The 60,948-nt window shown below is 60.2% G+C and overlaps 3 protein-coding genes across 5 annotated transcripts in view; 1 reads left to right on the top strand and 2 right to left on the bottom strand.

The window, feature by feature from the left end:
- Positions 1-909: 909 nt before the first annotated feature.
- Positions 910-12,631, top strand: CFAP410 (cilia and flagella associated protein 410). Of its 2 annotated transcripts, none has more exons than XM_070366814.1 (7): positions 910-1,188; positions 2,982-3,000; positions 4,367-4,413; positions 6,920-7,149; positions 7,320-7,491; positions 9,251-9,341; positions 11,420-12,631. In XM_070366814.1, the coding sequence occupies exons 1-7, from the start codon at positions 1,112-1,114 to the stop codon at positions 11,549-11,551; spliced, it is 768 nt and encodes a 255-aa protein (XP_070222915.1). In that variant the 5' UTR covers positions 910-1,111; the 3' UTR covers positions 11,552-12,631. The 2 variants fall into 2 exon arrangements, with proteins under 2 accessions (XP_070222915.1, XP_005907647.1); XM_005907585.3 differs by having other exon boundaries at positions 913-1,188; positions 9,248-9,341.
- Positions 12,632-17,320: 4,689 nt separating this feature from the next.
- On the bottom strand, positions 17,321-45,724 carry PFKL (phosphofructokinase, liver type). The gene is made up of 22 exons (XM_070366809.1): positions 45,562-45,724; positions 40,207-40,280; positions 38,111-38,188; positions 33,606-33,795; positions 32,787-32,952; positions 32,148-32,192; positions 31,782-31,890; positions 30,011-30,106; positions 28,337-28,429; positions 27,004-27,129; positions 25,953-26,017; positions 25,268-25,331; positions 23,304-23,450; positions 22,875-22,945; positions 22,345-22,432; positions 21,725-21,877; positions 20,063-20,227; positions 19,506-19,567; positions 19,185-19,296; positions 18,467-18,566; positions 18,275-18,380; positions 17,321-17,899 (listed from the first exon to the last, which is right to left on the bottom strand). The coding sequence occupies exons 1-22, from the start codon at positions 45,644-45,646 to the stop codon at positions 17,752-17,754; spliced, it is 2,343 nt and encodes a 780-aa protein (XP_070222910.1). The 5' UTR covers positions 45,647-45,724; the 3' UTR covers positions 17,321-17,751.
- Positions 45,725-56,272: 10,548 nt separating this feature from the next.
- Positions 56,273-60,948, bottom strand: part of AIRE (autoimmune regulator) — a 10,457-nt gene continuing 5,781 nt past the window's right edge. For both annotated transcript variants that reach the window (XM_070366810.1, XM_070366811.1), the window contains exons 10-14: positions 60,277-60,456; positions 59,418-59,539; positions 59,148-59,283; positions 57,509-57,577; positions 56,273-56,531 (exon numbers count right to left, since the gene is read on the bottom strand). In XM_070366810.1, the coding sequence (XP_070222911.1) occupies positions 56,451-56,531; positions 57,509-57,577; positions 59,148-59,283; positions 59,418-59,539; positions 60,277-60,456 (588 nt within the window). In that variant the 3' untranslated portion in view covers positions 56,273-56,450. The remainder of the gene's footprint in view (positions 56,532-57,508; positions 57,578-59,147; positions 59,284-59,417; positions 59,540-60,276; positions 60,457-60,948) is intronic.

Below are 60,948 nucleotides of genomic sequence, written 5' to 3'. Positions count from 1 at the left end.
ACCGACTCGATGGACATGAGTTTGAGTGAACTCCGGTAGTTGGTGACAGACAGGGAGGCCTGGTGTGGGGCATTTCATAGGGTCACAAAGAGTCTGACACGACTAAGCGACTGAACTGAACTGAACTGAACTGAGAAGACCTCAAGGGCGGAGGATCTTACAAACGACAGGCCAAGAATATTACATACCACTTGCGAGGGAGGGAAGAGCAACAAAATCACACAATGAGGGTTCGCAGAGATCAGGGTGGGGATAACAACAGGATCTTTGCTGAGACTGTGCTGGTCAGGCCAAACACAGGACCAGGGTCCAGTGGGAAAGGCGTCAGAGCAGAGGCTGAGTTTGGTCTTGTCACCTCTGAGGTCTGAGATCTCGGACACACGTCTTAATGTACTTTGCAGCCCAAGCAACCCTTTGATTTCTAAAATGTCTGACTACTTGTGAGGTCTCTGTTACCTTTGGTTCCTGCCTTCTTTCCTTAAACGCTGAGAGGGAAAGGAATCAGCGCAGCCCTAGAACTCTTCTAGATTTCTCGTTTCAAAGCTTAAAATCTTCCTAATTCAAGGCAGTTTAGAGAGTTGGTGATGGACAGGGAGGCCTGGAGTGATGCTGTTCATGGGGTCGCAAAGAGTCGGACACGACTTAGCGACTGAACTGAACTGAAAGAGACCATCACTTCTAACTCACCAGCCTCGGGGCCAGGACTGAGGTCCGGGGTTGGAATTCGGGGTTCTGGGTGGGGACGGGGACCTGGCTTAGGATCTGGGACTCGGGTGAGGTCTCTCGTAGCCGACTGGCGCCTCCAATCCAGTCTGACGTATGTCAGAGCCCTGCGTCACCACCACTGCGCACGCGCAGGACGAGGCAAGCGGCTCCAGGGGCTGGTCGGAGCAGGTGGGGGAGGAGCCAAGACGCGAGGCGGAAGCCCAAGCGGCCCCACTGCACTCGCGCCGGCCCGTCCCCTCAGAGGGGGCCAATGGGCTCTCAGGACGCGCTCCTAATGATACGGGCCCCGCCCCTTGGAGACCGGCGCCGGCGTGGCCAACATCCGCCGAGGTAGCGAGAGATTTGAGAGTTCTGCCGGGGTCTGGGGTCCTGGGGGCCCGCCGCCATGAAGCTGACGCGGAAGATGGTCCTGTCCCGGGCCAAGGCCTCGGAGCTTCACAGCGTGAGGAAGCTCAACTGCTGGTGAGGACCAGAGGCCAGAGCCCGTCCCCGCGCGTCCTCCCCGCTGCCCGACAACCCTTCCCCGGACCCCTGCCCTGGGTCATGGCTGGGAAGAGCTTTCTAGAAGTGGAGACCCCTGTCCAGAACCCCCTCCAGGGGTCCCTGGAGCGGGGACCCCTGCCCGCCTCCTCTTCTCTGGAGCGGGGACTGCAAGGGCCTGCGGAGGATGCAGAGGGGTTCGGAATCTAGGAGGGGCACCTGGGCCTCACCTTCTTGGCCCATGTCTGGTCCGCCCAGCCTCTGGGAGGTGTTGCATAAGCTCAGGGGGCCTTTGGCAAAACCATTCCAGAATTTTCATCTCTCCTGACCGGGTGGTGTTTCACACACAACTCCAAACCTGCCCTCCTTGCACAGGACAATTGGAATTCCCTTGAAGACTGGCTCTTGGGCTTCTAGATGGCTATAGTGGGGCAGACAGTTCTCTGTAGAGAGGTGTCTTTTCTGAAATTGCCAGCAGCCCTGGGAGCCAAGCCTGCTGATGAGATGGGAGATCAAGGTGGCTAACACCCTTTTTAGGGCAAAGAAAGGAAACTGAGGCTCCATCAAAGTGATCTTTCAGTAAACACTGTTGTAATTGAGCCCTGGGTAGGGATGCGTTGTCCCCAGGGGACTCACTGTCTAGGAGGTAATGGTTAGAGATACAGGTGCTGTGGGGTCAGTGCAGCCTCAAAGACAGGGTGGCCAGGGCTAGCTGCACCAAGGAAGGACCAGGAGTGCTCCTGGAACTCCTGAAAGGTCTGCCCGTGTTCAGTGGGGACTCCAGGCAGGGCTCCGAGTGCCTCCGTGCTCTGGACAGCTCAGGTGGCTCTCAGCCAGAAGCGGACGATCCTCCTGCTGGTGGCAGGCAGATTGACTGCAGTGAGATCTGCCTGCTCATTAGAAGCCTTTCTCTCTGCCCCACACATCTGGTATTTTGGCCACGGCATTCGTGTCATTTGTTTTCAACAATGCATGCCCTTGTTCTGCGTGAGCAGTCAGCCTTCCCCTCAGGAGGGAGGCACAACGACCGCATTTCAGGCTTTCTGAAGTGTGTTTCATAAGTCGTAAGTTCAGCCTTTGAACTTGTCCTGTTGCAAAGACTCCCTTGTTTATGTGTGTTAGGGAATTATCCCTGGGCACAGCAGCCTTGAGCATGAGTGAGTCTTTGTGTCCTTCAGACGGGGCAGCCTCTGCCACTGCTTAGTCTGAAGAGCAGCCACCAGCATCAAATGGTTTTGTCCAAAATCAACCTGGAAATGATTTTGGGCACCTTTGTCAGTCGTCTGAGAAAGTTTTCTTTTACTTGGTCGTTGAAATCATATACTTTTTTTTTTTTCTCACTTACAGATTCTTTTTTAAAAACTCGGGTGTTTAATTTTTGGCTGCGCTGGGCCTTTGTTGCTACCTGCAGGTTTTTTCTCTAGTTGTGGCAGGTGGGGGCCACACGCTGGTTGCAGTACACGGGCTTTTCTCATCGCAGTGGCTTCACTTGTTGCGGAGCACGGGCTGCAGGCGCGTGGGCTGCAGCTCACGGGCTCTAGAGCACAGGCTCTGTAGTTGCGGTGCACAAGCTCAGTTACACGTGCAGTCTTCCCAGACCAGGGATGGAACCCATGTCACCGGCACTGGCAGGCCGATTCTTATCCACTGTACCACCAGGGGAGTCCAAAGTTGTAGACTCTTAAAGTTTGTAGACGTTTGTCATTAATTTTTGTTTTTAGTTTTTTTATTCAACTTTGACAAACTAAAAGTGCATATGTCTTTTCTCTCCCCAGGGGCAGCCGTCTCACTGATGTAAGTACCATGCTGGTCATCTCCAAATGGTCCCTGATCCCTGGGAGGAAGGTTAAGTGGACAGACCCACACCCATCCCATCCAGGTCCCCGTCCATTTGTTACCTTAGCAGCTTTAGTAAGGAAGAGCCACTTGTGAAAAGAAGTTCTGTAGCCCCAAGTTAATTCCAAAGTCCCTTCACACATCTTCCTGCAGATGAGAAGCGGGCCTCACAGAAGAGGGGGCTGATCCAGGATGCAGACCTCTCCCACCTGAGGAAGGGCCCCACGTGCTTGGTTGACTTTAGGAACAGTGCACTTGGCTTGGGGGAGGGGGGTCTTTTTAAACTTTTTTTAATAGATTCTTGGACTTCATGTCCCTAAGGAGTTTCCTCTCTTCAGCCCCTTCCCTGGTCAGATCCATCTTCACCCGCTATTCCCGTGGCAGGAAGAGATGAGGGCTGGGCAGGGGCAGAGAGAGGAGCTGAGCGGAGCTGAGTGTCTGTGACTCGGTTTCTTCCCAACTCCACTTCCGACCCCAGCCCCCAGTCCTGGGATGAATGTCTCCAGCTCACACAGAGTGGGGTGCCCAGCAGTTGGTTCTTATCAACTTCTGTTTTGGAACTTGAACTGTACCTATCCTGAAAAGCAAAGTTGGACATGCTGAGAGTCGGAGCCCTCCAGAAAAGCCTGTTGCGCCTGATTCTGTAGCAGCAAAGACAAGGCAAAACACTGCTGTAACAGAAAACAGATTCAGTGCACGTGTGAAGCATCCTGACCAGACAGCTTGTTGATGTCAGGAGCCCCCTCTGGCCCCATGCCCACTGTCTGGCAGACAGACACACACATATTCGGGGCTCCACTGCTCATCAGTCTTGCAGGTTATGGGTCTTCATGGACCAGCTTGTGCCCCACTGGCCCTTTCCCCTGAGTCAGTGTTAACATGTTCTCAGGTCTAGTTTTGAGCCTGTCTCCATATCACAACAGCTCTGTTGGCAAGAAGGGGCTTCTCTCCTTTCCTTGGATGTCAGGGACAGTAGGGAGAAAGGCTGGCTGTCCATTGAGTCTCCTCACTGAGGTCCTTTGAGGATATCTACAATTAGAAATGCCCCATCTCGATGGCTGGCAGCGTTTAGTGGTAATGATGCTGGTTCGAGTTGTGGAGAGGGTGCCATCTCTCCATCAGGCAGAGGGGACGTCTGGGCTGCAGAGGGGAACGGGCTGCAAAGCCCTGCGTGTTCCTAGTCGGGAAGGGGGAGGCTCCTCCGCTTGGGCCCTTGTCAGGGGGTGGGCAGAAGCTCCCCCTGGGTTCTTTTGGCTGCTGGAGAGATGTGATGTCACATGCCAGCATCCTGTGATGATTGCAGTCACGTTCTTTTCCTTCATAGATCTCCATATGCCGGGAAATGCCCAGCCTGGAAGTGATCACCCTCAGGTACCGAACCCTTGCTGGCCACCCCTCCTAAGTCACCAGGGCTGGAAGATGAGGAGAGTGTCCAGATCCCTCCCGTGGGCTGGTTAATAACCTGAATAACTAATTATCCTTTGATAACTCCCATCCTTGGTCTGGGAGGCCTGCTTTTGCAGGCTACACCAAGGTAGCACCAGGGCTTGGTTACTCCTTAACTCTGCCCTTCTTCCAGGAGGGCACCCAGGCCTCCCCCCGAGCTTCCCCCCCCACCCCCGTCCCTGGGTCATGGGGTGCCACCCTAGGGTGGCTGTGTCTGTCCCAGCGCCCCCAGTGCCAGCCTTGTCTCCGTCCTGGTTCCATCAGTGCCCGGAGCTCTGCCAACTTCCCTGCACTGCATGGTCTGTCCTTGATAATAGTCACTCTTCCAGGGTCATACACCTTTTAACAGACTAAAGAAAGCTTGAATGAGCCAAATGCTGCCTTTGGGGCTCCAGGCTCCAGGTGGGGTGGGGCATTTGGAAGGTGAGGGAAGGAGGAAGTCTCTCCCTACCTGAACTTTGACCCACCCACTCTGGGTCTGGGGAGGAGGCTGCCCCTGCAGATGTTGGAGTGCTTTCTGCAGGTCCCCATGTGTAAACCTTGTGGAGATTGAAGCGCTGCAATGAAGGCTAACTCCTTGGCAGCTCAGAAGGTCTCAGGACTCGCCCTGTGTGTGGCGTTGCAGGCCCTGGGTCCCATGCAGGTCCTGAGACTTACCTTCCTCGTCACACTGGCCACCCTGTCCTTCCTGACCCCGCTTGTTCTTGTGCTTTCGGCGGTCACCCTGGGTGCCTTCTGCCACCCACCTTGTGCTCACCCACCTCCGGCCCTGGCCCGACAGGCTGGGGCTGGCACCTGCTTGCGGAATGAAAGAATGAATGAAGGAGTGGGCCCGGAGCCCCTCTCCCAGCCTGGGCCCAGCTCGGCCCTTGTGCCTCGGCTCCCCCAGCTGTAAGACAATGACTGTGAGCAGGGGGCGAGGAGGAGTGGATGCAGTGGGGAAGACGGAGCAGCCAGTGTGTGCAAGCGCCTGGCGTCTGCCATCACTTACCTGTGATGATTGTCAGTGAAGCTGTCAGGGGGATGTGCACCTAGAAGGCCTTACCTGACAAAAAAGGCCTTATCTTTCATTCCCCAAATAGTAGGAAACTTGGATCAGGTGTGGACTTAACCCCGTCTCTACCGAGCGCCATCAGGGCTCTGGGTCAAGTCCCCAGCCTCTGAGCCAAGGCCCCTTGTACCGCAGTGGTTCTCATCACTGCGGCCCGAAGAGGGACAGTGCCCAGGGCTGTGGCCTGGACTCCTAGCCTTTCTGGAACTGGGGGCCCCACGGCTAAGCCACTGACCCCAGGCCGCTGGGCGGCAGTCCTGTGCAATTACATCGTTTTGGTTTGCTCTCAGTGCCCATGGGTGGCAAGGCTTAGTCCGGTCTGGCTGCTCTAATGGGATTTCACAGGCATTTGTTCCTCATAGTTCAGAGGCCATAAGTCCAAGACCAGTATCTGGTGAGGGCGCCCTGTGTCCTCACCTGGCAGAAGGTTCGGACAGCTCTGGGGGTCCATTTCATAATGGCGCTGGCCCCACTCATGGGGGCCCCACATCCTCACACCACTGCACTGGGGGTCAGGATCTCAATGTGTGGATCTGGGGACACAGTCAGTCTGTAGCAAGAGCTATGGGAGGCCATAGCCCAGTGGTCAAGGAGGGGTCTCTCGACCCCTGCCGGCTCAAGCCCTCGACCTCAAGCCTCCACCCCGACGGCCTGTGTGGCTCCCCCATCGCGAGGATCCCAGAGCCTGGGTTCACTTGTGCTGAGACGGTGGCACCCTTGTCCCGCTGCTTCAGTGACAGTGTCGGGTGTGGTGGGAGTGACCCTAGGGGTGAGTGAGGGCATCCCTGCCCAGCATCCAGCGGAGAGTGGTCCAGACAGTCTGGCAGGACGGGCAGATCCCCCACGGCCTAAGGCTTATGGTCAGCCACCCTCCTCACACTGAGCCTGCATTCATGGCTCGTCCATCTGGGTGTGCGGGAGGTGACCCTGCTCTGTCAGCTCAAACCTGCAGGTCTCTGCCTGGTGTCTGGATGATTTCCTCTTTCCCGTTCACTCAGTTTAATTCTGTAGTTAATTATTTTGTGAACATGGGGTTTGGAAGTTCAGTGTTCAGGTCTTGGTCGTGTGGGGCTTGAGTGGGCTTGCTTAGGTTCGTCGTGGGTTTTCCTGGCTACTGCCCATTTTGGGCTCACTGGTGTGTCCCATGGAGTCCTCAGTCCCCTGTCCTGTCGGGACTTCCACCCCGACATGGACTCCTCAGCAGAGTAGGGGCTGCCGCTCCCACTGCAGGGTAAAGCTGGAGCGTAAAGCTTTCTCTTGGGCCTGGGGGCTCCCTTGCCCTCCACCCTAAGGTGAGGGCAGGTGGGCACCAGCAGGCAGTGCTCGTCTGCGTGGTGGGGTGGGGGCCCTGGACCGGCGCTGACGGCCGCGTCCACGCAGTGTCAACAGCATCTCCAGCCTGGAGCCTGTGAGCCGCTGCCGGCAGCTGAGTGAGCTGTACCTGCGCAAGAACCGCATTCCCAGCCTCGCAGAGCTCATCCACCTGAAGGGCCTCCCGCGCCTGCGGGTGCTCTGGCTGGCCGAGAACCCCTGCTGTGGCACCTGCCCCCACCTCTACCGCATGACCGTCCTGCGCACTCTGCCGCAGCTGCAGAAGCTGGACAACCAGGGTGGGTGTCCTTATATCCCCCTGCCCCCATCACAGGTGCAAGAGAGGCCGGCCTCCTGAGGGCTGAGCCACCTCTCCAAAGGGGACCGCACTGAGCCGAGGGGACAGCCAGGCTGGGCCGGGTGGGCTCATGTGCAGTGAGGCCACTGATGCTTCTGCACCACCCCCCAGCTGTGACGGAGGAAGAGGTGTCCCGGGCGCTGATGGAGGGAGAGGAGGTCACGGCCCCCAGCAGAGAGGACTTGGGGAGCGGCCCACCCGAGCTGTCCTACACCCTGAGTGCTGTGGACGCCGCCACTGAGACAACACAGGATCCTCTGAACCTCGGCAAGGGGGAGGCCAGGTGTGGCCCGTGGGCCTCCCCAGCCCTCCCGCAGCTGCACTTCTGGGACTGGGGGTGGGGGTGTGTGTGCTTGTTTCTGGTCTGGCTCTGGGCCCCAGCCTGGTGTCAGCTGCATGGCTGAGAGAAGACCCAGGGCAGGGAGCTCTGCCAAGTGCAAGACCAGCCCTCCTGGGGAGCAGTGGACTCGGGCGGTGAGCTGGTGGAGGTATGGGGCCGGCTGCGCTGAACGGAAACCCTGTGACCCTGGCCACCCGAGCCACTGGTCAGGAGTCCTGAGGATGACAGGGTGTGCGGGCCGAGGAAGGGCCCTTTCTGACCCACAGGGTACCTCAGCTGATGGCTGTTTATGGGCAGAAACTGGACGTGGGGAACATGGTGAAGACCACTGTTCTCAGTGGGGCACAGGCCAGGCATCCACTCGCAAATGAGGGCCACCTGCTGGCTCTCCTACAGCATGGCAGGAGGGCGCGTGGCTGTCCCTCAGCATTGGAGGAGGGCGTGTGCCTCTCCCACGTGGCAGGAGGGGATGTGGCTCTCCCGTGGTGTGGCAGGAGGGCACATGGCTCTCCCGTGGCCTGGCATGAGGGCATGTGGCTGCCCCACAGCGTGGCAGGAGGGGGCGTGGCTCACCTGCAGTGTGGGAGGAGGGTGCATGGCTGCCCCGTGGCGTGGCGGGAGGGCGTGTGGCTCTCCCGCGGCATGGCGGGAGGGTGCATGGCTGTCCCTCAGCGTGGGAGGAGGGTGTGTGCCTCTCCCACGTGGCAGGAGGGCGTGTGGTTGTCCCGCGCCATGGCAGGAGGGCACGTGGCTGCTCCATGGTGTGGCAGGAGGGGACATGGCTCTCCTGCGGCGTGGGAGGAGGGCGCGTGGTTGTCCAGTGGCTAGCGGGGGGGCGTGGCTGTCCCGTGGCATGGCAGGAGGGGACGTGGCTCTCCTGCGGCATGGGAGGAGGACGTGTGCCTCTCCCATGTGGCAGGGGGGGGTGGCTCTCCCGCGGCATGGGAGGAGGGCGCGTGGCTGCCCCACAGCGTGGGAGGATGGCACGTGGCTCTCCCGTGGCGTGGCGGGAGGGGGCATGGCTCTCCTTCAGCATGGTAGGAGGGCACGTGGCTGCCCCATGGTGTGGCGGGAGGGCACGTGGCTGCCCCACGGCGTGGTGGGAGGGGAGCGTGGCTCTCCCGCGGCATGGGAAGAGGGCGCGTGGCTGCCCCACAGCGTGGGAGGATGGCACGTGGCTCTCCCGTGGCGTGGCGGGAGGGGCGTGGCTCTCCCGTGGCGTGGGAGGGTGGCACGTGGCTGCCCCACGGCTGGCAGGAAGGTGCGTGGCTCTCCTTCGGCGTGGTGGGGAGGGGGCGTGGCTCTCCTGCGGCTTGGCGGGAGGGCACATGGCTGCTCCGGCAGCGTGGCGGGAGGGCGCATGGCTGTCACCTGGCAGGGGTTAGCTGCAGGCCCCCCTCCATGTCCGGGGCTCATATGTCGTGTGTGTTAATGCCCCATCCTGTGTGAGCTCCAGGGGGAGGGAGGTGACCCCAGGGCTGAGAAAAGTTGTGCTGCCACACCCCTCTGTCCACTGCTCCCAACCCCCAGAAACAGAGTCTGGAGTGGCGGTTTCCCTGCAGATGGGTAGGGTCTACTTTTAGGAGTCTTTTCCTCCCTGTGCCCTGGGGTGCCGGGCCCGGACCCACAGATGTGTGGACAGCGAGGGCTGGGCTCCAGTTGCCTCAGGCCTCACACCCCACTGTCCTCCTCCTGCCAGCAGAGACCAGGGGCAGCTTGGCCTGAAGCCCACCTCCCAGGACCAGTTTCCTCTGTTCTCACAGCAGGAGGCCGCAAGCAGTCGCACGAGCAGGGTGAGTGTGATGAGGCCACCTGGTGGGAGATGGCCCTGGTTCCCCCTCCACAGAGTGTGGACACTGGGGGCTGAGAGCTGAGGGACGGGGCTGGAGACACTGCAGTGACGCGCAAAGCCAGGCCCCAGCGGGTGGGAAGCCAGCCATCTGGATCCAGTGTCTGTGTCCAGATGTAAGCTGGTCGGACATGGCAAGCAGAGAGGGGGTGCCTTTGTGGGCAGTGGGGTCCCCAGCGCAGGGGGCTGTGCTGAGGGCGGTCCTGGGGGGTGGGAAGGTCACTGTGGCAGTGCTCAACCCAGAGAGATTGCTGCTTGGGAAGAGCCCTCCGCCTGCTGTCGGAAGTGGGGATGCTCCAGTAGGGGGCAGGGGCAGGGTGGTATCCCTATGCGGGGACCATGCAGCGGCCCCTGGGCTCCACAGGCTTCCTTGTGAGGATCACGGGTGTTGGCTGAACGTAGGGGGCAGCCGGGGTACATCAGTGAAGACCAGCTCCCTCCAGGGTCTCCTCCATCTGCTGCTCGAGTCACTGTGTCTTGTGTCTGGGCTTGTCCCTGCTCACAGGCCACCCTACCCCTGAAGGGCGGAGCCATTTCTCCCTCTGTGTCCTCTGGCCGGCACAGCAGCTTCCCTGTGTGCCCCCTCCTGCCAGCAGGTTCAGAGTCATCCCCTGACCAGTCTTTGGCAGGGAGAACTTGGAGAGGATCTTGCCACCCGGGCACGGGGGGGCAGGGGCTGTCAGGACTGGGGTCTGTGGGGGCGGACGGGACCCCTGGCACCTGCTCCAGCCCCTGCTCGGCCTGACCCATGCCATAGGGTGCTGTGACCTCCTTGTGGGCTCACAAAGGCTGGCGCTACGTCCAGGCAGGGCTGCCCGAAGCCACAGCAGGGCCTCCCCGACTCATTTGTGCAGCAATGGCTTGAAATGGGCACAGAGTTCACTAGAGGTGCAGAGTCGGACACACTGAGGCCCATCCCCACCAGAAGGCGTCCCCCCAGGGCTGTGGTGGGTGTGACCGTGGGCCGAAGGCCGGTCCAGAGAGCAGTCAGTGGGCCTGTGGCCAGTCTCCCTCCCCTGGCCCCGCCCCAGTGGGCCACTGCCCCTGGGACCACAGCCTGCTCTTGTGCGAGCTGGCTGTGTGGGACAGCTCCAGGTCCCTGCACACACCTTCCACACGTTTCAGGAGGAGCCCGAGGTGTGTACTGTCGCGGGTGGCAGGTCTGCCCAGCGGCTGGGCTGAGGCCAGGAGCTCCCACCCCACCCCCATGGCAGGGCCTCTGCCAGGAGAGTGGACCAGGGACTGAAGGTTCTGGTTCAACTCCGTGCCTGCCTTAGATACATACAGAAGACTATCACACCTGCTCAAGCAAGATGCTTGCTCTGAAAGCAGAGGACAGAAGGGTCTGGCCCTGCTTGCAGGGGTCCCTGTGGTCACCCAGGCTGGGTGACTCCTGAGGCATCCAGCCCCCAACAAGCTTCTGAGTGCGGGTGCTGGTGGCCAGGAAGACCTGGGGACATGGGGAGCTAGTGAGATTTGAGGGAGCAGGAGCCTTAGGGCATTGCAGAGGCCAGGGGCCAGCATCCCAAGCGTGTCCACATAGGCCACGTGCTCTGGCTTGTGGCCATCCCTCCAGTCATCCCACAAGGAGGATCAGCTCAAATAGCCTTTTTGTGTAAAATCCTTCCCGGATTTTCCCAGTAGAAGTGGCATTTCTCTGCTCAAATGCAGATGGGACCCGGGTGTGGTTGTGTGGACACGTGTGCATGTCACACACTAAGCCCATGTGCATTTGAGCACATGTTACTGAGCACCTGCTTCTGGTCTCCGCTCCATCGCTGACCAGCTGTGTGATGAAGGCCCGTTACTCAGCCTCTCTGGGCCTCGGGGCTGTGAGCAGGAGGTGACCTAGGAAGTCCCTGCAGGTGGCGAGTGCTGTACCCCAGCCACGGCCACGGCTTCCATCCGCCTGGGTCTGTCTGGAAGGCTGCCCCCTGAAGGCTGTGCTCTGGTGATGTGTGTGGTGTGGGTGGCCCAGCGTCACAGGCGTGGCACTCAGGCAGTGACTGTCTGTGTCCCCAGAACAATATCCTGATGGCCATCCTGATGCTGCTGCGAGAGCTGGACATCGAGGGACTGGAGGCCGTCCACCAGACCGTGGTCAGCCGGCTCCAGGCCCTGCACAAGCGGGAGTTGCAGGAGGACATGGAGTGACCCCAAGTCAGCGGGACCCTGCACTGAAGCCCAGTGTCTTCCCGAACCTGGGAAGGGGGCTCCCAGCCGCAGCCTCTGCTGGCCAACCCCAGGCTGAGCCCAGGCACAGGGCTGCATCCCTGGGAAGCCGGGCTCTTGTTGCAGATGGCACCCGGCAGGGGCAGGAGAGGCTGCTGGGCAGACCGCCCTGCGCCCTCTGCTGGGAGGGTCGTGGCTGGTGCCTCCTGTCTCCTAGGACCACCTTCGTGTGGCTCCTCCTCAGGGTGGGCTTTGCGGCCGTCCTCCTAATAAATGCTTTCCCGAAGTCTGGTGTGGGAGCAGGCGTGTGCTCCATGACAGGTTCACTCTTGTTAAGGTGACGGCATTACTCACGTGTTTTCTCCATGCCAGTTGTGACTTGGTCACAGGATGGATTTCTGTCAACCGCAGGGAACTTCCGGAATGAAGGCAGCGTAGGGACAGGCCGCCTGCCGCCTCCAGGACGTCTTGTCTGTGGGGCACTTTGTGTCCCTTGTCGAGAGCCCCACACGACGCAGGAGCCTATGCTGCCCCTGCGTGAGGGGCTGGATGACAGGGAGCCGGTCAGAAGCAGCAGCTGCATGGGAAGGGACAGCTTCTAGAAACCATGCCTTAGGTTTTCTTCCATTGGGAAGCGTCGCTGGCAGGGAAGCTGCAGTCCCAGGGGCTGTCCTGGGGCCACAGTGGGAGGAGGGGCCATCTGAGCCTTTAGGGAGTGCCTGCCTGTTCTTGCTGGGGTGGAAGTGGCAGGCACTGGCATCCAGTGGGAAGCTGGGGGTGCACAGACCCAAGGGGGGCTGGCTGAGCACCTGGAAGACCCCTGACTCTGGGAAGAGGGAGCTGCACCCACTGAGGCTCGTCTCCCCTGGGAGCCCCGGGGAAGGCGTGGTTCATCAGTGGGGCCCCCTGTAGTTCTCAGGGAAGGGGTGGGCTCTGGCCTTGGGAAGTGGGGACTCGCCATGTGGGGGCATCCAGAACGGATGGCCTCTGCCATGCACGTGCCTTCTCTTGTAATTATGAGATGTTGGATGCTCCCAATAAAGTCCATCCTGGTGAGAACAAGCTGGGTGTGTTTGTGTGATATTAACACCCTCCTCCCCGCCCACCGGGCACCTCTCACACCCACCACCCCAGCCCCATGTCCTGGTACACCTCAGTCGGGGACCCTTGACTTGCACCCTGGTTGGAATGAATACCCGCATTAGCCCCTTGACTCTGCATCACCCCCACATCTCACCTTCTCTGACTCCTTAGTCACGGCCTCGCATCAACTCACTGGGTCCCACTCACAGCCACCTGCCTACTTAGTGCTCTTTTGAAGCCCTCAGGCTGGACTGAGGACAAAGCGCTTCTGGCCCTGGCCTGGATCCCAGGCCTCTGATCTGTAATGTTCACGTCACAGCCCTACTCTGAGCTTGTCCCCAGGTGACACTGAGAGCAGGGTTTCTGAGCAAAGCAGGTGTTAGCATTACACCCATGAGTGTGTCCTGCTGGTCCCAGTTATGGAGGGGAGGGCTGAGACCCAAGAGGGCACACTGTTCATCTGAAGCGCTCGTCAGTGTCGCTGCAGGTCAGCCACACGCCACGTGCTCCCTGTGAGCTGCTGCACAGGAACGAGGGCAGTCACTATCTCAGACCCCACCTCGGGGTCCACCGAGCCAGTTGCTAGCATGCTGCGTGGAGGGCCCAACACTCATCTGGCAGGACAGGTGGGGTCTGGGCCTGACCTGGCTGTGGCACTGACTGGGCCAGGCCACAGTGCAGCCAGAGCCAGGGGATGGCTGGTGTCCCCCGACCAGAGCCTCCCACGTGGAGGTGACATCGCATCTCAGACTGTCAGGTGGGTGGGGACCCCCAGAGCCCCTACAGCACAGTTTTGAGCTGCAGCCCCTCCCTCTGCCCTGCCCCACCCCCACAGTGAGTCAGAAGGGGAGCTGAGTTCTGGGGAGACACTCTCAGGGTGCCCTCTGATCGTGTTGACTGGGGGCACCTTCCAGAAGGAGCAGGAGGGAACACGCTTTCCAGGGGCCACTGACCCACCATGTCCCCAAGCCCAGGGCTGCTCCGTTTGCTGGAGGACGCTGGGCCACCCTCTGATAGTCGTCCCCTGGGGCAGCACTCGTCGGTGCCTCCGTCCCTGAACCTGGGGGATACTCACAGGTCCCCCATCAAACCGTCTGGGAAACCAGACAAGAAAGGGGCCCTGCTGCCAGCGTCCTCCCAGGACAGGGGTTCTCCAGGGCACTGTGATTGGACACGGGCTCCAGGGTCTTCCTGGGAAGCCTGTGGTTCCAAAGGGACCCCCCAAAGCCTGGGAGGACCTGGGTATGCCGTGCAGGCAAGATGCAGCCGTGGCACTTGCCAGATCTCGGGCCAAGAAGAGTGCCAGCCCAGCTGGGAGTGGCAGTGCACGGTGGCCCAGTTGAGTGAGGCCAACGGTACTGCCAGCATGAGAGTCGTGTCTGCCCTGTGCTCCTGTAGCCACTCAGCCGGGGCACACGGGCACGTGGGACCCCGAGCTGGGTCCGCACTCTGCTGTCACCGACCTGAGAGTCTTCACGCTTGTTCAACAAGGGGCCTGCTCCCTGGGAAGTCGGTGTCTTTCTGCTTCTGAGGACTGTCACTTTTGACGTTAGGAAAAAGCACTGTTTCTGCATAAAGGCAAAGCTGCCCATCACAGCATCATGCAAGAGAGGTGGGTGGCCACGGCTCGGCCTGAGGAGCCCCACAGATACCCCTCCCCCTCCTCGGGGGACTGGTGGGTGGGGCAGGGTTGAAGAGACAAACCTATGAACCTTAGCCAGGCCAGGGGTGTAGTGTCTGAATCAACACTTCCTCAAGATGTCAACAAGTGGGAAAGCCAAGACAGTATCACTCACCGTCCCCACATACCCAGTGGGTGGGACTGCTGACAGATGAGGACCCTGACGTGTGGGCACCCCAACTCGACCATCAGACTGAGACAGACACTGCCTGTGGCCTTGATGTCCCCTGGCCGGACTCTCCAGGGTCTGCAACAGAGCCTGAGGGCCTCCCCCGCCCCCTGCACTTAGGCCCTCAGGGGAGGTCCCTCCCACTGCCCCGTCGGAGCGCACCTGCGCAGGAGCCTCTGGAACGATTACCCAGAAACACTGTCCAGCACCTGCTGAGCCTGCCGCCGGCAGGATTACAGAGAAGGGCTCTGGTTAAACCTGCTGCACAAACGTCTGCTTCGGTGGATGCTGTTCCAAGTTCCATCACCCCCGCAAGAATGACTCATGGGCTGCCTTCCCTGGAAGCCTCGCGGAAATAGCAGGGTTTGGTAGGGCCTGAAATAATAGTCTTCACATCGTAAGAAAGAGCTCGAGAATGCTGAGACAGAAAAACAATGCACTTGTGGTCGCGTGCGTCCCAGAGCCTTTCCTGACTGCCTCCCCAGTGGGCACCAGGCTCAGGGAGGGGGTGTGGCTTGTGGAGAGCTGCCCTGGGCCTGGGGGCAGCTGTCAGTGTTGAGAGGGGCTCTGGGTTCAAACACTCCCCTCCTTTCTCAGCGGGGTGGCCCTAGACCAAGGGGGCAGAGCAGGAGTTGTGGACATGGGGGGTTCAGGCTGCTTCCCGAGGCGGGTAGGGTGATTGCTCCTGCTCTCTGGACCACGGGAACACATGCCCAGCACCCCTGTGTGCAACAGACTTCACTCAGCCCCTCCCAGGCTCCTCCTCAGCCTCAGGCAGCCAGAGGGTGATGCATGACCTCTGGCTCACCCTGCTCCTGGGCCCGCAGCCCCTCAGTCAGCTATGTCCTCTGTGGCGTGTCCTTGGCTGTACACACCACCCCACCCTGTTCTGAGAAACTGCAGCACACACTCCCTGCAAGTGAAGCCCACGCTTGTTGTCTGGGGAAGGGGGTGGGATTCTCAGGTGCCCCAAGGTCCTGACCCCTGGTGTGTCCACCAGATAAGACCCCACCCCTAAGTGGGAGGGCAATCTGAGTGTGGATATGCTGCCTTATACGGCCAAGGTGAAGAGTTCACAGATGTAGTGAAGGCCCTCATCAGGTGAAAGTGAAAAGTGAAAGTTGCTCAGTCGTGTCCAACTCTGTGACCCCATGGATTATACAGTCCATGGGATTCTCCAGGCCAGAATACTGCAGTGGGTAGCCTTTCCCTTCTCCAGGGGATCTTTTCAACCTGGGAATCAAACCCAGGTCTCCTGCAATGCAGGCAGATTCTTTACCAGCTGAGCCACCAGGGAAGCCCCTCATCAGGTGACTCTGCCTTAATGAAAGGGGGTGTCCTGGTGGGCTTGCCCTGATCAGGTGACCTCAGTCCCCCTGACAGGCATCCTCAGATCAGGGCTAAGAAGGCTGTGGTCCTTCCCTCCCTGAGCTCAGGAGCAGCAAACACTGGAATTCTGTCAACAGGCAGCTCACTGAGGTCCTGGTGAGACCATACCTGGCCAAACAGGGAGACCCCTTTGCTTGGGGAGCCCAGGGCTGGCTGAGAGGAGGAAAGCGGGTGACGGGGAGGAGCAGAACAGCGGTGGGGCTGGACCCCTAGGCTCTCCTGCAGCTGCTACAGTCTCACCCTCTGCTTCCCAGCTGCAGGTCAGGTGGCCGGTGGCACCGCTGACGTCCTTCAGCCTGGGAGGCAGCTCCCTATGTGCCCCGCACTGGCACGCCCCAGGGAGGGAGGCTGAGTGGCTCCAAGGAGGCAGATGGCAGGCCTGGAGGAAGTGTCCTAGCTGGCAGAGGCCAGTATGGGGCCAGGTCCTCCCCTGCTGCTGAGGCAACTGCTGCCTGCCAGGATGCCACGCTGGCCCAGGCACTGCCCAGTGCTGGCCTCACCCGCGCCCAGCTCCCCTTGACCCCTGCAGTGATAGGGCCCGGGCCACCCCAGGACACCCAGTGCCCAGCCTGGAGAAGCGAGAAAGAGCCTGCGAGGCCAATATTCCAGGGTTTTACCAGGATCTGTAGACTCTGCACATTTAAGCAAAACCAATCCGAAAACCCTGGAAAAAGCCAGGGTCTGTGGGACATGAAGGAACCAGAGAAGTGGGCACCAGCCTCAGCCTTAGAGCCAGTCAGCCATTTGAGACCTGACCAGGAGGCCCTCCAACCCGGGGACTCCCAGTTGGGCCTGTGGACCCTCCGAGGTCAGGGCCTCCCAAAAAACCTCACCTGACCTCTGTGGGTGCCAAGGGCAAGAGTGCAGGCAGAGCAGCCCTGGACGAAGTGCCCAGGTAACTGCTGTGGAAACATATGGATAGGCAGCCTGGTCAGAGTGACAGGGACCCACCAAGCACAGCTGTGTGGTCCACATCCAGCTTGTCCTCCTCTCGGCGCCTCGGTGCTGGCATCTGCTGTGGAGCCAGGCACTCCCGCAAGCCAGGGACTTCCAGGGGTCAGCCCACCCATAGACCCCAGTGGTGACAAGTGTCTAGCTGCCTCTCAGCCCCCCAGATCCCCCACCAGTGTCTCCTGGGTGGTCCCTCCCACCACCACCTGTCCCAGGGTCCTTGGCTCTGCTTCTGAGACCCCAGCCCAGGCAGAGTCAGACTCAGAAGTCCTCCCACGACTGGCATGGGGGTCAGGTCACCACACAGACAGGGGTGAGGGGCTGTTGGTTCAGGAAGGGGTATGGCCCCAGAGAACGCATGTCCCTGAGACAGCCTCAGCCCAGGGGCCAAAGGAGGACCCCAGACTCATGCATACAGGTGGGGGGATGACCACCAGCCCGCCCACCCTCCCCAGGTTTCCAGAGATTGACAGCACTCCACAGTCAGGTGATTTTATTCCTAGAAAAGGTGACAAGCTCTGCTCAGCCCCGGCGGCCAGTGCACACAGAAGCAGGGTCACAGTGAGGTCCACAGGGTAAGCCCTCCCACTGCCTTGGGCCCAGGGCAGGTGAGGGTACAGGGCCGCCTAGGAGAGAGGCTCCAGGCCACATGGGGTGCTGAGGCAGAGGGGCAGCCATGTCCAAACACAGACGCCAGCGCATGCCCCTGCACTGGAAGGGGGTGCCCAGGGTGCTCTGTCCCAGGAGAGAGCTGAGAGGGCAGCAGAAAGGAAGTGGGGCAGTGAGAACCCTGGAGCCTGCACAGCCCTGCGGCCCACAGCCCCTGCCCGCGCACCCGCAGGGTCCAGCAGCCTGGCCCCGAGGAGCTGGGGGAGGCGGGTGCAGGGTGAGCGGGGCGTGGACGCAGCTTCAGAAGCCCGTCTCAATGCTGAGGGTGCGGCGGGTGACGTGCTCCAGCTCCCCGGACACGTAGTCAGCCATGCTGATGCGGTAGTGTGCCAGCATCTTCAGCATGAGCCGCAGGTTCAGCCACCACTGCTCCCGGGGCATGCGGTGCCTGGGGCGGGACAGGGTCAGTGTCAGAGGGTGGGCTCAGGGGTGGGACTGGCAGTGCCTGCGGCGGGGCGGGGTCAGGGTCAGGGGCGGAGGCAGGGGAGGGGTAGCTCCCAGGCGCATCCCTTTGGGACACCTGGCCACTGTGTTGGGGTCCTGTCCCTCTGGGGCCCACACCCAGGAGGGCTCAGCAGATCAAGTACACCCTCAGACCTGACCATCACTGACCTCTACCCTCTCACCCTCACCCTCTACCCTGTCGGTGGTGGACAGGCAACCCTGTGGGGTCAGGGCTGAGTGTGGCCACACCCCTCTCCCAGCACATTCGCCCCAGGCAGGTCTGGGCCCTGCGGTCCACCCTCTCTTTGGAGGGACTCACTCAAAGTCGGTGTCTTTCTTGAGCTCGGTGACAGGGCTGAAGGCCACCACTTTCTTCTGCAGGCCAATCACGCAGGCCGAGTCAGAGGCATTGGCAAACACCCGCCCTGTGGACATAGGCATGTGATGGCAGCCCCACACCAGGGATGCAGCGGAGGGCAGGTTGGGCCGGCTGCTGCCTGCCCCCACTTACCATTGCGATAGACTGCCCGCAGCTTCTCCGACATCCAGATTATGGCTTTCACCCCGAGCTTGGTACCATAGTTCCGGTCAAAGGGGGTGGGAGCTCCACCCTGGAAACACAGTGGGTGAGGTCAGGTTCTGGCCTTTGGGGAGCCGTGGGAAACACAGTGGGTGAGGCCAGCTTCTGGCCTTTGGGGAGCCGTGGGGCCACAGGCAGCCCCAGCCCTGGCCTGAGCCCAGCATCCTGGCCTGACCATGACCTAGGTGAGCCCTCCCAGAGAGTTCTGACACCCCATCCCCTCGGCCTATAGCAACCCAGCCCCTTTCTCCATCCCACATTTGGCCCAAAGGCCACCTCCAGAGGCCGGGTAGTGGGTCGCCAACTCATCGACTGGGAGGCTTCTGTGGGCCCCTGCATCCAGCAGACAGGTCCCACCACTAGTGGGCAAAAACCCCTGGGGAAGGGGTGCCTTGTGGGTGCACACAGCTCTCACGTCTGGCTGGGAACCCACAGCATGGGTCTCACCAAGACACAGCCTGGGTCTCCTGCCTGTGCAGTGGGCGATGAGCACTCGGGTCAGGGGTGTGTGGATGAAGTAGCCCCTACAGCCAGGTGCCCCATGAGGAGGGGCATGGAGAAGTGTCCTCGCTCTGCTGCAGCCCCCTGGGCCCCTGGGCACAGGTGTCAGGGAGCAGCCTTCTGGAATCCACGTCCCCACCCCCCACACCTGCTGCAGGTGGCCCAGGACGTTGGTCCTGCAGTCAAACACGCCCTTGCCCTCGGAGGAGTAGAGGTTGTACAGGAACTCTGTGGTGTAGTGCTCATGGCACTTCTCGTTCCTGGAAGAGGAAGGTGGGACCTGAGTCTCAGGGATGCTGAGCCCACCCCTGTGGGCTGGCCCACAGGCTCGAAGGAAAGCTCGACCCCACCACCACTGCCTAAGCCCCCATCCTCTCTCTGCCCAGCTGCCCCTCAGCAGCCCTGACCCACAGCCCAGGGGTCAGGAAGCTCCCACCCCCAGGCCCTGTGGGCTCGCCTGCAGCCTCACCGGAGTACCAGGCCCCGCTGGATCTCTGTCTTCATCTTCTCGGTCATGTGCTCCACGTTGGCCTGCAGAGGGAGGACCAACCACAGTGAGTGAGGTCGGTGCATCAGTCAGCACTGCCCACCCCCTCCAGCAGCCGCGGGCTGTCCAGGAAGGAACGTTCCAGAATACCCGACAGGCAGGGCCAACATGACCCAAGTCCACCTACAGGGGCAGGCTGGTCCTGCAGGCCCTGAAGGACTAGAAGGGCTGGTGCGGGGGTGGGCCAGTGGCTGGACAGTGAGGCCGGGTGGGAAAGCCACAGGGCGGGGAAGGGGGGCTGCATGGAGGTGGGGGCGAGGGGGTGGGACTGCATGGGGTGGGGGGGCTGCACAGGGGTTGGGGGTGCTGCACAGAATAGGGGTGAGGGGACTGCACTGTGGGGGAAGGAGTGCAGGGGGTCATGGGCTGGTCCCCTTGAAGGCGATGAGTCCCCAGCCTTCTGGGCCATGGCTCCTTGGCTGGAGTCCCAGCCCCTTCAAGTGGTCTGCAGCGGGAGGAAGGGCGGGGGCTCTGCTCACCTTTAAGTCTTGAATGTTGAAGGGATCCTCGAAGACATAGGCAGCGTCGGCGCCCACAGCGATGCCAGTCACAGTGGCCAGGTAGCCGCAGTAGCCACCCATGGTCTCCACGATGAACACACGGCGCTTGGTCCCCGAGGCCGACTGCTTGATGCGGTCACAACTCTGGGGGCCAGGAGGCAGTCAGAGACCGCCCTTCAGGCCGCAGGGACCCACGACGCTACAGGGACTCAGGTCTCTGGCCCAAGCTGAGGACCAAGGCGGAGGCAGGGAGGGGCTGGGACAGCCCCTGCCCTGTGTGCCAGGGTGCTGGCAGGCCTCACCATGAACCTCCCCTTGGCCACACAGAATCGAATTCCCAGTCTGGGCAATTCTGCCCCCAGGACGAGGAGGGATCACTAGAGTGTGGTGGGTGGAGGCCAGGGGCGCTGCCAGGAGCCTCTCCCTGACCCTGGGCCAGGGGCGTACTGAGCCTTAATCTGCCAAAGCGGGAGACATGCCTGCCACGTCAGGGTCATAAACAGGGGCCCAGACAGCACATGCAGTGAGGGCTCTGCACACACTAAGGATAACGTGACGCCTGATAACAATCCTACCTCTGAATGGTTCAAGGAAATGCGAGTATTGGATAAAGAACTGAGGAAAGAGAACCAAAACAGATGAGCAGGTCACTGATGTCTGAACTGTGAGGATCAACCCCAGATGACAGATGAAGAGCAAAGTGGAGGAGACGGCCACAGCGTTTGCAAAGAGTCTGTGTCCCACATATGTAAAGAGCACTTACAAATAAAAAAGAAAATGTGCCCAGAGAAAAATAGGCAAATGGTGGAAAAAGATAATTTCCAAAAACCCATAAATGGCCACCAATAAATGCATGGAAAATGTTCAACTGCACCAGAAATCAGAATTGTGAACTAAAATAGAATCCTATCTTCCCCCACCTGGTGAGGTTCAGGGGCACCAGAAGTTTCAGAAGAGCAGTGGGTGCAGTGACCCACAGCCAGTGCAGATGGAGGCTGGATTCTAAGAAAACCCCTGAGGATCGTGGTATTCTGGGATGGGGGAAGTAGGGGTGGGGGGTTTGGGGTCTCCTTTAGTCTCTTGTTCCACTTGTATTTTCTTCTTCATCTAATAATATGTAGCACTTATTACAGCAGCACACCCTCTTCCAGCTTCTGATCCCCCAAATGGAGGTGCTGGAACCTCGGGGGAGCTGGGTTCATGAGAGGTAATAGGGTGGGAAAGGTCTGGAGAGTGAGAGAGTCAGGGGGACGCCCCTGGGGAGCTCAGTGGGGCAAGCCTGCTGGGACCCTCCCCCATCCCGGAACAAGGCTCCCACCTCCCACGTCCCAGCCAGAGCCCTGGGTACCCCCAGAGCCACCATGTGGCTGCTTCACCAGACAGAACCATGGCTGGATGTCCACACCAGTACAGCAGCTCAGTTAGGTCGGCTGCAGCCCTGCCCACCATCATCCTCACACCCTATCACCCTACAGCCACTCCCCGGTGCCATCCACGAGGCCTCGGGGGGCAGCCAGGTCCTGCCCACTCCCCACATGGTCCACCAGCCTCGGTGGGGCCCCGTACCTGTCCTACCTGCTCGGCAGCCCCTCTGCGCACTCCCCACTCCCAGCCAGCCCCCGGCCCACGCCCAGCCCGCACCTCCATGGCGGCGTTGACGGCCGTGTCGGAGCCCAGGCTGAAGTCCGTGCCTGGCACGTTGTTGCTGATGGTGGCGGGGATGACGCACATGACGATGCACAGCTCCTCGTAGCGCCCACGGGCCTCCACCAGCTGCAGCACCCCCTCGTAGGCCTGTGGGGATGGGGGGCTCAGGCCCGGCCCTGGAGAGGCTGGTCTGGGGGCCAAGGCCAGAGAAGGGGCCCCTGGGTCCTGCTCCCCACGTGCGTGTGGGGCTGGGCACCTGAGCCCACCTGCCCCCACCCTCAGGGCCAAGACCAGGTGGGCCCCACCCAGGAGCTCTGTAGCCACCATCCCCAGGAACTGGACTCCAAGGAGGGCAGGAAGGAGCCCAGCTGCCGTGACCCCGACCCACTCCACCCATTCTGCAGGCGCTCAGGTTCCTCCAGGAGAGGGCAGGAGTCGATGTCTGTCATGGAGGGGGCTGAGCGAGCACCAGCGTCACATGGACCCCCCCCCAATACTCAGAGCTCTGCTGAGAGCCCTCTGGACTGGCCCCTCGCCAGCAGGAGACTGAGGCCCTCGGCCACTTGGTCCTCCTGCCTGGGTTGCCCCCACATGCTCCCCTGCGGCCCCCTCACCTCAAAGCCCCCGATGACCAGCAGGGCGTGGATGTTGTGAAGGCGGATGTTTTCCACAATTTTCTCCATGTAGCCTTTGGGCAGCGTCCTGCAGAAGATAAATCAGATGGATACGCGAGTCTGCACAGAATGCCAGGCTGGAGGGACACACGTCCACAATGTCTGACCACAGGAGAAGGTGGGCATGGGACCTGGCAATGTGATTATTCCCCGTTAGAGGGGAGGCAGAGGTGAGGCATGGGTGGGTGGGGGTGAAGGGACCACCAGCAGGACAGGTGGCCTGGCACCTGCCAGGGCACTGGCCACTGCCCTCCCCACACCTGGGCTGTAAGCCTCACTTCCTGCCCGAGGGGGTGCCTTCTGCAGGCTGGGTCACCTTAATAGCCATCCTCTACACAGGTGCCCTCAGGGAAGCCCCCGGCAGCAGGGTCTGTGTCCCACTCTAGACAGGCCACCAGCCAGGGAGGACCCAGCCTGTGGCCACCGGGCTGGTTTCTCTGACATCCCCCGCCCAGTGGCCAGCTGCTCACCTCTTTGTCCCCAGCATGGAGCCACCACGCCCCAGCCAGCCGGCCACGTCATGCCAGCTCACTTCTTGCACCTGTAGGGGGAGGCATGGCTTCAGGGAGCAGGCCAGGGCACTTGCCCACTTCTCCACAGATGACAGGCCTGTGCTCAGAAGTGCACATCCTTGGGGGGACAGAGGCCAGGCCAGGGACTGACCCTCCAGCCGCAAGTCGGAGCAGGGTCTCAGGGGCTGACCTAGGCTGAGGTGGATCCAGCTGTGCCCCCGCCACCCAGGGGAGCAGGCCCAGCCTTTCCCCGTGCCCACATTGCGAGTCCTTTGGTCCTTGTGTGTTTATAAGCCAGCCGGGGACATAGCCTAAGCTGACCAAAGGCAAACAGGCGCACCACCACAGGCTGGGCTCCCCACCGGCCTCGGGCACGGCCTCACCTACCTGGTTCTTGGCCAGGCCTTCAAAGCCGTCATGCACGACATACACCGTGTGGCCCTGGGAGATGCCAGAACGCACCGCCGAGCGCACGGCTGCGTTCATGCCGGCTGCTGGGGCCCCCACGTTCAGGATGGCCAGGGAGAAGTTGGTCTTCAGAGAAGAGGGAGAGACAAACACGTGGGCACAGGGCTGGGGGGCCGCTGACCCAGACGGAAGTCAGCAGACAGCAGCTTCCAGAGAAAGGGCCCCGGTCCTCGGGCCAGCCTGGACACCGTCCAGGGACTGGACTCCCCCGGGCGTGACAAACACCTGTCCTCCTGATCCCATAACAGGAGGGTCTGTGTCCCGCTGATGCCTCCTGATGCTCAGCTCAAGACCACCCGAGCTACCGTGCAGGCCCCGCCCACAACCCGCACAGTCCTGGGCCAAAGGCAGGAGCAGGACTCCAGCCGCTGTCAGTCAAGTGCAGCTGGGACCACAGTCAGTGCCTGCCAGTGGCAGTCACCCCACGCTCAGGGCTCAGCGCCCCAGAAAATCCTTGGTGAGCAGCACAAGGGGGCCACCGCAGCCACAACAAAGTGCAAAGAAGCAGGCGACGCCAATTTCGTATTAATGGTGGTGTAGTCGCTAAGTCGTGTCTGACTTTCTGCAACCCCATGGACCGTAGCCCGCCAGGCTTCTCTGTCCATGAGATTTCCCAGGCAAGAATACTGGAGTGGGTTGCCATTTCCTTCTCCAGGGGATCTTCCTAACCCAAGAATCAAACCTGAGTCTCCTGCATTGCAGGCGGATTCTTTACCAACTGAACCACCAAGGAAGCCCTTTAATATTAATAATTAATAGTAATAAAATGGTTAATTCAACCTGATAGAACCAATGTGTCATCGCCTCAACTCGGAATCAATGTAAGAAATCAGGTCTTTCACACCCATTTCTCCTGCTGCTCCTCAGACCCAACATCTGTGGGGCACGCAGGCACCCCACTAGGGACAGCCACGTTCCCAGCACTCAGCAGCCACGTGTGGCCACTGGCTCTGCTGGGCTGTGTGGCTCTGGTGGGTCCTGGTAACACCAGCCTGATGCCCCAGAGGTGGTCATAACCCAGAGGGTTCTGGAAGGAGATGTGGACACCACTCTGCCTTGCCTGGGAATGCTGCCCACCCCCAACCAGCTCTTGGGATAAATGGGGGTGGGTGGGCCAGGACCCCACCATCCAAGATTGTCTTGGTGTGACCCTTTCTTTGTCCCATGATTTCAGAGATGGATCCTGCTGTTGTCCTTATTTGGAAGAGAGACCATTTCCTGAAGTTTTTAGCTGTTTGGGAACATGTCTTAATACTCTTGAGAGTCCCTTGGACAGCAAGATCAAACCAGTCAATTCTAAAGAAAATCAGTCCTGAGCATTCATTGGAAGGACTGATGCTGAAGCTGAAACTCTAATACTTTGGCCACCTGATGCGAAGAGCTGACTCACTGGAAAAGACCCTGATGCCAGGAAAGACTGAAGGCAAAAGTGAAGGGGGCGGCAGAGAATGAGATGGTTGGATGGCATCACCAACTCAATGCACATGAATCTGAGCAAACTCCAGGAGACAGTGAAAGACAGGGAAGCCTGGAGTGCTGCTGTCCACGGGGCCTCAAAGAGTCAGACACGACTGCGCAACGGAACAACAGCGTAACCCTGGAGCCCTGCTCTCCAAGGCAACCTGTGGGCCTGACTCAACCTTCAGCCATTTGATAAGCGACAGGCCAGTGTAATCCCCAGGCCCAGACACAGGCTGTTGGGGCCTACTGGTCAAGCAGAGGCCAAGCCTGCCCTCTCAGCCCGCAGTTCAGACCCCAGACAGGAGGGAGGTCCCGGTTCCCTGAGCAGGGGCAGCTCCCTACTCCCTGAGCCAGGCTGTGGGGGAGCTGGCAGGTGGAGGCTGCAGACACAGACAGGCATGGGCTCCGCAGCCTGCTCTCACCTTCTCCTTGGAGATCTTCTGGTGGGAAAGCAGCTTGTAAATATTCCAGTTGTTTTCAAAGCTCCTGGAAAGGAAGCGGGTCATGCACGATGCAGCCACAGCCGAGCAGCCTGGCCCAGCACAGCCACAGCCCAGCCCAGAATGCAGCCTCCGAGGGGCCAAACACGGGCATGGCCCACTTCCCCACTCTTGTCGCCATGGAGCCTGGCTGGGTGCCATCGCCAGGCGGCAGAGATCCCTCTAAACACGCGTTCCCAATGCCCCCTCAGCAAAGCAAGTGCCCGCGTTCAGCCAGCATGGACTCTGCAGCTCCAAGGCCAAGGGACCCAGAGGAAACAGACCTGTGGATCCAGTTGACCTGGCCCCGGGCCTGCCCCCACTGCTTCCTCCTGCGGTGTCCCCTCCCCCTGCCCCCTCCCCAGGCCCCCTTCCTGACCCTACCTGTGCAGTGTTCCACACTCACACCCAGCCCTGCAGGCTGCCCGCCTGCTTCCTGGTCACAGGGACCGTCACGCCCCGTCTCCTGCATGACGCATGCCCTAGGAGAGGGGCTCAGAGCGCCACCTCTGCAAGTGGGCACGTCCGCGTGTCAGGGGCAGGGGGGGCCATGGGCAAGACACTCGGAGTCTGCTGGGGGCCCCACAGAACAGACCACTGCCCAATGTGGGGCCCGCCAGGCCCTCACCCGCCTCGGAGCTGGATGGCCTCGTCAAACCTCTTCTCGTCCATGGCCTTCTGCACCTCCTTGGTCTTAAAGCAAACAAGAAGCACAGGCTGGAGACAGGGGTCTGGCACACTCAGCTGAGAGGGGTCTGGCCCAGACCTGCCGGGCAGCCGTCACTGCTGGCAATCGGGAGGTCTAAGGGCAAGGGGACCCCATCTGGCCTGCTGGGTCCTCCCCTCCCTGGAAGGGGCACCTGGGCCTCACTCCTCCTAGGAGCGAAAGGCGAGGCAGTTCTGGCCCCCAGGCTCACACCACCAATGACCAGCCTGCCCCAAAGCGAGGCCCCATGAGGTCACTGCAGGAGGGTGTTCCAGGAGAAGCGCCGGGGCAGCCCCTCTCTGCTGCCAGCCTGCCTCCCCTGGGCGGGCTCCACTGCAGAAGGGGAGCCAGTGCCCACATTTCCACCAGCCTCCCAGCCTCTCTCTGCCCTCACCTCCCGCTCCCCTTCCTGCAGTGGCCCCTTCTCTGACAACACAAGATGTCCCAGTGGTTCTGGCCCCTCACTTCCCCTTCACCTTCTCATCCCCACCCTGCCCAGTGCAAGACCTGTCCCAGGCCACTGGCTCAGGAAGGCTAAGTGACCTTGGCTCCCCCCAGGGTCGTGCAAACTCCAGCTCACCAGAACCCCACAGGCTCAGCAGCTCCCTGCAGCCCCCCACACCTCTCTTGGGACTTGTCTCACCTGAGGCATCTGCTGACACCTCCCTCCCCCTGGATGACTGCAGGCCTTGGACACCCTGAGGCCTGCTGAGGTGAGCAGCAATGCACCAGGGTGGGCACACCAGGAGGTGGTGCTGCGTGAACCGCCTGCTCCCTGTCACACACGTGGGGGAGCAGCAGGACTCCGAGAGGGATGGGCTGGGGGCCCTCACAGCAGGCCTGCTGGCTGGGCCCTGAGAGGCCTGGAAGGGCAGGCAGCTCCATGTTGTGGTGGGGAGCACAGCAGAGCCCAGCAGAGCACAAAGGCCCGGGACCTCCTCACCCTGGGCACCCTGGGCAGGCCAGTGCTCACCATCTGCACACACTCCATGAGGGGCAGCCGCACAGACTGGTTCCCCGAGAGGCTGACCACGCAGGCCGGCGTGTCGGGCGTGGCCTCCAGCAGCGCCATCACCGCCTCCATGCCCATCTTACTGCTCTAAACAGGGAGAGGTTGGTAGAGCTCAGGCAGGTGCAGCCGGGAGGGAGCCAGCCCCGTGACACACACGTCCCTTGGCAGACCCACAAGGCCTCAGCCCTCAGATCCTGCCCACCACACACACACACACACACATACACACACGCACTTGTGTGCTAGAAGCTTCTAGAATAAGTGGCACCATTTATTCTAGAAACGCTGATTCCACGTGGTCATCTTTCACCTGCACCAGCACCATTTCCAGGTCTCAGCAGCCCTGCTGGAGGCCGTGGCACCTGCACTCCGGTTGCAGCCGCAGGGCTGGACCTGGGTTTCTGGGGTTCTTTCCACTATGATGAGGTTTCTCATTTCCGGCCCCTCTGCCAAAGCTGTTCTGATGTGGGTGCAAATGGGGGCATGGTCTGGTGGGCTGGACCAGCTAAAACAGGTAAGGACTGCCCTCCGTGGGGACAAACCACAAACTTGGGTCCCAGCACAGACAGCGGGAACACACAGGTGCGTGGGGAGTGAGGCCTGTGGCTCCACTGGGTGAGACAGCATGTCCCTGCGTGCACCACGCCGGGCCTCCCACACTGGCCGGGTGAGTGTCGGGAACAGCCTTGGAGGAAAGGCCCCCCGTCCCCCGGGAGCATCTCAAGCCGGCCCCCCTGCTGTAACTCCCTGTGGGCCTGAGCTCGGGGACCAGCAGCAAGCTGCTCCTCCTGTGGCTCCCTCCCAGGCATCCTGTGTCTCCATCAGCATCCGCAGAACCGGAGGCCCAGGCACAACTCCCACCTGCCCCGCGGTCTCCACGCCCTTCCCCAGGATGACCAGGGCCTCACAGGCAGGCGCTTTCCACCCAGGGGCCTCCCTGACTGAGTCCCTGTCCCCCTGTGGCTGCAGCAGTGTTCCCGCCCTGCAGAGGGTGAGGGGGCACCAGCAACGATCAGGACACCGATGCCCCCTCGGGCCAGGACCCAGCGCCTGGGCCCTGGAGCTGAGGCACCCGGCCCACTGGCCAGACTCAGAACAACCTGACATCCGCTGCACCCCAGCCCTCCTCCCCAAAGTCCCATCAAAGTCATCACCAGGAGGCTGGGGAGCCTGGGCTGCCAGGCCTCGGTCTCACTATGAACACTGGCGGCAGTGAAAACACATGCACTCAGGCATCACACGCACCACGCCACCCGTGCACGCACAGCCAGCGCCAGGGCGAGGCCCCACCTACCAGGATGCGGTCGAACGCGGAGGGGGTCCCTCCCCTCTGCACGTGGCCCAGCACAGTCACACGCGTGTCGAAGCCCAGCCTCCGGACCACCAGCTGCTCGTGGGGACAGAGAAGCAGGGGCCCTCGGATTTGCCACACCTTCCCCACTGGGCAGGGCCACCTCATGGCCCCCAGTGCTCTTCCCTCCCGTCCCCCATCCGCCTCAGGGATTTCAGGCTGTCAGAACCCCAGCGGCCCTACAGAGCTGGCCCAGCCTGAGTGTGCAGGGGGCTGTTTCCATGTGTGTGTGTGGTGCATGCTCCTGCGTGTGTGGGTGTGTCTCCGTGTCACCATGGCTGTGTGTGCGTCCGTGTCACCGTGGGGGCGTGTGTCTCCATGTTACCATGGCTATGTGTGTCTCTGTGTCACCGTGCGGGCGTGTCTCCGTGTCACCATGGCTGTGTGCCTCCGTGTCACCATGGGGGCGTGTATCTCCGTGTCACTATGGGGGCATGCTTCTCCCTGTCACGGTGCAGGCGTGTGTCTCCGTGTCACTGTGGGGGCGTGTGTCTCCATGTCACCATGGCTATGTGTGTCTCCGTGTCACCATGCGGGCGTGCTTCTGTGTCACCATGGCTGCGTGTGTCTCCGTGTCACCGTGCGGGCATGCCTCTGTGTCACCATGGCTGCATGTGCCTCCGTGTCACCATGGCTGCGTGTGTCTCCGTGTCACCATGTGGATGTGCCTCTGTGTCACCATGGCTGCGTGTGCCTCCGTGTCACCATGGCTGCGTGTGCCTCCATGTCACCATGGCTGCGTGTGTCTCCATGTCACCATGGCTGTGTGTGTCTCCGTGTCACCGTGCGGGTGTGCCTCTGTGTCACCATGGCTGCGTATGCCTCAGTGTCACCATGGCTGCGTGTGTCTCCGTGTCACCATAGCTGCGTGTGTCTCCATGTCACTGTGCGGGCGTGCCTCCGTGTCACCATGGCTGCATGTGCCTCCGTGTCACCATGGCTGCGTGTGTCTCTGTGTGTTCCCGCATGCATGCCGGGTTGTAGGAGCTCGTCATGGCCTCCAGCCCCTGTGCGTCAGCCCCGCCAGACACTAGCAGGAAGCCCAGAGCGCACTGTAGCGGCAGACGGGCCAGTTCCTGGCAGCACCTGACGGGACTTGAGGACAGGGTGGGTGGCCAAAGTGATGGGCATGGAGGCTCCCAGGGGCTGTGCCCCACTGGGGGATGGGGGCCCAGGGCCCTGGGGTAGAACCAGGCAGGTGGGGCAGGTCACAGTTAGGAAGGAGCCCCCAAAGCCCCAGCTGTTCTGTTATGAATCTGATATGCATGGGCGGTGGGCACCCCTGTCACTGAGGGGCTGGCAGGGGCTAGACTCAGCCATTGGGACCACTGGTGGGGGACTGGACGGGGCTCCTAGGATGGGGGGCTGTGCTGAATGAAGACTGGAAGCCAGAAGATGCAGGGCTCCCGGCAGGTGGGGCCACACTTCAGCCTGGGGGCCCAGGGCTTCTCAGAGGGTCCCAGCCATGCCCACTCCACATCTGGCAATCGTTGGGGCTGAGGACACTCCCTCCTGGGGCCAGGGTTGGGGCCCCAACAAGAGTACGTGGGGACTGGAGATAAAGGGGAGCCCCCTCCAAGGCCCTGCCAATCCCACATGACCCAGGGGTTCACTCACGTCCTTCACGTAGCGGGACGAGATGGGCTTCCCGTTGCGGTCGATGGCACCCTCAGCAATGATGATAATGTTGAGGCGGGACCCTCGGCTCCGAGTCTGGGTCAGAGACACCCCAGGGCTCAGCCACCAGCCTGCAGACACCTGTCCCCAGACACCTGGAGCCCTCCTTGGGGTCCACGCCTCAGGGTTCATGTGGGCGAACCAGGACCCTGCTGCCCCACCTGGGGTTGGGGATCAGGGAGGAGGAACTTGCAGGGGGCTAGGGGACTGGAGGATTCCTGCCCACCTCCCACTCCCCAGGCTGAGGGAAGCCTTCCTGCCTCAGCTGGTGAGGATGAATTAGCATCACTCCTTGTTGCAAATGAGAGGGTCTTGGGGGATTTAAAAGTGCTTTTCACCTATTTCCTCAACAAACATTTGTAAGAGTCACTCTGATCCACCAGCCCGTTGGCCCCACAGCACTAGAAGAAAGTGACAAAGACAGGATCGGAGTAGCTCCTGCAAGGCATGGGTGCAGAGGGGACGGGGAGCCAGGCATGGAGGGCTGCCTGGAGTAGGTGGTGGTGGTGCAGTGCAGTGAAGCCGCCAGAAGGGCCCACACCTCCCCGCCTCACTCACTGCAGCCCAGGAGGTGGGCAGGGCAGAGGGTGACACCTGCATGTAACAGGTGGGGAAACTGAGGCTCAGGGAAGCCCTGGGGGGTGGGGCTGGGGTGGGGCTGAGGGCCTTACACAAAGCAGGAAAGCAGCAGGGTGTGTGAGCCTGAGTCCAGGCCACTTCCAGGAAGACCAGCCCCCAGTTCTCAGCAAGTAGGTCAAAAGCAAGGCTAAGGTCAGCCAGGGACCATCACCCTCAGAGCGGTGCTCCACCCATTGAGGCTACGTGGCCACTCGGGGGTACAAGGACTCCAGCCAAGGAGAGGACACAGGCCTCTGGCCGGCCTCGCTGCCAGGCTCAGTTCAGTCCCACCCTTGCCTTCCCTGGGTAAGGTTCCAGAAGGCAGTCATGACCCTCAGCCCCGCCCACTGTCCTGGGCAGCAGGGACACAAAGCCCTGGGTGGTGGGGGTGGCGGGCAGGGGCGGAGCATTCACCAGTGGATGGGAGTGAGGCCACCTCCTTGGTCACATGGGGAGAGGGACACGCAGGAAGCATTGGGCTTGGCTCTGACCGCCCCCAGGATGCCGGAACAGCAGGCCCAGCCCCAGGCAGCCTCCACGCTCGTCCTGCCCTTGGGCCAGTTTGCAGAGGACATTATGGGTGGACACAGCCTGTTAGGGTCCCAGACTGGGCCTGAGCGTGAACTTGGGAGCACAGTCTCAGGGGCTCCCCGGCTTCGAACCCAGACCACAGCCCCTGAGCACCACCTCATGGAAGGGTACCTCCCACCCCTATCCTAGCCCTCCTGTCCACCACTGAGCCCTGGCCTAGCCAAGTGGCCAGTTTATTCCAGTTGGCGGCTTTGGGGATCCCTACCTAGGCCGGAGAATCTGCCTGTTCTGTGCCAGAGGCCGCAACTTCATCTTGAGGGGCCAGAGAGCTGCGTCTGGGCGCCCTGGCTCAGGTGCCCCGCTCACCCCTCCTGGATGAGCCTCAGCCCTGCTGCTCCCACCCCCACGAGCCCCTGCCGCACGCCCCTGTGCACCTACTTCACAAGGCCATCCCCCCAACTCAGGCTCAGCAGTCAGGGCCCCCAGGAAGCCAGCTTGACTGTGTCCCTGCTCCTGCCGTGCTCACAGCAGGGACCCTGGGAGAAGACCCTCAGCCGCTCACCTCGCCGAGCCGCTCACACATGAAGTTCTCCCAGCCGTCCTCAGGGGGCGCCTCAGGGATGAACAGCCAGTCGGCCCCCGAGGCCAGGGCAGACACCAGGGCCAGGTACCTGCAAGGGCAGGAGGGGGTGGGGCTGCAGTGGGTGGACCCCCACCCAGCACCCCAGACCCTGAGCCCAGGGTTACAGAGCAGGTACAGCTCTGAGCGGCAGCCAGCCCCAGAGTCAGGGCTCCCAGTCCCCACCCCGGCTCTCACACCCAGAAAGTCAAGGGAGCACCCGCCATGGGCGGGGCACCGAGGAGGTCCCGCGTCCTACCCCAGCTCCCCAGGAGCCCCGGGCCCCCGCTGACCGGGACCGCCCCTTACCCACAGTGCCGTCCCATCACCTCCAGCACGAAGGTCCTCTGGTGGCTGTGGACACAGAGAGGACAGCAGGCATCAGTGCCAAGGCCCCCAGAGCAGCCTGGACTCCTGTGTCCCGCCACCCACAGCCCCAGCTCAGCCAAGAGCACGCCTGGGGGACACAGAGGGCGCGGGGGCAGCCCAAGGACAGGCAGCCTTTGTCCTTCCCAGGGCGGCCAAGTCTCTGCACTAGGAGTCACCTCTGTTGGGCTCACACCCGGTGTCAGACAGGTTTTCACTGATCTTCTGTTCCTGAGGCTAAAGGCCATTTGCCTGGCCTGGGCTTGGCTGTCTTAGCTAGCAGCTGAGGACCCCTGCGGGATGCACCATCGCCCAGGGCCACAGGAGCCCTGTATGAGCCGTGGCCCACCCAGGGCTCAAGGGAACCTGGCAGGGTAGGGACCAGACCCAAAGGCCTTTTTGCTCACCCCACTGTTAATCTCCCTCCAACTGGGGGCTGAGGGCAGCCAGCACAGACCCCTAGGGATGGAATCACACTGACAAGCTGTTGACTCTGCAGAGCGGCCACCTCAGCCCCTGGCTGGGGGACGGGATCCTGAGCTTGCTTGCTGGGTGGCCTGGCCGGGTGGAGGCCTCACTAACCTCTGGGCAGTGGTGGTGATGGCGTCGATGACTTCCATGATGCGGTGCAGCGCCGAGTCTGTGCCGATGGTCATGTCGGTGCCGCAGAAGTCATTGTCGATGGAGCCCACCAGCCCCGCGATGTTCAGGTGTGAATAGGTCTGAGCCGTGCCCTCTGAGATCTTGCCTGGGAAGAAGGGGCCAGTCCGGCTGCAGCCTCCGTGCCTCTACCCAGCTCCCGTGGCCACAACATGGGGCTCAGACCCTGATCCCTATCACCTCCCTCAGCCCACCCGCAGTGCAACCTGATCAGGCCCTCAGGCTCGGCTTCCCCTTCCCCAGGTCCTGCAGCAGGGGTCCCAAGTGTGGAGAGGGGAGCAGTGGCTGGACCACTAGAATCGAATACAGACTCATCCCCTACCCAGAGACCCCCAGGGAAATCCTGGAGTGTGCACCCCTCACCTCCACGTCCCCATGAGTGGCACAGAACCAAGGGAGCTCCAATAGGCCACTTTCCAATCGGGGATCCCCAGGACTTTACATCTTATGTTACCAGATTTTAACTATCATGCTTCTGCCAACTAGGACAAGCCCATAACCAACATCCAGGAACGAATCCCGCAGCGCAGGTAGGGCAGCCTGGGAACTGCCGTCTAGCCCCAGGAGGCCTCACTACTGGCCAAACTCGGAGCATCAGGTGAGCACCTCCCACCCTGGCCCGCACCTCCTGGAGCGCCCAGGCCCCTCCTCCCGGCCAGCAGCCAGGCGGCCTCTCACCTCCTCTGGTCCTGCCCACTCCCTGCCCTCGAGCTGCTGTGTCCGGGCTGGGCCGCAACCCACCTTCGCTCACCAGCTCCTCCAGGAGGCTGCCCCACTCGCTGCGGAAGATGTTGGCCCCAGTGAGGCTGCCGTCCCCGCCGATGACGCACAGGTTGGTGATGCCGCGCTGGACCAGGTTGTAGGCGGCCGCCCGGCGCCCCTCCCGCGTGGTGAAGGCCTTGCAGCGGGCGCTGCCGATGACGGTGCCGCCCTGCGTGGAGGAGGGGAAGCCTGAGCCAATGGGGCATGGCAGAAGCCTGGGCACTGGGCAGGGGAACTGGGGACCCCAAAGAACTAAGAGGGCTGAGGCCAGGGGCTCCTCAGAAGCCTGGGCAGGTGTCCCCTGCTCCCTGGCATGTCTCCTCATGTGTGCGAGGAGGAGACTGTCCACACCAGGCTCAGGGAGCTCGACAAGGCAAGGGGTGAGCAGGCTCTGAGATCTGTAAGGTGCACACAGATACACACGTGTGCACGCGCACACACACGCACACGTGCACCATGCACACGCACATGCATGTACTCTGGTGGATACGTGGGGAGCCAACACAGGGACCTGCCTGGGCAGCTCACGCCAGCATCCACGTGGCCCCTCCCTGCTCAGCCTCGGCCAGTGTCCCACGAGAACACCTGTGGATCCCCTGCTCTCAGCCAGGTGGAGAGGACAATGTGCCCGGGCCACGCCATGCTGCTCCCAAGACCAGGAGGCTGGTTTCAGACTTCACGGAAAATGCGAGTCAGAGCTGCCCCTGGCCTAGCCTGCTCCCTCCCGGAGCCCCTCCAGCTCCTCCGGCCCCTCTTGCCCCCTTCCCCTTGCTCCTGCCCCCCCACCCCCTGTGCTCTGTGCCGCTCCTCACTCCTCCCCAAACACCAGCTCCTCCCACATCCTTAGTGCCCACCTTTCATGCAGCTTCACTTCCCAGCTAACACTTGGCCTAACACCCCTTCCCTGGGTGCTCTCTCAGGACAGAAGGATGGCCACCCTCACACACAGGGTCGGAGCAGAGCGACAGCTGGACCCAGGCCTGAGGCAGGACGGCTGTCCTTCTTGGACCCCTGGGGTGGAGGACGAGGTATCCAGGCTGCCGCAGCCCCACCCATGACGGGGTCAGGGAGCACGGCTCCAGAGCAGGGGAACAGGGGACGGGGTCTGACGAGGCCCAAGAACAGGGCTCGTCTGTGCCCTGCGGGACCCACCAGGCCTCGATAAACCGGCTAGTTCCCAAGGGTGCCTATAGAGCACAGTGCCCTGGGAATGTCCACCCTGGGCAGGAGGGGTGGGTAGCACCTCAGGGTTGGCCGTGCCTGGATGACCCTGGGTAAGGCCCATCACCACTGCTCTGCTGACCCATGTGTGGCTCGTGATGACAACAGATCACTTCAGTAAGCAGGTGTCAGCTGGTGGCTCAGGACACAGAGGTGACAGGCGCCCCACAAAGGTCCCTGCTCTTGGGAGGACTAGGGTCTCCCCATAGACCCCTGGTTCAAAGACCTCCTTGCCTAGGAATCCCTGACCCCAGGGGGGCGTTGAGCTGCTCAACCCCCACCCTCACTAAGTAGGATGATAAAGGGGAAGGCGGGGGAGGCGCCGAGAGGCTGAGGCCGCGCAGGCCCCCTCCAGGGGGCCCTCTTCAGCCCGCAGCTGGAAGCTGAGACATCTGGGGCCTTCCCAGCCCTGTGATCTCTGAAACCCACCACCTCCCACCCCCGTGACCCCAAGGCGACTGGATGGCATAGTCAGCCTGGAGCCAATCCCCTGAGGGATGGTGTGTAGCCTGTGTCCCTAAGTGTGCATGCCCCCTGTGTGTGTCTGTCTCTGTGTGTCTATGTGTCTGTGTGTATCTGATATGTGCATCTGTGTATCCCTCTGTGTGTCCCTCTGTGTGTCTCTGTGTGTGTCTGTCTCTGTGTGTGTCTGTGTGTCTCTCGGTGCGTCTCTGTATCTCTGTGTGTATCTGATGTGTGCACCCGTGCATCCCTCTGTGTGTGGCTGTGTGTCTCTGTGTGTGTCTGTGTGTGTGCACCTGTGTATCCCCCTGTGTGTCCCTCTGTGTGTCTCTGTGTGTGTCTGTCTCTGTGTGTGTCTGTGCATCCCCCTATGTGTGGCTGTGTGTCTCTGTGTGTGTCTGTGTGTGTGCACCTGTGTATCCCCCTGTGTGTCCCTCTGTGTGTCTCTGTGTGTGTCTGTCTCTGTGTGTGTCTGTGCGTCTCTCTGTGCGTTTCTGTATCTCTGTGTGTATCTGATGTGTGCACCCGTGCATCTCCCTGTGAGTGGCTGTGTGTCTCTGTGTGTGTCTCTGTGTGTGTCTGTGTGTGTGCACCTGTGTATCCCCCTGTGTGTCTCTCTGTGTGTCTCTGTGTTTGTCTGTCTCTGTGTGTGTCTGTCTCTGTGTGTGTCTGTGCGTCTCTCTGTGCGTCTCTGTGTCTCTGTGTGTATCTGATGTGTGCACCCGTGCATCCCTCTGTGTGTGGCTGTGTGTCTCTGTGTGTGTCTGTGTGTGTGCACCCGTGCATCTCCCTGTGAGTGGCTGGGTGTCTCTGTGTGTGTCTGTCTCTGTGTGTGTCTGTGCATCCCCCTATGTGTGGCTGTGTGTCTCTGTGTGTGTCTGTGTGTGTGCACCTGTGTATCCCCCTGTGTGTCCCTCTGTGTGTCTCTCTGTGTGTGGCTGTGTGTCTCTCTGTGTGTCTCTGTATGTGTCTGTCTCTGTGTGTGTCTGTGTGTCTCTGTGCATCTGTGTGTGTATCTGATATGTGCATCTGTGTATCCCTCTGTGTGTCCCTCTGTGTGTCTCTGTGTGTGTCTGTCTCTGTGTGTGTCTGTGTGTCTCTCGGTGCGTCTCTGTATCTCTGTGTGTATCTGATGTGTGCACCCGTGCATCCCTCTGTGTGTGGCTGTGTGTCTCTGTGTGTGTCTGTGTGTGTGTGTGCTGTGTATCCCCTGTGTGTCCCTCTGTGTGTCTCTGTGTTTGTCTGTCTCTGTGTGTCTGTCATCCCCCTATGTGTGGCTGTGTGTCTGTGTGTGTCTGTGTGTGTGTGTGTGTGTATCCCCCTGTGTGTCCCTCTGTGTGTCTCTGTGTGTGTCTGTCTCTGTGTGTGTCTGTGCATCCCCCTATGTGTGGCTGTGTGTCTCTGTGTGTGTCTGTGTGTGTGCACCTGTGTATCCCCCTGTGTGTCCCTCTGTGTGTCTCTGTGTGTGTCTGTCTCTGTGTGTGTCTGTGTATCTCTCTGTGCATTTCTGTATCTCTGTGTGTATCTGATGTGTGTGCTGTGTGTCTCCCTGTGTGGCTGTGTGTCTCTGTGTGTGTCTGTCTCTGTGTGTGTCTGTGTCTCATCCCCTGTGTGTGGCTGTCTGTCTCTGTGTGTGTCTCTGTGTGTGTCTGTGTGTGTCTCTGTGTGTGTCTCCCTCTGTGTGTCTCTGTGTGTCTCTGTGTTTGTCTGTCTCTGTGTGTGTGTGTCTCTGTGTGTGTCTGTGCATCCTCTGTGTGCCTCTCTGTGTGTCTCTGTGTGTATCTGATGTGTGCACCTGTGCATCCCCCCTGTGTGTGGCTGTGTGTCTCTGTGTGTGTCTGTCTGTGTGTGTGTCCCGTGCATCTCCCTGTGTGGCTGTGTGTCTCTGTGTGTGTCTGTGTCTGTGTGTGTCTGTCCCCCCCGTGTGTGTCCTGTGTGTCTCTGTGTGTGTCTGTCTCTGTGTGTGTCTGTGTCTCTGTGTGTGTCTGTGTGTGTCTGTGTGTCTGTGTGTGTGTGTATCCCTCCCCTGTGTGTCCCTCTGTGTGTCTCTGTGTGTATCTGTCTCTGTGTGTGTCTGTGTGTCTCTCTGTGCGTCTCTGTATCTCTGTGTGTATCTGATGTGTGCACCCGTGCATCTCCCTGTGAGTGGCTGTGTGTCTCTGTGTGTGTCTGTCTCTGTGTGTGTCTGTGCATCCCCCTGTGTGTGGCTGTGTGTCTCTGTGTGTGTCTCTGTGTGTGTCTGTGTGTGTGCACCTGTGTATCCCCCTGTGTGTCTCTCTGTGTGTCTCTGTGTTTGTCTGTCTCTGTGTGTGTCTGTCTCTGTGTGTGTCTGTGCGTCTCTCTGTGCGTCTCTGTGTCTCTGTGTGTATCTGATGTGTGCACCCGTGCATCCCTCTGTGTGTGGCTGTGTGTCTGTGTGTGTCTGTGTGTGTGCACCCGTGCATCTCCCTGTGAGTGGCTGTGTGTCTCTGTGTGTGTCTGTGCATCCCCCTGTGTGTGGCTGTGTGTCTCTGTGTGTGTCTGTGTGTGTGCACCTGCGTATTCCCGTGTGTCCCTCTGTGTGCTCACGTGCCTGTGTGTGTCTGTCTCGTGTGTCTGTCTGTCCCTCTTTGCGTCCCTCTATGTGTCTAAGTGTCTGTGTCTCTGTGTGTGTCTGACATGTGCACCTGTGTAACCCTTGTGTGTGTCACTGCCTGTGTCTGTGTGTGTGCATCTGTGTACCCTCTTGTTGTTCCTCCATGTGCCCGTGTGCATGTCCCAGCACGCACACGCGCTCACAGCAGGGAGGGTCCCAGGCTCACCAACTGGATGATGTTGGAGACGCTCAGCCAGTTGGCCTGCTTGATGTTCTCGCCGCCCTCCACGAGGCCTTCATAGCCCTGAAAGTGAGAGGACAGGCGTGAGATGGGTGCCCATGGCTGCAGAGAACATTGCCCACGGGAGCAAGACGCATGGAACCTCGGCCAAAAACCCATCTGGCAGGAAGCAGGCCCAGGGGTCCTGAGTGCAGAGGCCCCTCCACTCCCAGGGCCTTGGGGGACAAAGCTGGGGTTGGCTGGAATCAGGGGTGTCGGGGGAGAGGCCTGGCACCCAGAGAGTCTCCCAGAGCACCCTCTGCAGGGCCTGCAGGATGGTGTATTACAGAGCACGACTCGCTCGGCAAAGTGCCCCTGTCACAGGCACACCTTCTGACGAGTGTCCATGAGCTGCACCTGGGTCATATACCTGGGTCGGAACCAGAACCAGTCAGTGTCCTGTGGCCCCTCTGCCCTGCCAGGACCCTCTCCTCCAGAGGTGCCCACTGCTGTGCCTCCTGGGGCACCAGCGAGATTCAGAAATGACAGGCACAGCATCCACTCTGTCTGGCCTCCCTCTCTCAGCTGGGTGACTGTGCGGCCCCACAGGACCACGTGAGGCTGTGACTGCTCACTGCTGTGTGGGAGTCCCCCGAGCAGGCCCAGTGTATGATCTGTTCACCGTTCGTGGACCTCCGGAGGGATCCGGTTTGGGAATATTGGACATAATGCTGCGAAGAACACGTTTGCGTCACTGGGTGTGTGGCCAGCCTCTGACGGCACTGCTACCCAGCACCCCACGTGCTGTGGCACCTCGTCCGTCAGCAACACGGACAGGGCGGGCCTCCGGGCACCTCTCCCCCAGTGCCAGGCCGTGCTGGTCTCCACCCTGGTGGCAGCATGTGGCCCCTCAGGTGGGTTCTCCCCTGAGCGCCGCTGACAAACCCGCTGAAGAACCCTGTTATTTCCCATAAGCCACTGGCCGCCTGGACAGCCGGCCCTTCTCATCAGCAGGAGCTCTATACAGTCTGGACCAGGCCACGTGCTTTCACAAATGGTGAGAAGACAAAGCACCACCAAGCGCCATGTATACAACCTCCAGGAGCCTGGCCTTGGACCCACCCCACCTGATCAGAGACGACTTGTCCACAAAACTCGGCCACTCCTTGAAGAATCTCACCCTGCTCTTTGGAAGGTTCTAGACTATTATCGGGGCGTGGGTCCCACCCACCCGGCTCCTGAGGCCACGGGTCCCTGAGGCCCTGAGGAGATGGCTCCCCAGACATGACCAAAGACTGAGGACTCTGGCCATCTGAGCCTGGTCTGAGGGTCTGGATCCCGCAGGAGGGAGGGGCCTGCAGAAGTGTCTGCCCATGTGTCCATTCAGATGGCCCCGTACAGCCAAGGCTGGGAAGTCATGCCTGACCTGGGTCAGGGTGAAGGGACAGGGACGCAGACATGCCCAAGGTGGGAGGAGGAAGCTCTGGGGAAAGCAGAGCAGGCCGGGGTTCCTGCATTCTAGTAAAGAGTGAAAACAAAGTAACACAGTTCACAGGGTGTGAGGGAATTCCAGGGCCGCCCACATGTGTCTGTGTCTATGTATCTGCTGCAAGTCTGAAACAAGGATTTAGGGGGATAGGAATGGGGAGGGTGGAACAAAGGGCAGCCCCAGCTTCTGCAGAACAAAGCAGAACAATGATTCTCTGTTGCTTTGCACAGGGAGGCTGTTTGCTAGAGTGACTCAAGCTCAGGTTAGGCGAGGAGGGTGCAGGAGGGCTGGGGGTCAGAGGACGGTGGGCTGACGTCCTGGCCTCAGAAGAGGACCACAGCTTCATGCCCTCCTCTCTCTCAAAGGACACACCCGCGCCCAAGAACCCAGCCTGAAGGCAGGCTCCACCCCACAGCTCAGAGCCAGGGCCCCGCCCCATCCACTGTGCTGACCAGCCCCTCTCTGGGCCTGGCCCTCAGGCTGAACAAGGACCAGTCACCCTGACAGAACAGGGTCCCGCATCCCTCCTCCCCTCCCCTCCCCCAGTGTTCCCCGGCCGCCAGAGCACAGGGCCCACCCACCAGAGTCTGGGGCGAGGACCCCTGCACCTTACCTCGTAGATGAGGAAGACCTTGGCCCCCACGTAAATGCCCATACGAGTCACGGCTCTGACAGCGGCATTCATGCCTGCGAGGGGTCAGGGAGACGCCTATCAGTGGAAACACAGAGTGTGGGGGAACCCCGGACCACCCCTCCCCGCATCTCAGGGAGCCCAGCCAAGGGTCTGAGTCCAGCCCAGGGTGAACCGCTAAGGTTGTTTCAGCTTCGCATCTGGAAACATGCCACCCCCAGAGTTACACCGGGAAGGCCCCCACCAGGCCAACTCCTGAGCCTGCACTCCTGACCCTGCACGGGCACCTGCAGACCAGCCACATCCTTTCCGGCCGCATCCTCGCCCAGTGCTCACCTGCAGCCTCTGCTGCTCGGCACAGCCCTCTCCCTGGACCTCAAGGCTCTGACCTGGGGGCATCCCAGCAGGTTGGGGACTTGGCCCCAAGATGAAAGAGGGGCTGGCGGGACGCAGGAGACAACCGCCTTTCAAACTCTCCGTCATCCTCTGCCAGTGTCTCAGACCACCACATGGAGCTCCGTGCCTGTGGCCCTGGGGCCATGAGGCCCATAGGGGCCTCCGTGAGCCAGGAGAGGGGGCAGTGCCCCCGAGAGTCAAGGTCTGGCTATTGGAGGTCCGGAGGCCTCAGGCAGTGTAGCTGACTCGGCTGACGCCCCTGCCCCCAACCTGCACTGCACGCCAGGGCCACCAGGCTCGGCGGATCACCTGTCTTCCCTGTCCCCTAGCCCCAACCTCCCAGTCTCCCATCCCCCCACCCCGGTCTACAGCAGCTACCCTGCAGCACAGACTTCGTGGAAAGACAGATGTTCACGGGGAGGAGGAGCAGACAGCTTGTAGGAAATGCTCAGAGGATCTCAGAGGAACGCCAGTTCCCTTCCCTCACGGACAGTCCTGAGACTGAGACCCACAGAAGGCAAAGGGGTCCCTGAGGTCGCTGTGGGGGATCATCGAGTCCCTAAGGTCCCTCCATGGAAGACGCTCACGTGCTCCTGGGGTCTCATATACAGTCAGGCTCACTAGCACGACTTGAGGGAGCCCCCGAGAGGCTCGAGCACCAGCAGTGGCCCCAGGCGGTGGCCCTGCTGCTGCCTGAGGGTGGGACGCGGCCCTGCCCAGGGAGCAGGCCTCCAAGTGGCCCGGTGGCAGGGCTGCAGCTGTTGCAGGCCTGGACAGGTCAGGTCAGGTACCGGGTCCGTGGCCCTGTGCAGGCACCCAGGGAGGGCCCAGCCCGCACGCTGACTGCCACCTGGCAGGTAGCCAGGGCTGGGGCACATGGACGGCTGAGGGGCTCTGCGCTCGGGGCTCAGGAGCAGGAGCCTGCAATCAGTGGCTGTAGGCATTTTGCCTCAAACCTTCTTACCCGTCACAAAAGATGTCAGCATTAGGAACAGGCGGGGTGGCCCCACATCCTTGGAGAGGAAGAAAATTGGCCAGTCACCTGCCCTGGGTTCCAGCCTGTGACACTGGGTCCGGGGACCAGGTCACAGAGGTAATGCTGGGTCTGACCCCAGGACCACCCCTATTCCCCCAGCCTTCTTCCTGGTGGTCCTGGCTCAGAGCACATCCACATCCCATGATCTGTCCCTAGGCTGTGAAAGCTTTTCCCTGGAAAGGCGGGGCACCAGCTGGAAGTGACCAAGGGCCCAGGAGCCCTGCCCTCCCGGCCCAAGAGCTGGTGGAGGGGCAGTGCCCATCAGCTTGGGAATCCCATGGGAGGACCGTGAGGCTTAGACAACATACAGTACCTCAGGAAGAGCCTGGTGGGCAAAGCCTGCCCCAGTGGGGGCTCATGGCACTGGGCTCCGAGGAGGTCAGCACAAAGGTCACTCTCCAGACGGGAAGCTGGGGTCCCAGAGGGAGGGCGGGGGACTGCTGGGACCCCAGCTGGTGCGGGCAGTGCCTGGAGACACCTTAGAACCCCCACCTTGGGCACAGCAGGCTGCCCCATCCCCACCCAGCTTCTGCTCTCTGACGACCGGAGGGACTCCCTAGGCAGGGGTGCCTGGACATCACAGCCAGCAGGGCACAGAGGCCAGGCGGCCCTGAACCAGCCACATTCAGAGCTTACACACCTGCCTTTATCAAGAGAACTCCATTTCTAAAGAAACCATAACTCGCATGTTCCTGTAATGTATGGAAGTGGGGTTATAGTCACTGAAGTTAGCAATAGGAGCCCAGGGAGCGTAGCCGCCCCCACCCACACACACACCCAGGCTGCTCCAGGAACTGGATCTGAAGGCCAACAGTCCTGCTGCTGGAGGTCAAGGGCTTCGAGCTGTGGGGCTGGTGGAGAGGGGGAGGGAGATGAGACAGCTGCAAAGCTGCCCCTCCTGGCCCCCAGCAGGCCCTAGGTCCTGCAGAAGCGCCTGCCCACCTCTGGGGCCTTGGCCAGCCCAGGCTTTCCACTCTCAGATATCTGCCTCCCTGGTCACCCCCGCTGGGGTGAGCCCACTGTGATCTCACTGCAGGCTCAAGGTCCAAGCCCCACCTCTGGTGGCAGGAGGGAGACCAGCAGTTCTGGATCGGGGCTGGGGTGAGGGCAGTGGCTGGAAACCAGGTCACCACCCAACTCAGAGGTTATGGTCATCTCCCTAGCCAGCCTGGTGGGCTTATCTGCAGCCGCAGGGACTGCAAAGGTCCCCATTCTTAGAGTGCTGTACTCAGTCTTGCAGAGGAGAACAAATGACCATATTACAGGAAAACTCTTGACTCTTCGAATGGGATCGTGCCAGCTGCCATGGAGACAGAGGCCTAAGGGTGTGGGCTTCCCTGTAAACCTCACAGTAAGCTGCCTTCCTAAGAGGGCCTTTTTAATTGCCCTTTAAGCTGCTTTTCTTTCTCAAAATAAACCAAGGATGGCAGCCACGAGCCCCAGGGTCAGAGAAGTGAGGAGGAGAGCAGCTGCATCCATTGATGAGCCAGCCCTGGACCCTTGCTCGACCTTCCACCCTAACCTCCCCCACCCTCCGCCCTAGAGTGGGCCAGGGAGACTGCTACCGATCACTTCCTGTTGAAGGAAATGGACACCAACCAAAGTGATGTCAGAGGTGAAAGCACCTGTTCCGAAGGTGATTTTTCATCATAATTAGCTTCCAGAAAAACAAAATGTACAAGAAAGAGGTGATCTGATCCTGGGGAACACGGGGCCCAGCAGATGCATGTTTATTCATCAGTCGATGTGAGGATACGGAGCTGGACTGGACAGCTGAGGGAAACTGAGGCCCCAGGATCAGGCTCGGGTCAAGTCATAGAGCTGGTCAAGGCTGGCTTCCCATCACAAGGCTGGCCTCCATTCACCCCAAGAGCAGACTTAAGCGTCTGAGAGTCAAGTGCAGGTCAGGGTGGAGGCCCGCTCTCCACGTGGCTGTCAGCCCCACCACACACGGGAGGGCATGTGGGGAGGGCCAAGCGGCACCATCAGGCCCCCAGAGGTCAGCCTCTGTTTGGAAGGCAGTGGTGGGGGTCCCTGAGGGAAAACTGAGAAGCCATTGCCTAGAGCCAGTTCTCTGGAGCAGCGCTAGCGAGAAGGAGCAGCCTCAGGCGGACACCCATGGGCGGGCTCCCAGAACTTACAGAGCAGAAGGGCTCTGCCCCACAGACAGCCAGCTGGCCCACATCCTCCCCCAGGCATCAGCCTGAGCCCTAAATCAGGGAAGTCTGCGGAAACCTCTCTCACAGCCTCAACCATAAAACCATGTCACAGCCAGGCGTCTAGGAGAGTGAGGACAGGGCATGAGGTGAGGGGCCGACGGTCAGCCCAGCCAGAGGCGCACGGGCAGCTACACTCCAGGGCATTCAGGAAGCACTCCCCGTTCCGTGTGGGGCACCAGGGCTGGACTGGCCAAGAGGAGACCTTCAGTCAACAGGCTTTGCCCTCAGCTGGCCTGCCTGCCCGGGCCAGCAGCACCTTTGCTGCCAGGGTCCTTTCCGTCCAGCCCCTTATCCTATTTTGTCTGTGCAGCCACTGAGCTCAGCTCCCCTGCTTAAGTGTATCTCATTTATCCTCCCCAGCCCTCCCTGCAGTGCCGCTGTCACCACGGTGCAACAGGAGCCTGGGTGGAGACCCCCTGCACCCGCACCAGACCTCACAAAGGGTCCAGCCCTCTGGTGATGTGTCTGCCCTCCACACACCTGGCCCTTCCCGTGGTCCAATCTCACAGGATGATGCTTCCCCAAGACCACCCTCCAAGCCCACTCTCCTCCTGCCCGGCCCCGGCCCACCAGCCTTGCTCTAAGAGGGCTCCAGGTGCCACTGCCCAGCAATAGGCAACCGCTCTGGCCACGCAGGGCTGCAGACGTGTAGCAGAGCACACTGCCTGCCACCAGTTCAGAAACGGAGGGCTCAGCCAAACCCGTGGGAGGTCTATGCAGGCGGGGGTGCAGACAGCCGCTGACCCCTCTGCCAACCTGGTCTGGTTCCCTCATGAAAGGCCCCTCCTCCATGCTCTCCCCTGCGTCTGAGGGGGGAACCAGTAGTCAGGGGTCTGAGGCAGAGACAAATTAAGCGTCTAGACTTTCTGATCCGGAAGGAGGCACACCAGGCTCACTGTGCAGCCTGAGGGTGCTGGCTCCATCCCTCCCGCTTCCTGGGCTACTTAAAGTCTCTCCCAGGGTTCAAGGTGTGTGGTGTGGCCATGTGGCCAAGCCCCACAGGTGTGACACTAGCCATCCCAAGCCATTGGTCCTGGAGAGCAGTGGTCAGGACAGGACCAGGGTGCCAGGACGGGGCTGCCAAGACAGGCCCCCAGGAAGGGCAATAGCCTGGCTCTGCCAGGTCCTGGCTGCGGGACGCTGGGCAGTCCCCCAGGAAGACCATCGTCTTAGATACGCGGCGTTGAGGACAGGCCTGCACTAAAGAAATGCCCCAGACCCGCCCTGAAGGTGGTGTTTGGGGGAAGCGCTGAGCCCTCGGGTCGTGTTTCAGAACCAGGAAGAGACTGGTTCTCCAGGCCTGCGGTGACTGCCCTGCCCTCGGCGGCCTCCGCTCAGCGTACATTCCAGGAAATAGGGCTTCTAACACACGTGAACGGGAAGGGGTGCCGGGACCGCCTGGAGCGGAGAGAGCCGGGAGAGCTCCGGGTCGCCGGCCACAGCCGGCCGCGCAGACACGCCCCCGGGGGCGGGGGCAGGCGGGTGGGGCGCAGATGCCGTGGTGGGCGGCACGTACGCGGGTACCCGGCGCGCCGGGGAGGATCCAGGACAGGGACGGGGACCTGGGCCGGGAGGACCTGCCGACCGCGCGCCGCAGATCCGGGCCGAGGGTGGCGGGCACGCCGCAGGGACCCGGGGACAGCAGAACCCCCGCCCGCCAGCGACCCGCCGCGCGCCCGCGCCCACCTTGCGCATCACCGCCACTGGTCAGCACGCCGATGGCCTTGCCGGCCCCGGTGGTCCGCAGCTTCTCCAGATCCACGCTGGCCATGGTGGCGCCGACTCTGCCCCGCTCACTGTCCTGTCCCGCGCCGCCGCTGTCGCCGAGCCCGCCCCGCGCCCTGCGCTCCGCCCCGCGCCGTGTGAGGTCACCGCAGTCCACGCCGGGGGCGGCCGGGGAGGAGGGCGGGGCGGTCGAGGCGGGGGCGGGGCCGACGTGCCCGTGCGGATGTCTCCGGTCCCGGCGCGCACCGCACCATCCCCCGCTCCCCCACCCCACCCCACCCCGCTCCTGGGCGGAGGGACCGGCGTCTTTTCAGATCAAGTTTTAAACCTGTTCAGTCTGACACGGAGCGCGTTTATTGAGGGGGGCGGACGGTGGCCGTCCAGATCTGTTGGTCACCACCTGCGGCAAAGCTGGTCTAGCACGTTGACCGGACCTGAGGGAAGCCCCACGTGTCCTTTTGCTAATCGCTGCCTGCCCTGCTTCTCACAGGAATTTGTAATTCTGGGCGCCCGTCTGTTTCAAGTTTGTTCATTGCAGGAGTCAAGAGAGTCCTACCCCGCCTAAGGGCACGCCCCCACTTGGAGGGGAGCAAGACTAAGGCACGAAGAATTAAGAGGAAAACCGGCCAGCGTTCATTCGTTCACCTATCCGGTTACAGGAAATGTTAGCTGGACCCTTGGAAACCTTGCACCCCAGGCAGCACTTTCATGGGTCAGGACAGCGGGAGCCACGAAGCCCCTCCCCTGGTCCAGCTCTTCCCCCCAGGGTGGGGATCCAGCCAGTCACCAGAACAGACTGGACCCCTGCCCTCAGGAGGCCAGGTCACTGGTCTTGAACTGGCCCAGACTGGTTGTCCGCACCCCCAGATCCTGGCCCATCAACCACGGGGACACCTGAGGCTCCCACCACAAGCCTTGTCTGCCTGCTCCAGGCTCATGGTCTGTGGGCCCAGGTCACACAGGTGCTGAACATGAGGTACCGAGTTGGAAAGAGAGGTGGGGAGGGGCCTCTGCCTGGGAAGGTGGGGGGGCACTGCCCTGGAGAGGTGTGGGGGGTCTGCCCCAGAAGGTGGGAGGCATGCCCCTGGAGATGAGGGGGTCACTGCCCCAGGGAGGTGGAGAGGGCACTACTCCAGAAGGTGGAGGGGGGCACTGGGGAGCACTGCCCTGGGAGATGAGGGGGCACTGTCCTGGCGAGGTGGGGGTGTCTTCCCCAGAAGGAGGGGCCGCTGCCCTGGGAGGTGAGAGGGGTGCTGCTCCAGGAGGTGAGGGGGTCACTGCCCTGGGCAGGTGTGAGGTCATTGACTGTGAACGCTCAGGTTGGCTCCTCCAGGCAGGGAGGCAGGGCAGACCTGGCTGGAGCAGAGTAAGTGTTGCGATCATCCCTGGGCGTCTAGGGAGAGCCTCAAAGGTCTGTGGTCTGGGTTTTGTTGGCTTGCTCTTCCATTTTGCTGTGGAGGATCCAAGCGTGCCCCTGGGTTGAGAGAGCAGTAAGATGGTCCCAAGCCCCTCTCTCCAGCCCCTCCCCCTCCAAGGGCTCCATTCAGGACAGTGTCCACACTTCAGGAAAATGACTCTGGGTGGAAGATGGAAGGAGGGGAGTGTCTAGGGGCCAGAGCAGTGATGGCTATTCCAGTAGAGAGGGCACCCGTCTGTGAGGTGTCTGGGGTTGGGGGGTGGTTCAGCAGGAGAGTTTGGGCATGGGTGGGACTGAGGGAGGGGGTCGTGGAATGGAGGGGCAGCCAGGGCTGGAGATCCTCTTCCCCGGGTCGCTCTGCCCTCCCAGGTGCCCCTTTTGCTCTGGCAGCACAGCTGCTCCTCCTGTCGCATCCCAGGGCTGCCCTCGATCACCCCCCTAAAGTGATGTCCACTGCCCTGGGATGACAGCTGTTCACAGGGAACAAGGCCCCAGGAGCTCTGCCTCCACAGGAGAGAGTGCTGCCCTTCAACACGTGGGAGGAGGAAGCCCTTGGCTTTCATGCATCCACTGGACAGGGATCCATGGAGCCGGAGCTGGACAGCCTGGGCTCAGGGCGGGGGTGGGGGTGGGGGGCACTACCCAGTCACAGAGAGCACAGCCTGGCCACCTGTAGCACCAGCCCATGTAGGTCGGGACGCGAGGACACACGGGGAGCGGCTGTGCCTTTTGTAAATCGTACTTTTAAAGTTACCTAAAAATTATTCAGGGTGACAGGATAGTTTACAAAAGAAAAATCATCTATACTCCCATTTTCACACAACTGTCTCCACCTTTTCAGTTTCATCTTCCAGCATTTCCCTCTATACACACACATATCTATGCACATATGTACACACATACATACACACGTCTAAATACATATACTCTGGGCCTCCGGACTGGGAGGCAACAGGGCTGAGTCGGGATCCAGACACTGACCAAGAGCAGGGATGATGAAGTGTCTGGTGCTGGTTCGAGCCCCGTGTTGGGGGGCGTGAACTTGCTCTCCAGCAACTTCAGCTTCCCGGAGTTGTTCACTCAGAAGGTGGAGGAGCAGTGGCAGAGGCCGGAGGGGCCGCCCAGGCCCACAGCAGCAACCAGAACAGCCGACCACCACCAACAGGCCTGGGGATCCGAAAAGGAAGTGCGGCCGGGGCCCCACACTCAGCTTCGTGGGAACAAACTAGCCCTCAAGACAGGAAGAGCGGACGTCCCTGGTGGCGCAGTGGATACGAGTCCACCTGCCAATGCAGGAGGCAGGGGTTCGATCCCTGGTCCAGGAAGACCCCACAGGCCGAGGAGCATCTATGCCCATATGCCACAACCACTGGGCCCCTGAGGCTGCAGCTACGGAAGCCTGCTCGCCTCAGAGCCCATGCTCAGCAACAAGAGAAGCCACCACAATGAGAAGCCCGCACACCTCAACCAGAGAGTAGCCCCCGCTCAACGCAACTAGAGAAAGCCTGCGTGCAGCCACAAAGACCTAGCACAGCCAAAAATATAATATAGCAGTGTGTACACGTCAAAAAATTTTTTTTTAATCTGGGAGGAGTAGCCAAGAAGTAGAAGGCGGAAGATGAGGTATTAACACGGAGCGGTGAAGCCTGGGCCAAGTGCACGGCAGAGGCAGTAAAGTGCGAAGTCCACCGGTGCACCAGTGTGGCTACGAGGGTGAGTGATCGGCCCCGGGCGAAGGGACTCCCGCCCTGCCTGCCTGCAGCCTGGTGCAGTGGCAGCCTTCTCCCCCCAAGGACTTATGCACAGAAGGAAACCGCGATGCTCCCTGCAGCTGCGGACAGTTCTCCAGGTCTCTTTCTTACCCTGAGCACTGGCCTCCTGAGACTTCACAGAACAGTGGTTTAGTGTCCCCTCCCTTCCCATCACCTCCGTCTGTCTGTCTTCCTCTTCTTGCCCTCTCCTCCCTCCATTTAGCCATCACTAATGGGAAGCAAAGAAGTAAAGAATTTGACTTAGTGGTGGGAAAAATAAATACATACATATAGTATCTTTTGGGGGGGCGGGGGGCTTCCCTGGTGGCTCAGATGGTAAAGAATCCACCGGCTATACAGGAGACCTGAGTTTGATCCATGGGTTGGGAAGATCCCCTGGAGGAGGGCATGTCAACCCACTCCACTATTCTTGCCTGGAGAATCCCATGGACAGAGGAGCCTGGCAGGCTACAGTCCACAGGGTCGCAAAGAGTCAGACACGACTGAGCGACTAAGCATAGGCGTAGTGTCTTTTCATATATATCCTGTCTATCTCTGTATAAATATACACTTTTTAAACGTACATGTCATGTAAAATATCATGTATGAAACGAGATGCCAGTCCAGGTTCAATGCACGATACTGGATGCTTGGGGCTAGTGCACTGGGACGACCCAGAGGGATGGTATGGGGAGGGAGGAGGGAGGAGGGTTCAGGATGGGGAGCACATGTATACCTGTGATGGATTCATTTTGATATTTGGCAAAACTAATACAATTATGTAAAGTTTAAAAATAAAATTAAAAAAAAATGTACATGTATATACAGGTGACCCTTGAAAACATCAATTTAATCCACCTATATGCAGATTTTTTTCAATAAATATATTGGAAAACTTTTTTGGAGATTTTTGACATTTAAAAAAACTAGCAGAACCATGTAGCCTAGAAATAGAAAAAAATAAGGAAAGGGCATGTATGAATGCATAAGTATATATAGGCATATGTACGACATACAAAATACAAATTAACCAACTGCTTATATTATTGGTAAGACTTCTGATCTACAGTGGATCTAAGACTTCTGATCTACAGTAGTAATTAAGTTTTAAGGAAGTCAAAAGCTATGCTCAGACTTTCCACTGAGTTGTTCAAGGATCAACTGTACATAATCTGTAGCTAGTTAGCTGAACAGACAACACTCTAAATACATAGACACACACATTATGTATGTGTATATATATATATATACATATAAAGAGACAAGGAGGTAGTTTGACAAAGAATGCTGTGCTGTGCTGTGCTGTACTTAGTCGCTCAATTGTGTCTGACTCTTTGCGACCCCATGGACTGTAGCCCGCCTGGCTCCTCTGTCCATGCAATTTTCTGGGCAAGAATACTGGAGTGGGTAGCCATTTCCTACTTCAGCAGATCTTCTGGACTCTGGGATCAAACTCACATCTCTTGGATCTCGTGCATTGGCAGGCAGATTCTTTACCACTAGCACCACCTGGGAAGCTCTCTCTCTATATATATTCCCTGGTGGCTCAGAGGGTAGTCTGCCTGCATGTGGGAGACCCGGGTTTGATCCCTGGGTAGGGAAGATCCCCTGGAGAAGGAAATGGTAACCCTCTCCAGTATTCTTGCCTGGAGAAACCCCGTGGACAGAGGAGCCTGGTGGGCTACAGTCCATGGGGTTGCAAAGAGTCAGCTGCAACTGAGCAACTTCATTTTCACTTTCATTATATATGTGTATGCATAAATTTTATATTTATCAGTCCAGTTCAGTTCAGTCGCTCAGTCATGTCCGACTCTTTGCGACCCCATGAATTGCAGCACACCAGGCCTCCCTGTCCATCACCAACTCCCAGAGTTCACTCAAACTCAAGTCCATTGAGTCAGTGATGCCATCCAGCCATCTCATTCTCTGTCGTCCCCTTCTCCTCCTGCCCCCAATCCCTCCCAGCATCAGAGTCTTTTCCAGTGAGTCAACTCTTCGCATGAGGTGGCCAAAGTATTACAGTTTTAGCTTCAGCATCAGTCCTTCCAATGAACACCCAGGACTGATCTCCTTTAGAATGGACTGGTTGGATCTCCTTGCAGTCCAAGGGACTCTCAAGAGTCTTCTCCAACACCACAGTTCAAAAGCATCCATTCTTCGGCACTCAGCTTTCTTCACAGTCCAACTCTCACATCCATACATGACCACTGGAAAAACCATAGCCTTGACTAGACAGACCTTTGTTGGCAAAGTAATGTCTCTGCTTTTGAATATGCTATCTAGGTTGGTCGTAACTTTCCTTCCAACGAGTAAGCGTCTTTTAATTTCATGGCTGCAATCACCATCTGCAGTGATTTTGGAGCCCCCCCCCCAAAAAAAAGTCTGACACTGTTTCCACTGTTTCCCCATCTATTTCCCATGAGTGATGGGACAGGATGCCATGATCTTAGTTTTCTGAATATTGAGCTTTAAGCCAACTTTTTCACTCTCCTCTTTCACTTTCATCAAGAGGCTTGTTAGTTCCTCTTCACTTTCTGCCATAATGGTGGTGTCATCTGCATATCTGAGGTTATTGATATTTCTCCCGGCAATCTTGATTCCAGATTGTGCTTCTTCCAGCCCAGCGTTTCTCATGATGTACTCTGAATACAAGTTAAATAAGCAGGGTGACAATATACAGCCTTGATGTACTCCTTTTCCTGTTTGGAACCAGTCTGTTGTTCCATGCCCAGTTCTAACTGTTGCTTCCTGACCTGCATACAGGTTTCTTAAGAGGCAGGTCAGGTGGTCTGGTATTCCCATCTCTTTCAGAATTTTCCACAGTTTATTGTGATCCACACAGTCAAAGGCTTTGGCATAGTCAATAAAGCAGAAATAGATGTTTTTCTGGAACTCTCTTGCTTTTTCAATGATCCAGCAGATGTTGGCAATTTGATATCTGGTTCCTCTGCCTTTTCTAAATCCAGCTTGAACATCTGGAATTTCATATTTCACGTATTGCTGAAGCATGGCTTGGAGAATTTTGAGCATTCCTTTACTAGCGTGTGAGATGAGTGCGATTGTGCGGTAGTTTGAGCATTCTTTGGCATTGCCTTTCTGTGGGATTGGAATGAAAACTGACCTTTTCCAGTCCTGTGGCCACTGCTGAGTTTTCCAAATTTGCTGGTATATTGAATGCAGCACTTTAACAGCATCGTCTTTTACGATTTGAAAGAGCTCAAGTGGAATTCCATCACCTCCACTAGCTTTGTTCGTAGTGATGCTTTCTAAGGCCCACTTGACTTCACGTTCCAGGATGTCTGGCTCTAGGTCGGTGATCACACCATCGTGATTATCTGGGTCGTGAAGATCTTTTTTGTATAGTTCTTGAATGTATTCTTGCCACCTCTTCTTAATATCTTCTGCTTCTGTTAGGTCCATACCATTTCTGTCCATTATTGAGCCCATCTTTGCATGAAATGTTCCCTTGGTATCTCTAATTTTAAATATAATTTAATACACCTCAGTTCACCTACTGGGCTTGTGTTTATCATTCTTATTGTCTGGACAGCATCCCAACCTCTGACATTGTTTCTCCATGGATACTGAACATTTAGTTCATTTTCAGAGTTGGATTCACTCACTCTGAGCACTGACCAGCCTGGGCTCTGTGCAGACCTGCTCCTGGCACACACGGTCTGGAGGGGATGGTCAGAGAGCAAGTGACCAGACAAAGGGGCCTATGCCCTGAAGGTGTGGAGACAAGGCCATGGTGAGAACAAGGGGCTTCCCTGAGACTGGGGTGCATGGTGCTCAAGAGGGGTGTCCTGTAGTGGGTGGTCTCTGTTGGAGGGCTGGGGGGCTTCAGTGGGGCTGCATGGAGTGCACTGCTGTGGACATCTGTTATCCGGTTAGAGCCAGGCTGCAGAAGCTGCAGGTGGAAACCAAGTGGCCATCAGAGACCCCCGGGGCCTGGGCCCCCCTAGCACCTGTCCCCAGGACCCCATGAGACCCCCACCTTCAGTGCGGCCACTCAGCTCCCAGATGGCCTCCAAGTCCCTAGAGAATCAATGGAGGTGAGACAACTGTCCTGGGAGCTCCAGGGTGACATCAGATGATGGAGCTCAGGGCACAGGGGGTGACAGAGGTTGCGTCCAGTCCAGTTCAGCCCACGAGCCAAGAGCTCAGCCCACATGTTTATCTTGAGTCTGACTGTCCAGAGCACTGTCTTCTCCCAAGCCCACCAAACCCCGATGTGTCCACCTGCACCAGGCTCTTCACCACTTGTTGGCAGTGACCCCTGACCCCGTCCAGGGCCCAGCACAACATGAAATTCAGACTCCTTGTTCACAAATCGTTAACAATTTCTGAACAGTGACAGCTGAGCCTCCAACCAAGGGTGGGTCAGCAAGACCTCTGACAGCCTCGTGTGGATGAAAAGAGCAATGTCGTGGCCAAATCCTGCCCATGTTAAAGAAAAAGGAGCCCATGACACTCGCTAAGGTGCTAAGGGCCTTCCCAAGTGGCGCTAGTGGTAAAGAACCCACCTGCCAAAGTAGGAGACACAAGAGAGGCAGGTTCGATCCCTGCGTCAGGAAGATCCCCTGGAGAGGAAAATGGAAACCTACTCCAGTATTCTTGCCTGGAGAATGCCATGGACTGGGGAGCCTGACGGGCTACAGTCCATGAAGTTGCAGAGTCGGACAGGACTGAAGTGACTTGGCATGCAAGGGACTACTCTTGCGGGGGCGGGGGGACCCCTGCAGTGGGGTTTGCAGGAGGGGAGAGAGGTCCAGCTCAACTCCTAATACAACCTGGAAAGTGGGGTTTACAGCCAAGGAGCAAGGTGGGGCCAGTGGATGGAGATTTCAAAGAGCAAACACTGGGGCCTGGGGATATGGCTAAGCCCCTTGACAGGGCCCTTACTGAGGGCAGGTGATCAGTATGAAGGCTGAAGAAGAGAAACAGATCAGATGTTCAGAGAGCTCAGAGTCCAAGGGAGGGGGTTCCCCCAAACTGACTTGGACTTGTAAGGATCAAAGACAGAGGCCAGGATTGTCTGAGCTGCCTGGTCTGTGGCACTTTGTCAAAGTTGCCCAGGAAAGGAGTCTAGGAACAGGATGTACAAATGTAGCCGCTGGCCGGTGCCGCCCACCCGCTGGGCAGACACATGCTGCAGGGGGTTATGTAGCCGGCCGCCACTCACTACCAGATGAGCAAGACCAACTTCCAGCCCCACAGGAAGATGGACAGGAGCAGCAGATGGACAGCAGCCCCTGAGGAGCAAAGCACAGGGGCTGCAGAAGGGTAGGGCCCACTCCCGACAGTCGTTCTCTCCTGTCCTCTAAGCATAAATCACTGTACGAACACAATGCCACCAACCCAGGCTCCTGACAGCAGGAATGGCCCCTCCCCACCTCCTCCTTCCCACAAGCACACCATGGACGGACAGACAGACGACACTCGGGATTGCTGTGTGCCCCTCACCGCACCCCACCCCCTGCTCAAGTTTGGAGTGACGTGTCCTGAGCTTGAGGAAAGTGACTCGGGTGCAGTGGAGGCCACCGGGCCACCAATGGGAGCACTAAGCTCCCAAGGGAGGGTGTTCATGGACCTGTCCACAGAGGGATTCTGATGAGGCGGGGGTCTCCAGAGCCCAGGATGAGACCCAGTGGCGGGGGCGCTGCAATAGGCTGAGAGGAGGGCTGGTCACGGCTGTGCTCAGCAGCCGTGGGGGTCCTTGGAGGATGTGGACAATGATGGGCAGGGTGTCTGTGACATCTGGGTCCACCCTGGTCAGTTCCCTGACATGCCCCTCCACCACTGCCACTGTCCCCATGGTGTCAAACCCACGGTGCCACCCCCACTGGCTTTTGCAGCCTTCATCCAGCCCTGCTTCATCCTATGGGAGGGGGACGGGGCAGGGACAGCAGCTGGGCTCCATGGGGAAGAGACAGCTCTCAGACAAGCAGGGCCCCCCTACTAGTCAGAAAGCCCTCGCTCCATCACACCCCTGGTCCATTCCATGCCCCGCCACGGGCCCTGCTCACTCCTCCCCCCATCAGCCACCCAAGCCTGGTCTCCAGTTCCTCCCTCCACTGGGTCTTGCCCTGTCCACAAATGTGATCTGGTCTCCAGCTGGGCCGCTCCACATGTGGCCACGGCCTGGCATCACTGTCCACTGCCATCTGTCCCTCTGCTGCCCGCCTAGCCTGGCTGCCCTGGAACAGCTGCCCACTCACTCGTGACACAAGCGTCCTCCTCAGTGGGTCCCTGTTTGAATAAACAACTTCACCCTGTGACCTGGGGCGGTTACCCCCTACAGCGGAGGGTGTCTGCCAGCCCCTCCCCAGCGCTGTCCCAGCTCAGCTACTCCCAGCCCCACCCCCACAGAGGCTGCCTAATGTGTGCCCAGGACAGAGGGGCTCCGGAGGGGCTCAGTGAGCCGCTAGACCCCCCAAAGTCCAAAGGTTGTGAGTCCCGTGCTGGGACCCCCATTCCTGTTAGATAGGCAGAATGCTCCCTGCCTGCCCAACCCTGGGTGGCGACACAACCCACGAGTCCCAAGTCCACACACATCCACTGCTGCCCCCTATTCACAGGGCACAGCAGGCCTGCGGCCACCCCCTTCCTCCCCAGGGCTCTGACCCCCATCAGGGCTTCTACCGAGGGGTCCCTGCAGGTGAGAGGTATGACAGCCCTGCCATCTCCTTGCAGCAGCAGTGACCCAGCAGCTGTGTCAGGGCCTGGGGACGAATGTGGCTGAGAACTAGACAGAGTCCCAGGTCCCCAGGGGCTGCTGTAGAGGGGAGACAGAGACCACCAGGAAAGATCTCCATTCTGACGGGCTCTCTTCCGGTGGCAGGTGTGGTGAGCAGGATAAGCACCGTGCTGTCCCCCACAGCCCACAGCACCGCCACCCCTGACCTGGTGTCTGTCCCAGATGCACCGGCTCCCGGTCCCTCCCCTGCACACGCTGGCCCGCTGGCCCCCTGGCCCTGTCTTGTGTCCTGCTTCTAAGGTCACCCTCCTCTTGTGAACGACCTGCCACCAGAATGTCCCCTAGTGCTCAGCCTACAGAAGAGTCACAGTAAGGGTTTCCTGAATAAATGACCCTCTGAATGAAAGAATGAGGAGGTGGTTTTGGAGCTGAGACCTCCCACGGGTGAGAAAAGAGACAGGCCAAGTACCAAGGGGAACCCTGAGCAGAGGGAGCAGCCCATGCAAAGACCCTGAGGTGGGGATGGGCTGGGCCCTTTGAGGGCAGAGGTGGTAGAAGCAGTCTGGGGGCGGGGGGCACGCAGAGGTGGGCAGAGCCAGACCAGTGGGGCAGGGGCTGTGCCAGGGGCTCCTGCAGAGGGGGAGCAGAGGGACTCCTGCTCCCAGCGGCATTCTACTACCCTCTTTCTGACACAGCCAGCTCAGCCTGCACAATGGGCACCAGAAACAGACCCTCCAAAACAAACACACTGCACCAGAAGTCACGTCGAGCACACAGAAGTGACTTTACTTTCAGACAGGGTGCTGATCAGCTGAGTGTTGACGGCATGTGGAACATTTCAGATCCTGGCCCTAACCTTCCCCTTGATCCCTTTCAGAGCTGGTGGTCCAAGTGTGAAGTCTGCTCTGGCAGAGTCCACAGGTGCCTCCCCTCCCCCTTCCATGCTGCCTGCAGCCCAGTCTGGGTCAGCCCGGCATCCAGATCAGGAAGGGAAGGTGGGCGCCTCGGCCAGCGGGCGGGACATGCTCTGGATGGCCCACTGCAGAATGCCGTCAAAGGAGTGCTGCGGAAGCAGAGAGCGGGCTCAGGGCCTGGCTGGAGCCTCAGCGGGCAAGTGTGCCTGCCTGGCCCACAACCCATCTGCTCTGGCCTTCAGGGCCGCCTGAGTCATCAACATCTGACCCAGCTGTTCTACTCAGAGGTGAGGATGTTGAGGCCTGAGGCCCCACCGTACACGTCCACTCCTCCAAGCATCCCTTATGCCTGGGCATGGCCACCACGGCTGTTTGGCTCCTCGTGGCTTCTTCCCAGGTGACCAGCAGAGCCAGCTCCTTCCCTCCCTCCACCCAGCTCTTTGCAGGGCCTGCCTGGTGCTCCAGCAGGACTCGGGGAGCCGTGGGAACACCCAATATTCCAACAGAACAAGGTGATCTGCTCCAGAAGGGCCTGTGCATCTGCCCTCTGCCTCCTGGGGCCCTGGGCTCTCTAAAGACACCTGTAGTGTCTGGGACCTGCCCGTGCCCAGCCCATCACATAAGGCAGGGCCTCCATGGTCAGCTGGGATCCCCAAGTGCCACACCAGGGTCCTGAAGAGAACACACGCTGGCCACCTGAGGCCTGGGGGTGGCTGGAGAAATGACCTTTCCTAAAAGCCACCTTTTCTTCCCAGTTATTCTAGCTGCTCATCATCAGGTAGAGAAGCCTGCGTTGAGAGCAGTGAGTGAGGGATCTGCAGGGTCCAGAGTGCGCAGCCTCCACCCACACCTGGGGAAAGTCTCGACCTCCATGTCAGGCTTCAGCGGCCCTGGTGCCAGATTCTGCACCACCAGCCCTTCAGGGTCCCAGGCCTGGGACCTCCAGGGAGGCTGGGAAGGGGGCAGCTCCGGGCCCCCTCTGGCTTGTTTGTGCACGGAGGTGCCAGCGCCATCTGGCAGTGGGGGCCCATGGAATGCCATGGGCCCGGAACAGGGGTGCTGACTGCTTCAGAGGCCATGGAGAAAGGGGAGGAGGGGAGGAGGAGGGGGCTGGGTGACATGTTACCTCACTCAGGAGGGACTCCAGGTCGTCCCTGTGTAGAACCGGCTCATGACCAGCAGAATCATCCCCCGCCTGGATCCCAGAAAGATAGGAGGTCAACCCAACTTCCACACCCCTGCTGGGGTCATCACCACAGAAGCAGGACTCTCTACAGAGGGGGCAGGGCTGGGGGCAGTGGCCATGCCAAGGGAGCGGTTGCTGTGTACTTCTCCAGGTGGGACCCTGGGAACTGAATTCTAACATCCAGCTCCTGGGGGCGGGGCAGAGATGGAGTGGGCATGAGTGAGGTGGGGGCTGCCCACCAAGGGCCCTGCCACCCCTCTGAAGTGGCTGCCCAAGGCCCCGGGGGCCTGCCTGCCTCCACAGTTCTGGGGGAAGGAGCAGCTGGGAGGATTCCTGTCACCAATGAGAATCCTGAGGCCCAGAGAGGAAGGGTCTGATCCCAAGCCAGCCCTTCAGTGACCCAACAGTCATGCGTTCCCTGCCCTGCTCCTGGGTGAGGGGCCAGAGCAGATGAGGCACACTCCCCCATCACAGGTTAGGAGGGGGACAGGCCATACTAAGTGGAACCATAAGACAATGCCGGGTTTGCAGCTGCAAACAGCCACTTGTTCCGGCCCCTGGAGGGGCCACCAGCCTGGTGTGGCTCAGCATGGACAGCAGACGGCTGGGGGTGAGGCGAGACTTCCAGAAGGAACAGGGCACCAGCAGGTGGGGGCCCTCTGTACCCAGTGTCCCAGAGCCCAGTCACCCACAGAGTGTAAGGAGGGAAGAGATGGAGGCGGGGCTGGGAGGTGGGATGGACCATGGACGGGTAGGACATCACCACCCGGGGACCTCCAAGGGTTCTTCCGGGGCAGGGATGGGGTTAGGAAGTCCCTGCTGGGGTCTGGAGGCTTCTAAACAGGAGAAACTGGTGGTGGTAGGGGGGGATCCCCAGGTTTTGAGGGAGCCCTGGGAAGTAAGTTTCAATGAGGTTAGGGTTACTCCTCCCAAGGTCCCAGGGTCCCAGGCTGCTGGAGGACTGTGGAGATGACACGGGAGGGGGGTGGGGGGGAGTCACACTGCTCACCTGTGTGTGCCTGCTTGCTCATTCCTGGTGGGGAGCCTCCTTCCTGCTCTCCCCGCCCCACCCCCAACCCAGGATGGCGCTCCTGGCAGGGGTTGGGGGGGGTGGGGGTCGGGGGGGGTCGGGGTCGGGGGTCGGGGGGGGGGGATGAGCTCAGGGAAGCTGGGGGTAGGGTGCTGGGGGTTAGGGGAGCCCTGAGACTGGGTTAATCGTGAGCCAGGCCTGCAACCAACCAATGACTTCACAGCCACTGTTGCTTAGGAGGGTTTCCTTCTTTTTTTAAAAGTATTTATTTGTCTGTGTTAGGTCTTAGTTTCCACAGCCAGTCCCCTGACCAGGGATCGAACTCTGGCCACCTGCATTGGGAGCACAGCGTCTTAGCCACTGGACCACCAGGGAAGCCCCAGGAGGGTTTCCTTTTTAGGTAGATTTAAGTTAAACAAGAATCGATTTAAATAAAAATATCATACATACATAACCGTCAGGTGGTTTGGTGCTCACTGCGAAGCTGGCCCCCGGGCTTCCCCTGGCGATGTGCCCACCACCCCCAGCCCCCAGCGTCCCTCCCCTCACCTGCGCCCCGGGGCCGACGGCGCCGGCGGTGAGCTTGGGGGTCGCGGGAGCCGGGCGGGCGGGGCTCGCGGCAGGCGCCCCCTCCCCAGGGGCCGGGGCGGTGTCTCCGGAGCAGGCTCTGCAGCGCAGGGCGGCCCTGGCGAGCGGAGGAGAGGCTTCGGGCTGCCCGGTTGGGGCCAGGCTGGGAGCGCCCTCTGGGGACCCAGGTCTCGAAGAGTCTTGGTGGGGGGTGCCGGCCCTCCCCCTCCCCCTCCCGAGCCCCGCACTCACCCCGGCCGAGTAGCGCAGCCGGGGAAGTGGCAGCGCCAGTGGAAGGCGGCCGCGCAGTGTGCGCATCGCAGCGCGTCCGCGCCGTCCCCGCACACCCCGCAGCGCGCGCCGGGCACCGGGCCCTGTGGACCGACAGACCACGGAGGGGTGACCGAGGGCCCGGGCGAGGCAGGGGTGGGGTAGGGGGGATGGGGAAGTGGCGGTGGCCTGAGCGTCTCGAGTTCAGGACCGCCCGGACCCCGCCGGGGCCGAACGGCTCGGAGGGGCGCACGGGGTAGGGGAGCGGGTCCGAGATCCAGACCAGGAGAGGTCAAGGGCACTCCAGCACCTTTGGGCTGCGGCTTGGAAAAACCAGGTGCCCCATCTACATCCTCCTTGGTGGGCCCAGGCCCCCTCCAGGGCTGGTCAAGAGGTCCCCGGAGGCCGGGCTCCAGAGGATGCAGGAGGGACTGGGAGACCTGGGACTACCCAGGTCCCAGGTAGACTGCGAACTACCTGCTTTATTGTTCTGCCCTGGTGGGGTGGATGGGCGTAGAGGGGCGGGGGGCGGATGGCGCTCGGTTTCAAGAGCAAGGAGAGAATGGTCACCCTGGCTGGAATCCCTCCAGGAGCCCCCTTCCCCCCACCCTCTCCCAAGAGCCCCCACCTTGTTCTGGGTAATCTCACAGCCCCCACAACCTCTGCACCTCCCTTCAGCCTCCTCCCACCTGCCCTCCCCATGGCCGGCCTGGCTGCTCCTGAAAGCTCCACACCCACCCTTGTCTGACTCCTACCTCCTTAACCCCCGCGACTGTCCTATTTCAGGTTCGCCTGGCTGCCCCAGTGGACCCTGGGCTCCCTGACCCCAGCACCCCCTCACCTGCTGCCCCTCAGGGCCCACGCACAGTAGGGGGCGCAAGGCAGAGGGGTCGAGCACGGGCAGGGGCGCTAGAGAGGGCGGGGCCAGCAGGTGCTTGTAGGTGACCGCAGCATCCGTCCCAGGGGGCAGCCCCGTGGGCAGTGCCCTCGCCTCTTCCCCTGACCTCAGACCCAGGAAGGCCTGGAAGCAGAGGGTCAACTCTCAGAGGGGCTGCAGGGGCCTTGCCTAGAACCATCCCGGGCTTCATGAGCATGGGGAGTCTGGGGCCCACACTGGGTGGGAAAAGTCGAGGCACGGTTCCTGGGTCTGTGGCCCCTGGCCCTCTCCCCACCAGAAGGCAGTGCCCCGTGGCCCTCGGAGGCTGTCAGAGTAAACACTCTGGGGCGCGTGTCACGTCCTTCATGCCTTTGTGGCGACAGAACGCTCACTGCGTTTTGGAGAATGTTATCTGTGATCGAGATGTGTCCCCTGTGTCTGCTGGCAGCTGAGGGCCCAGAATCAGCGTATTGAGCAACCAGTCCTCATAAGGGCCACTTCCCAGTGGGCTGCACCCCCATGGCCCCACAGGAAGAATAAAGTCAGACTGATGGGGCCAGGCCAGCGTAGGGGTGCATGGCTTCATGGCTGGGGCAGGTCCGACCCACAAGAGTGGCCAGGAGGCAGGGAGCAAGT

Source organism: Bos mutus, unplaced genomic scaffold (assembly GCF_027580195.1).
Source record: "Bos mutus isolate GX-2022 unplaced genomic scaffold, NWIPB_WYAK_1.1 CTG214, whole genome shotgun sequence".
In the NCBI taxonomy this organism is placed as follows: domain Eukaryota; kingdom Metazoa; phylum Chordata; class Mammalia; order Artiodactyla; family Bovidae; genus Bos; species Bos mutus.
Note: the sequence above shows the minus strand (reverse complement) of the source record. Positions and strands in the feature narration are given on the sequence as shown.

Coding starts and splice junctions, on each gene's coding strand:
- CFAP410 (XM_005907585.3), top strand. CDS start 1,112: ATGAAGCTGACGCGGAAGATGGTCCTGTCCCGGGCCAAGGCCTCGGAG. Junction 7,150..7,319: donor GCAGAAGCTGGACAACCAGG/GTGGGTGTCCTT, acceptor ACCACCCCCCAG/CTGTGACGGAGGAAGAGGTG. Junction 9,342..11,419: donor CAAGCAGTCGCACGAGCAGG/GTGAGTGTGATG, acceptor CTGTGTCCCCAG/AACAATATCCTGATGGCCAT.
- PFKL (XM_070366809.1), bottom strand. CDS start 45,646: ATGGCCAGCGTGGATCTGGAGAAGCTGCGGACCACCGGGGCCGGCAAG. Junction 27,130..28,336: donor CCGCGTTCGACCGCATCCTG/GTAGGTGGGGCC, acceptor CTCCCTGTTTAG/AGCAGTAAGATGGGCATGGA. Junction 22,433..22,874: donor TCCATGCTGGGGACAAAGAG/GTGAGCAGCTGG, acceptor TATCTTCTGCAG/GACGCTGCCCAAAGGCTACA.